This window comes from Mytilus trossulus, chromosome 1 (genome assembly GCF_036588685.1).
Source record: "Mytilus trossulus isolate FHL-02 chromosome 1, PNRI_Mtr1.1.1.hap1, whole genome shotgun sequence".
Classification (NCBI taxonomy): domain Eukaryota; kingdom Metazoa; phylum Mollusca; class Bivalvia; order Mytilida; family Mytilidae; genus Mytilus; species Mytilus trossulus.
The window spans coordinates 31,684,105-31,756,193 of record NC_086373.1 but is presented as its reverse complement, the minus strand read 5'-3'; the positions used below and the strand labels follow the sequence as shown (position 1 = coordinate 31,756,193).

Below are 72,089 nucleotides of genomic sequence, written 5' to 3'. Positions count from 1 at the left end.
TTTTACTCTTATTTTTGAAAATTGATCTGGTTAAAAGTGATAATAAGTTATTTAATGATAACGAGAAGATTATTAACCAGATACAATTTAGATTAAGTGTCTCATCAAATATATATAATGCCAAATATTTTGGAGTCCAGACTGGAAAGCAAATTACTGTAAATCTACTGAGATAAATCCTCAGATATGTGTTCAGGAGTAGAAATTATGATCCAGTGGCATTTTAAACACATCTATTATACATTTTTGTATTTTGAAAAGTAAATTCACTTTTCATGGTGATCGTTTTCATTGGTTTTATTATTCAATATTGCCGCTAATCCAAAGATAAATGAACGATACAAACGAAGGCGGATTCTACCAGAAGGATGAACAAAACTTATTCGACCAATAAAAACGGAAAACTAAAGAAAACACAAGAAATCCGCGTCAAGCGGCCGTAATCATTTACATAGCTATTGATCTTCCAATTTCATCATATCTTATTAATTTCCAAATGATGTTAAATAAAGGCTACCGAGTTTGTTATGAAAATGTTAAATACAATTAGCAACGGATAAATGTTATTCTGTATAAAAGACTGTGACATGTAAATGTGTATACAAAATTAGAAATGAATGGTTAAGTCTTAAAACCTAAAGAAATTATAATCCTTAAAACATTAATTATTGCTATCTAACTTCTAGCCCCTACCCAACCAGTCATTGACTGTAGTAGATTGCATACAGAATTGCCAAGTGGAATTTATTCGATCCGCCTAAACCAGTTTCAGATAACAAATGTATATTGTGATATGGCTACTGATGGTGGGGGCTGGACCGTGAGTAGATTGACTTTTTACTTGTAATTAATTGTTTATATTGTTCAGTAAACGCGACAATGTAAAGTCAGAAAAAAGTCCCCCCACCAAAAGAAAATAATAAATGGCCAGCAATAATATGGTACGGTAAAAAGTACATGTAGAAACAGAAGAAATCATAAGCCTTTCAATAGAGAGATGTTAACTAATACCACAAAGTAAAAATCTCTCTGTTACAAAATTACAATGTAATAAATTTTTGAAAACAGCTAAAACGTTATAAAGAAACTTCAATGTTATAAATTAGATACAACAATAGTTAACCTTTGTATACATTCCATAACTTCCATAATAAGATACAAATCAAGGTAAATAATAATAACAAAGGTAATCACATGAGCTAAAATAAAATGAAGTGAGAATGGTAATGAAATTCCGGTATTATTTTATATTTTGATTTTATATGTTGATGATTTATCATTTTTAACTGAATTATTATTATAATTGTATGTACACGTTTTCTTTCTTGATTATACATGCATTTTGTATTAGAGAAATTTATTAATATTATTAAAATTTCTAAGGTTTTCCAAAGGAGGCGGGACGGAGTCACTGATTTTTACCGTGGATGGATTGACTACGAGAGGGGATTTGGTAATCCTGAAAATGAATTCTGGTTGGGCAAGTCCTTTATATTATTTTTTTTGTTCCTGTTTATTTACATTTTTGAATAAAGCTATATTTTTGCTTAAGAAAAGAAATTGATTTTTCAACATACATCATGAATATTTTAGCAATATTTTCAATACAGATCCATGAAAATGTACTTACATGTAATTTAAGCATGTTTAATAAAAAAAAAATCTCAATCAATGTCTGATGTTGTTTGACTGTCATGCATATCTATGTCAGTGATAACACCAGTTAGAAATTCAAAATATCATGCAAATTATAGCCGTATTTTTATTGGAATGATTAATAAGAAGGTTTCTCCTGGTAATGCTGAAACTCATTACCCATTTGGAACACATGTTCTCCCCCAAGGTTGTGGTTGTGATCATGCAGATCAATCTTAAATTGTCTTTGTATTATTTTATAAATGTTGTCCGTTTGTCGCTTTTCTAATGACCAAATTGTTTTCTATTTTATTGGACTTATGAAAGTTGATTTATCTCCTCGTATATATTTTCTTTTCTGTGGGTCATTAAAACTGCTGCAGAAATAATTTTCAAGGTCTTAAATCTAAAGTTTTATCATTTTCACGCTGTTGTTTATTTTTTGGACTTTTTCTATTTTTTGGTCATGACGTTATCAATTTATTTTTGATTTATGATTTGGATATCCATTTTGTATTATCCGCCTCTCTCTCTTTTCAGGTAAATTAATCTGATTTTTTTATTTATCTATTACGCCATTTTCTTATCGAGTCTGAATTCTCATTCGTTGTAACGAAGGCATAACGGGAGTAGCGCATGTTAACGTCAGTTTATCATGTGTATACTCTATCCCTTTAAAAATATTAAAACGACTAAAAGCTTAAACTACAATCACTAAAATTTCACAGAAAACTCAAGAATGAGCATAATGACTAAAAATAAAAAAAGAGCGAGTCTTGACATGTCAACAGTTTCTTATCCGCTTTCGACACCAATCGTGTTACAAATGTAGATTCGATAATATCGTTCGTATGAAGGTAACTTGATAGAAGTGTTTAAGTAACTATATCAGACCTATTCAGTAGTATATCGGACATCAACAGTATATGTGAGTTATGTTAAATGTACAATTATTGACATATTTTAGGAAATGGAAATATTCACGCTTTGACATCACAAAGACGATACCAATTACGAATTGACCTTAAAGATTTTGATGGAAATACTCGATATGCTGTATACAGTACATTTAGTATAGGCGATGCTGATTCTAAATATAAACTGACTATTGGTGGTTATACTGGAACTGCTGGTGAGAATTAGTTTTGCTTATATATAAGTAGTGATTAATATGGTTTCAAGGGCAATATTTTGGATAGTGGTGGGAAATAACATGAAATCAACACACTATCATAACATGTGTCCGATGTGCATTTCTAGATTTATCTTCATCAGGAACGTTTAAATCAAAATTTCTTGTGCTCCATACATTATTTTGTGCGTATTGGAAATCATGGAAGACAAATTAGAAATATAAATATATAATCGAATCTTTTAGAAAGATAGGAACACTCATTGTTATATTTCAATCTGACACGTAACAAAAGAAATATATTTTCGACATACTATTACTTGTTGCTTTTTCATTATTTTTTTTTATCTAATTATCAAGATAAAATACTTTTTTACACCTTACATAAGGCATTCATCTACATTTAATTAATACTTTTATTGAGGTTCATCATAGGTTTTTTTTAACAAAAAGTGGCAGTATACACTATACAACCGCTATGTGTATATTCAAAGCCATGCAAATGGAAAAGTTTGAAGGATGGATCGGGCTTATATATTATCTCCTATGCATTTTGTGTTTCAGAAAACAGAATCATTTTGTGTTGCTATTAAAAGCATTTCTATGCAGTCTTTTTTTTTAAATACTTAAAATAATCTACGTTTTTTGAAAGTTTAAGAAATGTACAAGAATGTTTCTGTGTTTTGATTTATTTATATAAATTTCTTCTCATTGGTATAGTTTTGAAAAAGATAGGAAAAATAAATTAAATGAAGAAACTTCTAAGTTTGAAAATGTAAATAAAAATATAAACTTAGTAAACACATATATTCATTAAAGTAAAATGTATTGAGCTTTCCCCCATAATTACATTATATTAAACAGCACCAAGGAATTAAATTTTAATGCATAACCATATTTGTATCAGTCATATTGACTAGTTTAACGCACACATGCAATTACTTGTGCAAGCAGATTTCGTCAAAGTTGAATTTTTAGAACGCTAAAAGTCAACAAAGATGACATTTAAAAATATTTCATCGGTCTTCTCATGCTGCATCAGTCGTCTTTTAGTCAAAAAAGTAGTTGGTAAAATTTCATCTAATTCTGACTGTTTCACGATTGATGCTTACCAATCAGACTGATTCTTTTTGAAAACGACTTCTTAGACCACTCTATTTTTATGAAAAAGTCTACAATGGAATTTTTTTTTAAACAGATAAGTGTACAGCAACAACGCCGTTCTTTAACTAAAATCATGGAAATGTGATAAACGCTAATGATTTCCTTAAAATTGTTTCAAAAATTCATATCACAATTATATTTGCAGGTGATTTTGCAAAATTCTGTTTGCGTAAATCTTTAAAAAAAAAACAAAAAAAACAACTGTTAGGTGTCTTTCTACAGAATATAAATGTTCCAACACAGACATTTTCAGTAAAAGTCTAAAATTGCGATCCCATTTATCTCTACAAAATGTGAAAGTAACACATCAAAGTTATCTTTATATAACATATAAAATTGAGAATGAAAATGGGGAATGTGTCAAAGAGACAACAACCCGACCATAGAAACAAACAACAACAAAAGGTCACCAACAGGTCTTCATTGCAGCGATAAATTCCTGCACCCGGAGGCGTTCTTCAGCTGTCCCCTAAACAAGTATATACTAGTTCAGTGATAATGAACGCCATACTAATTTCCAAATTGTACACAAGAAACTAAAACTGAAAAAATACAAGACAAACAAAGGCCAGAGGCTCCTGACTAGGGACAGGCGCAAAAATGCAGCGGGATTAAACATGTTTATGAGATCTCAACCCTCCTCCTATACCTATAGCCAATGTAGAAAGGTAAATGCATAACAATACACACATTTAAAATCCAATTCAAGAGAAGTCCGAGTCTGATGTCAGAAGATGTAACCAAAGAAAATAAACAAAATGACAATAATACATAAATAACAACAGACTACAAGCAATTAATTGACATGCCAGGTCCAGACTTCAACTAAACTGATTAAAAGATTATGATTCTAATATGACGTTCTTCTATAGCTTTGGGTACAAAGCCATGTTCTAATTTGAATAGAACATGGGCTGCACGTGATTGACGTCACAATTGAAATTGCAACGTCAGATGAATTTTGAACAACGCCAGAGATTAAAATGGACATTTTTGTTGGTGTTACTCGCTAGGAAATTAAATTTTAAAAAAATCTAAAAGTAAGTTTGAATGTGTATGTTCTTTTTTTATTGATAAACTGTTGATTTTTCTAGAATTTTTTTGTTCGTCAAATCAAAATGGCGACCTTTCGAGCGTCTACAATAGGTCCGCTTCGAAATACAAAAGTTTAAAATCTTCCTATTAGAATCGAAATAATTCTATCATGCAATGCTCTATGCTCATTTTAACATGGGTAGTAATTATATTTGTAAACATTTAATACATCGCTAACGCTCGGTATTAAGATATTAATAAATATAATGCCTACCCATGTTAAAAGGAGCATAGAGTATGGCATGAAAGAATTATTTCTTAATTTTATTATATGAATATCAGGCACAATCCTTCCCGTTAGGGGTTTAGTATCATTAAAAGTAAAATCACAAAAATACTGAACTCAGAGGAAAATCAATTTGGAAAGTCCATAATCACATGGCAAAATCAAAAAACAAAACGCATCAAAAACGAATGGACAAGAACTGTCATACCATCATAACATATATGAGAAGAACATTACCCGTGTCATGCTATCAACTGGTTTTTGAATAAATATGTTTAGTTCCGATGCAAAGACCCTATAAGTGAATCAATATTAACGCCAAAATAAGCAATCTTTAATGACCTGACCAAATGTTTATTGACTAGGTTAAAAATAGCCTGTATGCAAAATTTCGTCAAAATTCAGCATGCGATCAACTGTAAAGTATGCCCTTAAGCACTACTTGCTCGTAAGAGCATAGCGGACATCGCTTAAACAATCAGCAGTCTCTCTAAAATGGTTGAAAAAGTCATCAAAACACCAGGCTTATAATTAGTGAATGATTTAAGGTCAAATCAGTACGGATCTCAAATTAAATATACATTTTAATGTGGAAGAACTTATTTTGTTTTGATGCAATTTATAAATGATTTCTAGTCAACATTTCTAGAAATTTCATGCATAGTAATGAATAGGTCTGGTAGATCTTTTTCTAATTTAGGTTACCTAGTGCTTCCCAGATGTTATATGTTGTTTTAAGGATCTTGTAGATTCGATTATGGTGTAGTATGGAAAGTAGTTAGACTCAGCTGAAGTCTATTAGAAAAAAAATTGTATCGGTTGAATTAAAAGATGATGATGTTATCATAGACCATTGTCAAATATACTTGTATTTCGCAATCATCCATTGTGACAGTTGAACAATTTTTCTCATTTTTAATACTTTTCTAACTCCTATTGAGAGTCTTAGAACTTTTAATTTTTAGATATTTATATTTATATATGAAATAAAAGTTAAGCTACATATCTGATAAGCGATATTTATTATATGTTACAATACTAAAGTTGAACTTGTATTAACATTGCACATTATTTACATGACACCAGAGACTACTTGATGATGATTTGAATCATCAGATTCCTTAATGTATTACTAAAATTTTATCAAACATTATTTCCAAATAGAAATTGAATTTCAATATTAAATTTGACTTGCCGAAATCCTACGAGAATTCGTATCTTTAAATAATAAATGTTTATTTTATTGATATAAATCATAACAAACATAGAACTTTACACCTGTGTATCTAGTTACATTAGTAAAGGCATATTACGTAATGCATTTTCAAAGGACTAGGTATGATTTAAAGCGAAATTGGCCATACCATCAAATATATACTGTCCTATCACGGTTTTTCAGAAGTAAATATTGAATGTATGTACTTAGTGAAATTTATCCTCATCAGGAACGTCAGAATATCAATTTTTATGAGTTATAAAATCATAAAACAGCAGTTTAGGTAGATAAAATGAGAAAAATATGAAAATTAATCTTATTTATTCGTACATGTTGGGAATACGATATAACACAGCAGTTGCAAGACAATTGTTTTGAAGTAGGTGTATGTTGGATTTAACGATTCCGCATTAATAATATAGCCATAATCGAAATCCATGATTATTCCACCATTGTCTGCGTAAATAAATGCCTTACCAAGTCAGGAATATGACATTTGTTCTCAATTTTGATTTTGCAATTTGCTAAGGGAATTTCCGTTTATAATTTTCCTCCGAATTCGGTGTTTTTTTGTTATTTTACTTTTTTCCAAGTAGATAATGAAATACGGGGGGAAATGTGGTATGACTACCAAAGATACAACTCTCCACCAGAAAAAAATTGACACAACAGAGGTTAAGAGCCATATTATTCATTATACAACCTTAAACAATGAACAAAACCGATACCGCATAGCCAGCCTTGTTTCTGATCTATTTTTGCTTTAGATCAGATAAGTAAATGTTATTCATGACCTCAAGGACAACATTTGTCATAAAGGCGTGGCTAATATTCTCATATATCTTGAAAATTTTACTCCTGGTGCTTTCAACAGGTGACAAGGAATAACTTTACTTATTTTTAGGGAAATTCGTTTCTAATGACAAAGATGTTCAATATTCATCTTGTTCTTTCAAATTTAGGTAATGATACACATTAATTATGGTATCCCTTTTATCAACAAAATTTAAAGCAAGTATATTGTTGGTTTAAAATGATTCAGGAAATACATTAAAAGAGATTATATTTCATGTGTATCCCGCTTTGCTCATGATATAATTTAATTTAACTGTTAATGTTTTACATATATTTATGTGATGTTAATAAAATATCAATAAAATATTTTGAATATTTGTTTTCATTAATAATGTTTTAAAACAAACGATGAAAATTAATCGCCTGTACAATCTACTCATACATTATTCGCACCTTGCACGGGAATCGTTTAAACATTTCAAACATTTATTTCATAGTTTTCTCTTATGTTAAAGAGACGGTCACAGAATATTTATCAGCTTAGGAAAACAGAAAATAGCGCTTAAATCCGGTTCATTTTTTTGTCTATTGATTTATTCATTTAAACCATAGGCTATATTGGTGTTTTGCAACAATATTCAGTGCCAATGGAAACACAGAGCTCCAGGAGAAAGCCTGGTCGTGGGACAGGTGGTAACTAACATAACAAAAGCTCAGGTCTTGACAGACATACCAATAGGATCGGAGTAATTATATGTCCAGCTTCGGTCTGCAACCGATAGAATGTCAACTGGTTGAAACAGTTAAAATTCTACTCAAAGGTATCTGTATGTACAAATGTTGATTTAACAAAGCTGTTATGACATATCATTTGGGTGAACTCAAACAAAGAGCTATTAGCATGATTTAAATTTCTTTTGTCTGTTCCATAACTGGAGTTGTACTCACCATATACCAACTTGTTAAATACTTTATTAACAAGTAAACATAGACAATAAACAATGTACCATTTTGGTACCAGCAAAACGTTTAATCCGACTGCAAATGTTTGCACCTTTCCGAAGTCAGGAACCTGATGTACAGTGGCTGTTATCTGTTTATGTAGTTCATAAGTGTTTCTTGTTTCTGTTTTTATATAGATAAGACCGTTGCTTTTCCCGTTTGAATTGTAATTTATGTGGCCCTTTATAGCTTGCTGTTCGGTAGGACGTACCTTGGTATATAATGATTAACTTTTATAAAGTGTGACCTGGATAGAGAGTTACGTCATTGGCACTCCTACCACATCTTCCTATATCAATGTAAAAGCTTTGTGGAATTTGAAAATTGACCCATTCACCTGAAGCCGCCTTTCAAGTAAACAATTTGAAATGGTAATTTTGTCTTTGATGACATTTGAATATATTACTGGTTGCAGGAATATTGATATACATTTGAATAGAATTTGCACTGCAATTACCTGGTTTTGTTCGTGTTTTATCTTAACAGGACGGCAACATTTATTTATTATTTCAAATGAGTCTAGTGAAAAAAAATTCAGGAAGTAAAGTTTTTTTCATTGTACACCATGGATGATATCAAACGCTTATGGTTCGCAGTGATTTTTATTTCGGAGAGAAATTCAACTTAAATTTAAGAAAAATCTCCAAAGAACTATACAGATTAAAAAACAAATTAAAAGATTTTTTTTCTGTCATTTATTGACGGTCTTTCCTGATATTTTTTTTTCTTTTTTTGGTTGATTTTTTTAAATTTAAAGGTCACCTATCATTTTGCAAAAGACAATATGGCTTTATCATGTCCGAAGTCGATTTAATAATCAACAAACCTTAAATCATAACATTTTAGGGACAATAACTCCCCAAAAATGTCATTGGATTGTTACAGACTAATAGTATCATACTGTATCTTCACAATAAACTAAATCGTTTGCACTAATTCTTTTAAATATATCTTCCAAGATCATTTAAGAAGGGAAAAAATCAAAACTTAGAACATGGCCTTAATCTTTGATTAGTTATCAAAAGTACCAGGATTATAATATAGTACGCCAGACGCGCGTTTCGTCTACATAAGACTCATCAGTGACGCTTATATCAAAATAGTTATAAAGCCAAACAAGTACAAAGTTGAAGACGCTCGAATCCAAAAAAGTTTAAAAAAGACAAATAAAGTACAACGTTGAAGAGCATTGAGATCCAAAATTCCTAAAAGTGTTGCCAAATACAGCTAAGGTAATCTATGCCTGAGGAAGAAAAGCCTAAGTATTTAAAAATTATATAAAATCAAAATTTTGTAAACAGTTTATTTATAAATATAACAATATCAATGATAAGTCATGTCATCACCAAAAAGTGCTGACTACTGGGCTTGTGATACCCTCGGATAAAATAAATCTCCACCAGCAGTGTCATCGACCCAGTGTTTGTAAATAAATTCATCATAGAAATCAGGACTAAATTTTATATATACGCCAGACACGCGTTCCGTCTACAAAAGACTCATCAGTGACGCTCGAATCCAAAAAAAAAATAAAAATCCAAATAAAGTACAAAATTGAAGAGCATTGAGATCCAAAATTCCTAAAATACAGCTTAGGTAATAGGCACTTGTCTAACACAATATACCTTAACATAACACTACCTTGGTACTTAACTCGCATTTTCAAAAAATGTCCGCCGGTCGTGAAATTCCGTTGTATGACGATTTCTCGGTTGTCAACGCCACTTAAACTGTTTATGCCTTAAAACTAAATTGATTTTTATACACACATGTGTATACCATGTCTTCTTTTGTTGTTGGAATCAGCCATAACAGGCATACCCAAGAATGTCATTATTTCGTCTTCGTACGACATTTTAATACAAACTCTAAAGGCCAAATAAGAAATCCGGTATAACACAATATGTATCGTTACAACGTACATCGAATGAGCTCCAACTCACACTTAAAACTTACACGTAAGTTCTACCCATATTATAACCGCTATACAGAAACAAAGAAATTAGGGCACAGCCTAAGTTCAATAGCTATCAGAGGTACCAGGTTTATAATTTGATAAACCAGACACGCGTTTTGTCAACATAAGACTCGTCAGTGACGCTCAGATCAAAATAGCAAACAAGCCAAATAAGTATACAATTGAAGAGCAGTAAGTCAAAATTCCCAAAAGCTGTGCCAATTGCGGCTAATGTAATCTATGCCTGGGATAAGAAAAACTTAAGTATTTCGAATAAATTATACGTTTGCCAGCAGTTAATACTAAAAATGACCATATTTATATTGTTACTTATTCGTACTATATTTGTATAAACTTCAAGATTTACCGGTATTATTAAAACCATTTTTTTTCAAAAGTGATTATTTTCGAAGGGTTAAATATTTTGCAGTGGTGTCTTGTCATGGCTTCGTTTGGACTTGTTTGTTTGCTTTTTGGCCTCTACTGCTTGTCCAAAATATTCAATTAATTGTACATTTGCATTCGGATATCGCAGATCAAATTTATTCGTTCATAGTGAGTTAATTTACGTTTTTAAGCCGGCCAATTGATATTTTATCGTGTGTATTTCTATGTTCTGATGTTATGCTATTATTTCAGAAAAAGGGAGAAGGTTTGGTACCATTAAAACGTTCAATCCCGCTGCAAATGCTTGCACCTGTCCTAAGTCAGGAATCTTATGTACAGTAGTTGTCGTTTGTTTATGTAAATTATACGTGTTTTACGTTTCTCGTTTTTTTTTATAAAGATTAGACCTTTGGTTTTCTCGGTTGGATTGTTTTACACTAGTAATTGTGTGGCCCTCTATAGCTTGTTGTTCGGTGTGAACCAAGGCTAGATGTTGAAGGCCGTACATTGATCTATAATGGTTTACTTTTATAAATTGTTGTTTGGATGGAGAGTTGTCTCATTGGCACTCACACCACATCTCCCTATATCTATATAATAAATATTCATGTCAACACCGAAGTGATAACGTGTTGTTCGGCTAGTGATACCCTCGGGGACGAAACGTCAACCAGCAGTGGCATCGCCCTAGTGGTGTAAATACTTATTAAAGATACCAGCTGGCTTTTTATTTGATACGCCAGATGAGCTTGTCGTCCACATAAGACTCACCAGTGACGTTCAGATCAACGTGTTTGGCCTACTGCATAATTCAAGATGGTTTTTGCATTAGTCAGAATTAAAATATCAAAGCGAGAAGTGTAAATATACTGGTACAGATCATGGACATGATCACCTGAGATTTCTTTACATGGATTTAAAACGTCCTCAGTGTGTTGTAAAACTCTATTTACTACTATCATCCAATAACGTTTAATTTCTATTTCGACTATCACTTCCTACGATCCTTAATGAATTTTCATCTGTAAACAATATTAAAATGCTATCGCATAAATGAGAATCCTTCCTATATAAAGATTGGATGCTTACAGAAATATTATAACATCATATTCTAAACCAGTCAGACAAGCAAGTAAGTATTTAATAAAAATCATTACATTGTTTTGTAATAGTAATATTTGTATATCTTTCATGACATATTTTGTTTTATTGAATAATACCTGAATTTGTTGTTATTCTTACGAAAACATATTTGAAAATCTCACTATAAAAGGAAACGTGTTTTTATATCGGTATACAAGTCAAATATAGGGGGGGGGGGGGGGTAATGACAACACCTTATGTTGATGACGTGAGAGATATGATTAATTTTAAATTTTATGTCTTTTTTTTTCAAATTAAAAAATCCAGTCACGGTAGTTCATTGCAACAAATGAAAAATAAAAATGAAACCTAGATAAGCGACAACAAACATCTGTAGCTCCGATAATAAATACTTTCTGATCATGTACTTCGCCTTTTAGAACCAAAGAACTTTGGGTAATTTCATTTTTTTGTACACCGAAGTGAAAATAACGTTACGTCATTGCTTGAATTTCCATTTTTTTAAACAATCACAACGTTTTACATGTTTTAGGGAACGTTTTTGAAAATACTACCCAGAATTCATTAGATTCTGAAACGGCAAATTACGGTCTACATTTATTTCTAACTACAGAGGTGAGATTAAAATGAAATTAAACAAGCGAAAAAGATCCTGAAATGTCATACGAAAAGAGGGATACCATAATAAACTGCATTTAAAAATAAACATTAGTCGAACAAAGTTGTTATATAATGCATTTTCTCCCATTTAAGTCAACTAAAGCAAAGTTTTATTTTAAAGGTAAATGTTCAGTGTGTATTCATTACAATATCCATGTAAATGAAAAGTTAGGTTTAAGAGAATAATCATAGACAACAATGAGGCAAACTGGGATTGGGATGAAAGGGGGGTTGTTGAAAGAATGAACATTTCAATTGAAAATATCTTTATTTTACTTGGCGAACAAAAACAATAAAGTGGCGAAAAATAAACTGTTTTGGCGAAAGAGGTGGCGAAAAAATCATTGACCAGGGGAAAGCATGGTACACGTCAAGATATACGTATACAGTGAATCTACCTCAATGATTTTCGCTTGTCATGTTTTTGGATATTTGTCAGATTTTCCAAATCCTCTGGTTTTATCCATTTGAATTTCTTTTTGTAAATCTTTAAACCATCTTTAAAAGTCTTATAAAATTTTTATTATTTTGGAATTGTTTTTGAGAACTTAAACTTGTCAATGATTAAGCTATAAAAAAATAAAAATTGAAAATTTGCCAGCCAAAATTTCTATGGCTAATATCTCGAAAACAAGCACATTGACCTATATATGTTTTGTGCTCTTTTGATTCTTTTATTCATCCCCTATCAGTATATACTAGTGTTATGAAAACCTATTTTTTTAAACTGATCAGCGAACTCCCTCAACTTTGTCCCAATAGTATACACAACACGACAGGGGTATGTAATTTTTGAAAAGCCTCATACAAATACATCTGAAATTGAATACTTGTATCCTATCTTTACCAGATTGTACCGGTATTCCACTGAATACAGTAACAGTTTGAATTTGAAAATGGACTTACAAATTGAAATATTGAATTAAAATATTGATAATAATTGCATAGATTGACATATAACCTCAATGGAAACTTGTTATGATTTTCAGGTATCAGCGTCCTCGGTGTGTTATTAAACTTTGATCTAAAACAATTACCAACAAGAGGTTTAAATTAAACAGGAAAATGGATTCCCCATAGATATTCATGAATTGATTCATTCTTACAGATCTTAAAAGGTTTAAACCAACAAGTGTCCCTGACAATTAAATGCTAATGGTTATTTCAATAACATATAAAAACACCGGATGAATAGCACGAAGCACGAAAGTATATAATACTAGTAAAGTAAGTACTTTTCAATATTATAATATGTCTATCTGAGTTTATCATTTAAATCTGATAAAATATTCATTTCGGAACTCTTGATAGAAAATGTTTTTTCCCAGTACAATGACAGCTTATGTCTATAGTTTACGTTTTTTACTGTTAAAATGCTTTGTAGAAGTGATAGGTATTAGTATAGTAGAATGTAGGAAACACATCGTATTTATATCTTTTCTCGATTCAGAGACAATGAATGGTTAGGAAAAGTTATCAAATCATGTATTTGAAAGGATAGGTTTTACCATGTCTTTATGTCTTTATATTGACCTTTGAGGGTTATAATATTCGTGGCTCAAATATTTTTTTTCATATTCTTAGATGTTTTTTGCAAGTAATTCAATGATGATCTATGTATTACTCTTACTAAATGGTTTGCCTAGTGGAGGAGAACTGTTAGTACCACGTGAATATCCAGTGCAATCTGATTATAAGGAAGTAGAATATTTAACGCGGAACATTTCAATATATGAGAAAACGGCTGCCATAGAACATCAATTGCTGTACTGTCCAAGACAACCATTGTGTAATGGACTTGCAAGGCCTCCATTACCATCAAATAGTTCTAATATCTACATCAGTTGTTGTGATCAATGTTCTTGCAGTCATGACGCGCCAGCAGACGAACATTGTCCAAATATTGATCGTTCCAACACGTCTATATCAAAGATTTGTATCTACCCTCAATACAAACAATTTGGTCAAACAAATCTTACAGTTAGATATTCCTTTTACATGGTTGCAGACTGTGTAACAAACTTTACAGACAGTGATATCATTAACAAATGTACGTCTGACCAAAGCGATATTGATTTGTTTGATATTGACCTTTTCGTACCAGTTGCACCAATCAATGAAACTATTGTGTACAAAAACATATATTGTGCAATTTGTAATCATGAATATGAAAGCAACATTCAAAGCTGGGATGCGTACGTCTTTTGCAACAATGGAACACCATTTATCAAAACGCCATCAAGTCACAGAGAACTACTACAAGAAGTGCAATCATTTGAAAAGTGCAATATTAGGTTTTCTCATGGAACCAGAGAGTATGAAAAGTGCAACTGGGGTAAATATACAAGATGTAACCAGACGGGTTCTTGGACTAACTATAACAAGACTATAGACCATGCATGTAATAATTACACTTCTCTGTATATGGGTCAATACAGAAATGTGTTCTGCTACATATGTAATACTGACAGACCACCGAAAATGGGATGTACACAGGCTGATTTTATGGAAGATAGCGGCCACGCTGTATTTGGAGCATTCACTGGTTTGATACGTTTAACAAAACATGCTGCCGTTTCTGAAGTAGACCAGTGTAAGGATAATGAAATCTACGATACTAATGAGGTTAGTTCACAATATTTAAAAAATTATTTGGTTGTAAAGACACATCTAAGAAATTACACTGAGGCACAACTTGATAATTTGTCTTTTCTGACGAAAAATAAGTGTTACCCATAAGGATACTAGTTTTATGAGCTGGACATTCAATTTAAATGTGACATTTTAATCCTTTAACACACTGTTTTCTCTAAAAGCAATTGATAAATTAAAAAAAGTCTAGCACTTTAATTATAGGAGTTGAAGTTCGTTTTGAAGATGTAAGATTTTTAATCAATACATGTGAAAACATTTTGATATGAGTTCAAATGTTTTTTTGGAGAAACCCGGCTTTGCGATTAATGGTTCATGTCGAACCTCAAATGCACAAAAATTGAAAAAATATATTGTGTTGGTCAATAAAGCAAATAATCGTAATCTGCTACAGGACAAGAAATTAAACACCTATAGAGTACCATTTAGTATAAAAATCTACAAAAGACACGACAGGACAAAATGTGAAAGAATTCAAAATACAAAAACCCAACGGCATGATGTTGTGTGTTTGATATGTTTCTTATTATTTATTTTCATGCCCTACCTACGATAGTAGAGGGGCATTATGTTTCTGGTCTGTGCGTCCGTTCGTTCGTCCATGCGTCTGTTCATCCCGCTTTAGGTTAAATATTTTGGTCAAGGTAGTTTTTTTATGAAGTTGATGTCCAATCAACTTGACACTTAGTACACATGATCCCCATGATATGTTCATTCTAATTTAATGCCAAATTAAAGTTTTGACCCCAATTTCACGGTCCACTGAATACGTAAAATGATAGAACAAGTTGGACATCGGTGTACTATGGACACATGCTTGTTAGTAAATATTTTTGATTTTCTTATCCGTCTTTTATAAGGTATGTAAGTAAAGGCAACAGTAGTTAACCGCTGTTCAAAACTCATAAATCCATGGACAAAAAACAAAATCGGGGTAGCAAACTAAAACCGAAAGAAACGCATTAAATATAAGAGAGAACAACGACATAACACAAAATGTAACACACATAGACAAAACCCCACGAGAATAAGAAATATAACATATATATAACATCAAAACTAAATACATGAATTTGGGATGGACAAGTACCGTGACACGTCTTATCGCAATGTGAATTTACACTCAAAAATTATATTTACTATTTACTATAATATAACAATGGCCATATTCCTGACTTGGTACAGGGCATTTTTAAAGGAAAAAATGGTGGGTTGAACCTGGTTTTGTGGCATGCCAAACCTCGCACTGTAATGGCAATGTTATATATAACATTGAAATGACAACATAATATTACAGGACTACAATACAAATAAATAGGAGAATATATTAGACAAAGAAACACATGATTAAAAGATAACAAAAAGCATCAGATTTAAAATTCAATACGCCAAAAACGCGCCTCGTCCACACAAGACTCATCAGTGACGTCCAGATATAGAAGTACAACAGTGAAAAAAAGTACAAAGTTGTACAGCACTAAAGATCAAAAGTTGAAAAAGGTTGTGTCAAATACGGCTATGTTTTTATGCTTAGGATAAGAACATCCTTATTATTTAGAACAATCAATGCTATTGCAAACAGTAAATTTTATCAAATGAATATAAAAGAGATATACATAATGAAAGCGAAGTATTTACTAATTACAGAAAACTAAACCCGAATACATAATGCTAAGACCAACACAGAATAGACACACCCGACTCAGTCCAGGCCTCAACGCAATAAATCATAAAAATGACGTCACATATAATGGCGAAAAGGCACAAAAATTACGTCACACTTGAATTTATGAAATTTCTGAAACAGCACAAAAATGACGTCACATATGTAAGGCCCTTTCATGTAAAACTTTTTGGTATTTTTCTTCTAAAGAAATGATATGAAACAAAAGAAAATTATCAAAATTAAGAACATTTGAAGCATTCTTACCAAGTTTGAAGTCAATGCTAGAGCTGAAGCCGTACAGCAATGTACAATTTACTTTACTCGAGTTGTTTTACCGACCAAGGTCGGGCCATATCATTTCGTCTTTGTCTGTTATTCCGTCAATTTTCAAAGAACAATTATTATGCTGTCTTTTTTCTTCACGCCTTTGTATATAATTTAATTATACAAGTTTACTATGGTTAGTTCAAATTTAAATTAAACCTGATGGTTTTGGGTTGTGTTAATCAAATAAACTCATCATAGATACCAGGAATAAAATTTAATATTTACGCCAGACGCGCCTTCCGTCTACAAAAGACTCATCAGTGACACTAAAGATTTACAATAAAACAAACCTTTCGAAAGTTTGTTACAATAATGAAAACATAACCGCCTAATAATTTTTAGTATTTTTGCAGGATGTGTGTCGTGAAGTCGTATGTCCATCGTTTTACGAATATAATCAGAATAATAATTCCTGTGAAGCAATATTCAGTGTCATGTCCAATCAAATGTATGAGATCTTCTACAAAGCAATAATAATTGACAATACTTGTACCACTCAGTCATGTTATTTACAGTATGCCGCAGCAATAGAGTTTGCAATAAAAGAAAGAATACAGTCAGATCTCACCGGACTGGTTCAGTGTGACAAAAGCATTGCAGAATGGTTCAGTGATGGTTTGACACAAAGAAACAGTTCTAAGTTTTTCGTCATTATCAAAATAACGTTTGCAAAACTACAGTCTCATGATCACGTGGAATATATCAACACTTTTTCCTCTTTGAATGAAGTAACGATAAGGTATAAAAACACACCTGTTACAGTTCATTTAAATATAACATCAAGTATGGAACTGGAATTTGATAGGACCATCGAAAGACTTCATAGGATGATGATACCAGATATGTATGAATGGGATTGTATCATGAGGTTTACAACCATAAGCATAGTTTCTGATTTTCTTTGTCCTAGAATTAAGCTTAGTGTGGATGACGTTGTCCTTTCGGGAAGTTACTTTAAAGTACCGAAATTCAATGTAACATACGACATCAGGGACGTTATCAAAAAAGGAAACTATTATTTGTTCTGCGTATATTCATTCATGAACCTGACTCCCAATATAACTGCGAGTAAGGTAATTCTACTGGAAGACATTGTAGAAGAAATATTATCCCTCATATGCTCATTAGTATCAATAGTTTCTCTAGCTATAACGCTTGTTATATATTTAGTTTTCAAGAAACTTCGTACTATTCCAGGAATTAACAATATGATGCTATCTTTACATCTGTTAATTGCCCATTCGTTATACCTTTTTGGCTTTAATGTCACATGGAACGATAAGTTATGCTCAGCACTTGGATTACTGACGCATTATTTCTGGCTAGCGTCAGTTTTCTGGATGCACATTTGTACTGTTCATATGTTTAGAGTTTTCTTCAGTATGAAAATGAAACCGAATGTAAAACAATCAAAACGAGTTGTAATAGTCTACAGTTTCTATGCTGCTTTTATTTCAGGTCTGTTAATAGCCTTTAATATAACGTATTATTTAGCTAGTGATCAAAACAAGCAAACAACTGCATATCTAGGATATGGAGGTGACAAATGCTATATAACATTGACAAACATGATAATGTTTACTTTTGCTATTCCTATTGGAATCCTCCTATCATCAAATATTGTTTTGTTTTGTTTGGTCATTTACAAGATTGAACATCTTCCGGAGGTGAATTCCAACAATGAGAAAGATAGAAACATGTTTGTCATATATGCGAAGTTGACATGTCTAACTGGAATAACATGGATTTTTGGATTTGTTTATCAATGGATCCCTGTACCTGCATTTTCATATATATTTATTCTTTTAAATGCATCCCAAGGATTGTTCATATTCTTATCTTTTTGTTGTAATGATAGAGTTCGATTACTGATATCTTACAAATGGCGAGGTTTAGATTCACATGATTCTTCCAAACAGTCGGGTTCATCTAAAAAATCTTAATAGAAGACGGTGATTTTTTACATGATTTGTTAATTAACAGCTTATTAACAAATATAAACGATTTTGGAATTTGTTTATTGATTTTGAAAAAAATATTGACCTAAAGGGATCAGCAGAGTCGTAAAAACAGTTTCCAGTTAGACCAACGAGATTCGGCTGCACCCGAGATCAAAAACAGCATCAACATTGTAAGTGACATCCGTTTTTTTTCTAACAGTGACCTAATATGTTTTGTGTACTGACAATAGTTGTCTACATATAAATTTTTAATAAAATACCTGTAATTTCTCAGCTGAAACGCATTTTTATTTTAATCGCTTTTGAAAGGACAGTTATTTGGTGTGTGTATGTGTGATTTGAATTTACCTGATGTGTTTAAATTCAAATAAAATACATTGATATGCAATGTGTTTGTTCCATCTTGTAATGGTAGATGGAAAATAACGTAGCATAATTCAACAATACACTGCAATACACATTTTAGAAGTTTGAGCAAAGACACCTAGATTATATCAGTTTAAGGTAGATGAGGTGTCGAAATTATAATCTATAGAATATTTTAATAATGTGCCAAAACGAAGTGGTATCATGTTTTAAAAAATAAATAATAAAAAAATGGGTCACCGGGCTTAATTTCATGTTATAGGTTGTTCAAAATTGACGGATTTTGAATAAATTATGCATGGAACCCCAATTTTCTGCTATAAAACGAAAATTGCACCATATATCAATTTATTATGTTGGCAAAATGTGTTTTCATGTAATTGTATGTTTTATGCAGTCCATTGGCTTAGATAAGTGTGAAACTATTCACTAAAAGCTTGCATTCCTCAATGACAATTACAATAGATACTAGTAACTAAATTCTTCCAAAAAAGTAAAGAACAATTCCTAATAATTTGGGGAAAAACTCCTCCGTCTCGTTTTTATAGCATGCAAAGACTAATACAATGTCTTATATGCTTACTCTGTAAAAGCAAGAGAGAGCTGAAATAATTTTCATTACACCACGCTTTATTATCAATATCTTTGGATCTACTCTTCAACATTTTTGGCCTTCAGCGTGACTGGCCTTCAGCATGACTTATGTAAATTTATAACTCAATTTTTGTTTATAAACTATAAGATCATTGCATGAGGCGAATTCATTTTGATGTTTTAAATATATATTATCTACTTTGAAAGCATTATTTGTGGTCTTTGGATGTTGTCTGCTCCATTGGCGGGTTGTTGTCTTATAGACACATACCCCATTTCAATTTTCAATTTTATTTGTAGACACATCTATCCTGGCTATCCTCTTATGTCTTTTAGTGTCAACTAGAATAAAAGTATTTTACTATTGCCTTCAAGTGGACACTCACAATTATTATTCATCAAATAAAGGTATGTCCATAGATAGTCGTAAGAGGATCATAAGACGTGTCCTAAGATATATCTAATGACAGGTCTTAGGAATGCTTCGTAAAACACACTAACATGAAGGAATAATAAAAAAAGTTATGAAAATGTTATTGAGGTCAATATCATCTGTTGCGATAATAGAAAAATATCCTTATTTTTTCGATTTTGTACAAGTTAAAACCATTTTTAAGCAATATTTTGTACAGGTTATAACATGTATGAGGTACTTTTGTACATGTTATAACTTGTATTTTTGCATCATACAAGTTATAATATGTACCATATTTATGTACATGTTATAACCCGTACAAAATCGCAACTTGTACACGACATATAGATAGATAAAAGATTAATCTTTTACATGAATGCAATATTCTTATTATGCAATCATGATGTTAACAATTATTATGTAATTAGTGGCAAAATCTGAGTAAGTTCACTTGAATGAATTTAGCTCTATCATCTTTTTAACTATACAGAAATCAACACATCATGGGCTTCGAAAGGGTGTCTCAGATTGTCTCTATGGTATTCCATTCTCTCATAAATCTCTAATTAGTGTAAACATCCTAACCACACAAAAGAAGATAATATTTAATTAGATGTACAATTTGTTCTATACATTCTATCTGAAATCTAAGACGCACTTTTTTAGGTAATGGCCATATGAACAAAATATAATAAAATCAGTCCTCTAGGGATACCTATGCAGAAGCTAATTTCATTTGAAAGTTGAAATTTGGGGAACAATATTTTAGACACAGTTAACATTATAATTGCATTAATTTGAAAGAGTAATCTGTTAGCTTTCCAAATCTACCACTTTTTTTTAAATTTTCAAGCATTATTAAGAAAGTTACTACATTTTAAAACATGGGAGTTGGAGTTATAAATTCTTTGTATTGTGCTACCTTAAGAGTCATTCTCTGTTCCAAAGAAAATGAGAAATGCATACTCCTGGATTTTTTTATTTTATTATCATGTGTTTGTCATGGTGCACCGACAGCATTTTTTTTTAGTAAAGTAAATATTCTTTGTGAACAAATTACATCATTTTCCTTTCGTTTTATTCATCATGTTAAAACAAATACTCTTTAATCATAGTTAATAGTTTTAAATATATAAAATTGAGAATGGAAATGGGGAATGTTTCAAAGAGACAACAAACCAACCATAGAAAAAACAACAACAGAAGGTCACAAACAGGTCTTCAATGAAACGATAAATTCCCGCACCCGGATGCGTCCTTCAGCTTTCCCCTTAACAAGTATATACTAGTTCATTGAAAATGAACGCCATACTTGTACACAAGAAACTAAAATTAAAAAATTACAAGACTAACAAAGACCAGAGGCTCCTGACTTGGGACAGGCGCAAAAATGCGGCGGGGTTAAACATGTTTATGAGATCTCAACCCTCCCCCTATACCTCTAGCTAATGTAGAAAAGTAAACGCATAACAATACGTACATTTAAAATTCAATTTAAGAGAAGTCCGAGTCTGATGTCAGAAGATGTAATCAAAGAAAATAAACAAAATGACAATTATACATAAATAACAACAGACTATTAGCAGTTAACTGACATGCCAGCTCCAGACTTCAATTAAACTGATTGAAAGATTATGATTTCATCATATGAATATCATGCACAATCCTTCCCGTTAGGGGTTTAGTATCATACCATCATAACATATATGAGGAGAACATAACCCGTGTCATGCCAACAACTGGGTTTTGATATAGTATTTTTTATATTTGTATATACTTTGTGAAATGAGTCTAACTAGCCAAATTGATATTGCTGGGTATTAATTGTTCTTTGTATGTTTCAATGTAATGGTATAATATGTATGTCAATTAATATGCGACACAATAATAAAATAGATTTTCATTTTTATTTATCGTTGTTTTTTGGCAAAGATACGTAAAAACATAAATGTATCAAAATGCAATGTCGTATCATTGCTAAACACAAGAAGTCGCATTTTCCGCAAAAATATAAACCTTACATTGTATGGTATTCATTCAACGATGTTCTATACTGATGTTACCCTGCGTATATAACAAACCAAAAATAAACCGATGATATTGAACAATACAAATTGGTCTGAACAAATATGATTTGAGACCCATATAATACCAATGCAAATATAAGGTAAAAGTCCAAGTCAGCCTTTGCCCGCCATATTTTAAAAATCAAATATTACGAAAAGGAGCTTCATGACCTATCAATATTTTTAACTTATTTCGAGTCTTAACTAATACTCTTCCAGCTTAAAGTATCAGTTTTGAATTCTTGATTTATCTAATTTACCCTAGATCATATGAGTACATCCTTACGCATTAAGACATGAGCAATAGTCAACCAATAATACTACAGAGATGTTTCTGAAGCTCTTTCCCCGTTTTCTTATTGCAATATTAAATCATTATTTAGAGTGATGCCTTGCGAATGACGAGATCCACAAACGCGGTAGCATACGCTAAACCTTATAAATCAGCTGGCATTGTTCGCAGTTTTATGTGAACTTAATATGTACTGCCTACAAAATATCTCTTAAGTTTTCTTTAATATTTAAGAAGAAAAAAAATAAAAAGTTATCAAGAATATAATAAAACAAAGGATTCTCTCTTATCATAGATTTTATTCAAAATTTTAGTATTTTCCTCCAGTCCGTAAACGTAAAAAATATATTGGTTTAACAATAGAAGTGCGAAAGATACCAGAGGGACATTTTAAATCATAAAGGGAAAATAAACTGACAACGCCATGGCTAAAATAGAAAAAGACAAGCAGACAAATAATAGTACACAAGACAAAACATAAAAAACTTAAGAATAAGCAAAACGAACACCATCAAAAACTGAGGGTGATCTTCGGAAGAGTAAGTAGATCATAATGCACATGTGGCACCGATTGCATTGCTCATGTTTTAACAAACTCGGAGACAAATATCTTTTAGTAGGTCCCATTTCGTGAAAAGGAAATATTGTAGTTAAAACGTAAGCAACAGATCCGATATCATCCGATATCATCCGTTAAACCGATATTCTATAACGCTCAACCAAATCATAATGGTGTCCGTAAAATTTACAAAAAACAAAGAGATGATTTTAACTTCACCATTTGGAACTTTTGGTTTAATAGCTTCCGTGTGAGCCCGGGAATGTCGTATCAATTGGGAGATATATACTCCGCATGCAGAATTGGGAAGCTGAAATAAAACTGGCATAATATATAAAGTCTCCTCGTTGTCTAAGTCACGCTGCATTATTTATTATTCATCCAAAACTTAAACTTAATATGAATAAAATTTCAGTGACTTGTTAAATTGATAATTGCCTTAATCACATGTTAATATTACTGAATTAAAGTTAAAGTATAAATAAAGGCAACAGTAGTATACCGCTGTTCAAAACTCGTAAATCCATGGACAAAAAACAAAATCGGGGTAACAAACCAAAACTGAGGGAAACGCATCAAATATAAAAAGAGAACAACGACACAACATTAAAATGTAACACACACAGAAACGGACTAAGCATTAGACAAATCCGATGCGAATAACAAATAATATATCAAAACCAAATAAATGAATTTAGGATAGAAAAGTACCATGACACGTGTTATAGTAATGTGAATATAAAGCATTGAAAGTATTAAGGTGGAATAAATGTTAGTATTTCAATTTCAATAGATGTGGATTTTATATCGATAGATAGTTTGCTTGTGGCTGATGACATACCGGCGTTCACGCCGCCTGGTTATGGATTCTGTCCAGACTGCCCATGAATCATTGGTGGTGGAGCTGGAATGAGAATAAATATAGAGACATATACATTGGGAACTTATTCTTTATTACCTGTGTGTTAGTTTTATTGATTGTGTGTGCAGTTATTATCCGATGAAAACTAAGATTATCAGAATAATATTATGTTATTTTCCTATTCATACACGCTTGCCTTTAACTAAAAGTTCTTTCACAATATATATCTTAAGTGCTTTTTTTTAAGGAGGTATATGGAGGTATATGATGCCGCCTTGTTTTGCTGTTGTAATTTTTTGTTATTAAGAGATATTAACACAAAATATTGCAAACTAATTTTGAACAATGTCAGCTTTTTAAGAGTCCAATTTTTCGGTATCGCGTATGAAAAACATCACACAGGAATATCAACTTGGTGTTATCATTTTTTGACAGTATGGTCTATCGCAGTGTAAATCAAGGAAAACAATTCTTTCGGACCAATCATATTTCATATACTTAAACAAACTGCTTATAGAATCAGATTTGCAAAGCATTTTAAATCATATTGAAAAGAGATAGAAAGGGATTCAAAATTGAATGTCGATGCCTATAAATGACCGACTCCGCTAGAAAAAAAAACTCCACATAAAGTAATCCGAATATTTAAAAGCCAAAGATGTACGAGACCAGAAATTTTTGAAGAGTACTGTAATCCAATTGAATTTCGCGAGCGATTTATTTTCGTGACTTTCGCGATTAGAAAAAAGACAGGAATTTAAATCGTCGCGAAGATGTATAAATTGGATCTTACCTTATCTAAACACCTCAAGTAAAAAAGAAAATCGCTGAATTAAATAGCCGCGAAGTTGACTAGATAGGGCTAAATGCGAAATAAAGTATCCGCGAAAATAAGTTGGTTTACAGTATTTGAGTGTTGAAATTGTGATCATGATTACAATAGAATGTAGAGTATAGTAGTTTCTTACAGGAAAATAAGTTTTCATCTATACTTATATTATAAATAAAAAGTTCACCATGAATTAAATGGACACAACAAACTTACTTTATGGTTCGTCTATTATTATTACGAATGACTTTATCATTTGAGAGATAATTAGCCTTAGGAACTGAAATTGTCAGCACTATATATCGTTTCGAAACTATTGTATCTTTGTTTTGATTTTTTGCTAAGATTGCATACTTACAAAAAAGTGTATTGCAATCATTCATTCATGTAGAATTAGCAAGGGTTTCTAAATATTTGTTTGAGAACAATAATATGCACACATGGTTGTCAATATTATGGAATTCTATGTAATTGTCATACAGGTGAGAAGTTTATCTATCTATACAAACTATGTTAAATTAACAATGTTCTACATAAGGAAATGACTGTTACATGTCTGGAATATGACAGCTGTGTGTCGTTCGTTTTATGTGTTTGAGCTATTGGTTTTGGCTTCTTTTAAATCGCCTTTCTTCAATTTTTCTTGGAGTTCGGTATGTTTGCAATTTTACTTTTTATGCATTAACCTAGTCTTATTTTCAAAAAATAAATCACGTGATTATTATTATTACCTTGGTGTTGTTGATGCTGTTGTGTGGTAATAGAAGTTCCGCCGGTATACGGAGTGGTATGAATAGAAGTTGACTTGGTAGTATACTTTTTACACACGATAAGAATAACAACAATAATGAGTATAAAAATGATAGTTCCTGCTACAGCACCGACAATTGTAGCACTGAAAAAGCAAGGGTTAATAAAATACAAAAAGATGTATAGTGATAATCAAATTGCACGTGTGTGAATTAGAGACATTTTTAAATGACATTGTTCCAACTGATACTGCCCACGAAGAATGACTTTTATGATCACCGTGTCAGATTCGTAAAATACAATGGATATTTTCATATACACTGATGGTCAAAAGGACATATTTAATGACATAAATATAAGCAATGAAAGGTCACCATGAAAAAAAATCTTCTAATCCTCAAAACCCTGCCATTAAATGGTTGAAACAATTGAAACGAAAACTGCCTAGTTTATTACAAAACGATTTCAGAGAACCAAATCTGACAAACATGAACCGATGGCATTCACTCAACAGGCTTCGAACTGTGGACAGGCATATACAGACTGTAGCCAGATAAAACAGATATGTTAGCCATAAACTCTAGTGTCATAATTTGGGTGATTATCATCACACATTTTGAAAAATTGTTAAAATCAATTACAAATGGCTTCACACAATAGATAGGTATTACGCACAATGACAAATAAATAACATAAACGCAATAGACACAAATCATGCAATATCAGACACAAGTTGGTTCCTTTTTCCTTTTTCCTTTTTCGATATTCAAATTTTGAAAAATATTACAAGTCCAAACTAAATTTTTTTTTGCTTCAAAACTTTTTTTCCTCAAAATTTTTTTTTCCTCAAAATTTTTTTTCCTCAAAATTTTTTTTTCCTCAAATTTTTTTTTTCTCAAATTTTTTTTTTCCTCAAATTTTTTTTTCCTCAAAATTTTTTTTTTCTCAAATTTTTTTTCCTCAAAATTTTTTTTCCTCAAATTTTTTTTTCCTCATTTTTTTTCGTTTCCTTATTCAATTTCTTTTTCCTTATTCGATTTTTATTTCCTTTTTCGGTTTCTATTCCCTGAATCGGATTCTATTTCCTTATTGGGTTTCTATTTCCTTATTCGGTTTCGATTTCCTTTTTCGGTTTCTATTTCCTTATTTAGTTTCTATTTCCTTATTGGGTTTCGATTTCCTTATTCTGTTTCTAGTTCCTTATTCAATTTTCATTTCCTTATTCGGTTTCTTTTTCCTTTTTCAATATTCATTTCCTTTTTCGGTTTCTATTTCCTTATTCGGTTTCTATTTCCTTATTGGATTTTCATTTCCTTATTCGATTTCCATTTCCTTATTCGATTTCCATTTCCTTATTCGGTTTCTTTTTCCTTTTTCAATATTCATTTCCTTTTTTCGGTTTCTATTTCCTTATTCTGTTTCTATTTCCTTATTTGATTTTCATTTCCTTATTCGATTGCTGTTTCCTTATTCGGTTTCTATTTCCTTATTCGGTTTCTATTTCCTTATTCGGTTTCTATTTCCTTATTCGATTTTCATTTCCTTATTCGATTTCCATTTCCTTATTCGATTTCCATTTCCTTATTCGGTTCCTTTTTCCTATTTCGATATTCAATTTTGAAAATATTACAAGTCCAAACTAAATTTTTTTTTTCCTCAAAATTTATTTTCCTCAAAATTTTTTTTTCCTCAAAATTTTTTTTTCCTCAAAATTTTTTTCCTCAAATTTTTTTTTTTCTCAAAATTTTTTTTTCCTCAAATTTTTTTTTTCCTCAAATTTTTTCTCCTCAAAATTTTTTTTTTCTCAAATTTTTTTTCCTCAAAATTTTTTTTCCTCAATTTTTTTTTTCCTCATTTTTTTTCGTTTCCTTATTCAATTTCTTTTTCCTTATTCGATTTTTATTTCCTTTTTCATATTCATTTCCTTTTTCGGTTTCTTTTACCTGAATCGGATTCTATTTCCTTATTGGGTTTCTATTTCCTTATTCGGTTTCGATTTCCTTATTCGGTTTCTAGTTCCTTATTCGATTTTCATTTCCTTATTCGGTTTCTTTTTCCTTTTTCAATATTCATTTCCTTTTTCGGTTTCTATTTCCTTATTCAGTTTCTATTTCCTTATTCGGTTTCTATTTCCTTATTCGGTTTCTTTTTCCTTATTCGGTTTCTTTTTCCTTTTTCAATATTCATTTCCTTTTTCGGTTTCTATTTCCTTATTCAGTTTCTATTTCCCTATTCGGTTTCTATTTCCTTATTCGGTTTCTTTTTCCTTATTCGGTTTCTTTTTCCTTTTTCAATATTCATTTCCTTTTTCGGTTTCTATTTCCTTATTTAGTTTCTATTTCCTTATTGGGTTTCTATTTCCTTATTGGGTTTCGATTTCCTTATTCTGTTTCTTTTTCCTTTTTCAATATTCATTTCCTTTTTCGGTTTCTATTTCCTTATTCGGTTTCTATTTCCTTATTGGATTTTCATTTCCTTATTCGATTTCCATTTCCTTATTCGATTTCCATTTCCTTATTCGGTTTCTTTTTCCTTTTTCAATATTCATTTCCTTTTTCGGTTTCTATTTCCTTATTCGGTTTCTATTTCCTTATTCGATTTTCATTTCCTTATTCGATTGCTGTTTCCTTATTCGGTTTCTATTTCCTTATTCGTTTTCTATTTCATTATTCGGTTTCTATTTCCTTATTCGGTTTTCATTTCCTTATTCGGTTTCTTTTTCCTTTTTCAATATTCATTTCCTTTTTCGGTTTCTATTTCCTTATTCAGTTTCTATTTCCCTATTCGGTTTCTATTTCCTTATTCGGTTTCTTTTTCCTTATTCGGTTTCTTTTTCCTTTTTCAATATTCATTTCCTTTTTCGGTTTCTATTTCCTTATTCAGTTTCTATTTCCCTATTCGGTTTCTATTTCCTTATTCGGTTTCTTTTTCCTTATTCGGTTTCTTTTTCCTTTTTCAATATTCATTTCCTTTTTCGGTTTCTATTTCCTTATTTAGTTTCTATTTCCTTATTGGGTTTCTATTTCCTTATTGGGTTTCGATTTCCTTATTCTGTTTCTAGTTCCTTATTCGATTTTCATTTCCTTATTCGGTTTCTTTTTCCTTTTTCAATATTCATTTCCTTTTTCGGTTTCTATTTCCTTATTCGGTTTCTATTTCCTTATTGGATTTTCATTTCCTTATTCGATTTCCATTTCCTTATTCGATTTCCATTTCCTTATTCGGTTTCTTTTTCCTTTTTCAATATTCATTTCCTTTTTCGGTTTCTATTTCCTTATTCGGTTTCTATTTCCTTATTCGATTTTCATTTCCTTATTCGATTGCTGTTTCCTTATTCGGTTTCTATTTCCTTAATTCGTTTTCTATTTCATTATTCGGTTTCTATTTCCTTATTCGGTTTCGATTTCCTTATTCGGTTTCTAGTTCCTTATTCGATTTTCATTTCCTTATTCGGTTTCTTTTTCCTTTTTCAATATTCATTTCCTTTTTCGTTTCTATTTCCTTATTCGGTTTCTGTTTCCTTATTTGATTACTTTTTCCTTATTCAATTTGCATTTCCTTATTCAGTTTCTAGTTCCTTATTCAATTTTCATTTCCTTATTCGGTTTCTTTTTCCTTTTTCAATATTCATTTCCTTTTTCGGTTTTTTTTTCCTTATTCAGTTTCTATTTCCTTATTCGGTTTCTATTTCCTTATTCGGTTTCTATTTCCTTATTCGATTTTCATTTCCTTATTCGATTGCTGTTTCCTTATTCGGTTTCTATTTCCTTATTCGTTTTCTATTTCATTATTCGGTTTCTATTTCCTTATTCGGTTTCTATTTCCTTATTGGATTTTCATTTCCTTATTCGATTTCCATTTCCTTATTCGATTTCCATTTCCTTATTCGGTTTCTTTTTCCTTTTTCAATATTCATTTCCTTTTTCGGTTTCTATTTCCTTATTCGGTTTCTATTTCCTTATTCGATTTTCATTTCCTTATTCGATTGCTGTTTCCTTATTCGGTTTCTATTTCCTTAATTCGTTTTCTATTTCATTATTCGGTTTCTATTTCCTTATTCGGTTTCGATTTCCTTATTCGGTTTCTAGTTCCTTATTCGATTTTCATTTCCTTATTCGGTTTCTTTTTCCTTTTTCAATATTCATTTCCTTTTTCGTTTCTATTTCCTTATTCGGTTTCTGTTTCCTTATTTGATTACTTTTTCCTTATTCAATTTGCATTTCCTTATTCAGTTTCTAGTTCCTTATTCGATTTTCATTTCCTTATTCGGTTTCTTTTTCCTTTTTCAATATTCATTTCCTTTTTCGGTTTCTATTTCCTTATTCAGTTTCTATTTCCTTATTCGGTTTCTATTTCCTTATTCGGTTCCTTTTTCCTTTTTCGATATTCAATTTTGAAAAATATTACAAGTCCAAACAAAATTTTTTTTTGCTTCAAATTTTTTTTTCCTTCAAAATTTTTTTTCCTCAAAATTTTTTTTCTTCAAAATTTTTTTTCCTCAAAATTTTTTTTTTCTCAAATTTTTTATCCTCAAAATTTTTTTTCTCAAAAAGTTTTTCAATTTTTTTTTTCGTTTCCTTATTCGTTCTTTTTCATTTCCTTATACAGTTTCTATTCCCTTATTCGATTTCCATTTCCTTATTCTATTTTCATTTCCTTATTCGGTTTCTTTTTCCTTATTCGGTTTCTATTTCCTTATTCAGTTTCTTTTTCCTTATTCGGTTTCTGTTTCCTTATTTGATTTCTTTTTCCTTATTCAATTTTCATTTCCTTATTCGGTTATTATTTTCTTATATTTACAACTATCAAACATCAACACGCACCAAACTGGATGTAATTGAAAGATATCTAGAGGTCAATATACAGGCTCGAACAAAAGACAAAAAAGGAAAAGTATAGCGAGCTTTTTGGGATGAAGTAAAGACCGAACGTCAGTTTTAGTCGGATATACTTTAATGTTAGTCTTACATGTATAGATGTGTACATATATCATTGATTCAGTGGCGATTGCAAATAGACACGGATAAGTCTTAAATAAAATTTTATAGTTTTGAATGTTTCTTCATCAGTTGACTAAAAATAAGTGGAGGTATGTTCTTATTGCCGACAAGAGAGGCACTCAACCTATATTAATTTGTGCATAAAGCGATTGAAAGTTGCTAAATACTGAATGTTTTTGCCACAAATGCGAAAGTTTTAATCTGTGTATATATACTTAAAATACGATGATAAAATTCATGTCTTTTTCAGGATTTCTGTCAGATCCAACCATGTAGTAAGTCATGTTGGTGAGATATGGTTTTAGTCGATGATGTTCCTGACGAACCTGTAGTACAAAGTATATCACTGGATTGAGCTCTCTGTCTAAGTGTATCATTAAAGTGCTTTGCTTTGAGCTGAGTTCATTGCTGTGCAATTCATTCTTTGTGAAATAAAGATTTGACATACAACTCTTATGTACAAGGATTTGTCAAAGTAGTATTCATTCTATGTACAATGTACTAGTATGTAATAGGGAGATAAAAAAAAAAGCATTTTATTTCGATTTGAACCAAACATTATGTGTCTATTGATCAAATTGAAGAAAAAAAACCGGACAATGCTACTCCCCCTTCAAGCAATATTATGCTAGGTTGTTTTAATACATCTGTATTGCCTACTAAAGACTAGGACCTGAGTGTAAATGGTCATTCAATTATGTGAAGAAGAACAAATTTAGGCCTATCTGGCCTAATTGATTTCTAAAACTATTATATTTCATTGTACCTGTTCAACATTTTTTCATTTATTTGTTTATTTCTTAATTTGTGTGAATTAACATATGTTTGGATTGGGAAACAAGTTTTGCAACTTATATTAATCCCTTTCCACTTTGCGGATGAGAGTGTTGCCTTGTAGCGGCATTAGCCTACTCTTTTTCGAAATCTACAAGGGTGTCTTTAACGTGCAAGAGATATGGCTCTCTCTTATCACGGGTCAGCCATTTATCGTCCCCTTGCGACGGACTATCATCGTTTCCTTAAGACCATATTCGCAAATGGTGTCAAGGGAGAGCAGAAAATTGAGTCCCTGAAATTGTCATCCCGAACGGGAATCGAACCAGGAACCTTTAAGTGAGTAGTTCGATGATCTAACCACTACACCACGGCTCTCACTAACATTGTTACAGTAAATGTTAATTACTACACTTTCATACCACAACAAATACTGTAATGGTATCACTTATATTTGTGTCCATATATTATAACCAAAAAAATAAAAAGAGAATAATTTTGCACTACCATTTTTGTATTGAATATTATAACTTTTTAGATATCTAGACACATTAACTAGATGCTCATAATATCCACTTTACATGCTTGAATTCTACCAGATTACTCTAAGAACAGTTATGAGTCTTTGAAGCATGCTAACAAAGGATCTTTTCACGATATCATTTTCACATTAGTAAAAACTCCTTTTTGCTTTGACAAGCTTTGGAGGAAATATTATCAAAGAATTGAAGAAAAAACCACAACACATAAGTTCTCTTTCTAGCTCATCTAGCCCCAAGCATCATGTCAGGCATTTTCATTACTAAAAAAAACAATTCGACATTTTGACAAAAAGTTTTACTAATGATACTGACGATCCACCATAAAGTAATATACATAGATCCATACAAATAGTAAGCAAATACATATGAAAAAGATGTGGTATGATTGCCAATGAGACCAAAATGACACAGAAATTAAAACAACTACAGTACGACCTTCAACAATGAGCAAAGCCCATACCGCATAGTCAGATATTAAAGGCCCCGAAATGACAATGTAGAACAATTCAAACGAGAAAACTGACGGCCTTATTTATGTACAAAAAATAAACGAAAAACAAATCCACACTCATCTGTGTCCACACTTGTTATCTAATAAAATATCATACAAACACTATATATATATATATATTATTAATTCGTATATTTTAACATATTTGATTCGTTTAGAGATAGTCACATGTTAAACTATATTTTCGAAGGTAGAGAAAAAACGGCGGATAGCAAAAAGCATATTGACCGGCAAAAAAGCATATCGCACGGTTATTTTTAGAATATCTAAAAACCGATATACTTTGTGACGTCATGTACTGAATTTCAGGGGCGGATTCTGGATTTTAGAAAAGGGGCGACATTTTTAAAGATGGCTGAGCGAAGCGAGTCGAAAAAAATTGTGACCTTTTTGGGGGCTAAAAAACACTCATTACTGAAGACCGTGTCTGTCTATCACTTACTGTTTTCGAGAAATAGTTATTTGAAAATATAAAACAATAAATCCCATAGGGTTCTACAGTTAATCAAGTCCTTCTTTAAGTCTTTAAATGGACTCCAATAGTATACACTAACAAAAAATGCTGACTCGGCCGGGATTTTAGTATAACATTTTATGAAATCCATAGCAAATCAAAAATGCGTAGCGAGTTGTCTTCTGTAAGCCTCTGTCACACATGAAAGCCTTGTTCACACCTCAACGGATAGCTCGAACGGATGCCTAACGATTTCCATTTTTTCAATTCGTTCATGCCCGTTAGACGTCCGTTCATATCCGTATCATGCCCGTTAAGCGGACGTTATATCCGGTGGAAAATTTGAGCATGTTCAAAACTTTGAACGGACATTCAACGGACAATTTCGTCAGCGGACAACTTTAATTTTTTATCCGTTAGGCGTCCGTTCGTGCTATCCGGTAAGGTGTGACCGAGCATTAACGGATAGCTCGAACGGATACCTAACGATTACCTTTTTTTCAATTCGTTCATGTCCGTTATACATCCGTTCTCAATCGTTAGACGTCCATTCATATCCGTTTCGTGTCCGTAAAGCGTACGTTATATCCGGTGGAAAATTTTGAGCATGTTCAAAACTTTCAACGGACGTCCAACGGATGAAGTGTCCGTTGAACGTCCGGTAGGCGTCTGTTTTGGACGGTACTCGTCCATTTCGTTTCAATTTTGTATCCGTAAATTGTCCGCTACAGTTCCGTTGGAGGTAAAAAAAGACAAATTCATTAACGGATTTCGACCGGATGTGTCACGTATAAAACGAATGTTGAACAAATGTGAAACGGACCTCTACCGGACGTATAACCGACAAAACGGATGATGAACGGATCTGCGAAAAAAATTTGGCAGAAAAAAAAATAATCAGAAAAATATCAAAAGGTCTTTCCATTGAAAATTGTGTGATCCATTTGTCAACCGTCATTCATAAACTCGCTGTCATTTTAGAATTATGTCGTAGCCTTTTGTTAATTTGGAACCCCGCATTTCCATTAAAAAAATTTGGCGAAACATATCAACCGAGCATTTGGATAAAAATTGCTTGTTTGTCTTTCTTCAATCGTGTCGGTCGTATTGTAAATTTCATTGAAGAGCCCGGCGTATATCTGGTTTACAACAAGAAATCTGTGAGGTTGTTCTAACTTAACATACAACAAACAAGAATTGTCCATGTCGAGGTCCTACATGCAATAAAGCAGTAAATAGCTTTGGATCCATACTATTATTTTATATATACAGCATAAAAAAATGTTCAACCCTTACACTTTACAGCAACTATAAAATATATATGCCCAAAATAAGGAACCGTTTAAATATGCATTCTACACAAATTTTATGTTTTTTAGCCCCCAAAAAGGTCACAATTTTTTTCGACTCGCTTCGCTCAGCCATCTTTAAAAATGTCGCCCCTTTTCTAAAATCCAGAATCCGCCCCTGAAATTCAGTACATGACGTCACAAAGTATATCGGTTTTTAGATATTCTAAAAATAACCGTGCGATATGCTTTTTTGCCGGTCAATATGCTTTTTGCTATCCGCCGTTTTTTCTCTACCTTCGAAAATATAGTTTAACATGTGACTATCTCTAAACGAATCAAATATGTTAAAATATACGAATTAATAATATATATATATATATATAGTGTTTGTATGATATTTTATTAGATAACAAGTGTGGACACAGATGAGTGTGGATTTGTTTTTCGTTTATTTTTTGTACATAAATAAGGCCGTCAGTTTTCTCGTTTGAATTGTTCTATATTGTCATTTCGGGGCCTTTAATATCTGACTATGCGGTATGGGCTTTGCTCATTGTTGAAGGTCGTACTGTAGTTGTTTTAATTTCTGTGTCATTTTGGTCTCATTGGCAATCATACCACATCTTTTTCATATGTATTTGCTTACTATTTGTATGGATCTATGTATATTACTTTATGGTGGATCGTCAGTATCATTAGTAAAACTTTTTGTCAAAATGTCGAATTGTTTTTTTTAGTAATGAAAATGCCTGACATGATGCTTGGGGCTAGATGAGCTAGAAAGAGAACTTATGTGTTGTGGTTTTTTCTTCAATTCTTTGATAATATTTCCTCCAAAGCTTGTCAAAGCAAAAAGGAGTTTTTACTAATGTGAAAATGATATCGTGAAAAGATCCTTTGTTAGCATGCTTCAAAGACTCATAACTGTTCTTAGAGTAATCTGGTAGAATTCAAGCATGTAAAGTGGATATTATGAGCATCTAGTTAATGTGTCTAGATATCTAAAAAGTTATAATATTCAATACAAAAATGGTAGTGCAAAATTATTCTCTTTTTATTTTTTTGGTTATAATATATGGACACAAATATAAGTGATACCATTACAGTATTTGTTGTGGTATGAAAGTGTAGTAATTAACATTTACTGTAACAATGTTAGTGAGAGCCGTGGTGTAGTGGTTAGATCATCGAACTACTCACTTAAAGGTTCCTGGTTCGATTCCCGTTCGGGATGACAATTTCAGGGACTCAATTTTCTGCTCTCCCTTGACACCATTTGCGAGTACGGTCTTAAGGAAACGATGATAGTCCGTCGCAAGGGGACGATAAATGGCTGACCCGTGATAAAAGAGAGCCATATCTCTTGCACGTTAAAGACACCCTTGTAGATTTCGAAAAAGAGTAGGCTAATGCCGCTACAAGGCAGCACTCTCACCCGCAAAGTGGAAAGGGATTAATATAAGTTGCAAAACTTGTTTCCCAATCCAAACATATGTTAATTCACACACATTAAGAAATAAACAAATAAATGAAAAAATGTTGAACAGGTACAATGAAATATAATAGTTTTAGAAATCAATTAGGCCAGATAGGCCTAAATTTGTTCTTCTTCACATAATTGAATGACCATTTACACTCAGGTCCTAGTCTTTAGTAGGCAATACAGATGTATTAAAACAACCTAGCATAATATTGCTTGAAGGGGGAGTAGCATTGTCCGGTTTTTTTTTCTTCAATTTGATCAATAGACACATAATGTTTGGTTCAAATCGAAATAAAATGCTTTTTTTTTTATCTCCCTATTACATACTAGTACATTGTACATAGAATGAATACTACTTTGACAAATCCTTGTACATGAGAGTTGTATGTCAAATCTTTATTTCACAAAGAATGAATTGCACAGCAATGAACTCAGCTCAAAGCAAAGCACTTTAATGATACACTTAGACAGAGAGCTCAATCCAGTGATATACTTTGTACTACAGGTTCGTCAGGAACATCATCGACTAAAACCATATCTCACCAACATGACTTACTACATGGTTGGATCTGACAGAAATCCTGAAAAAGACATGAATTTTATCATCGTATTTTAAGTATATATACACAGATTAAAACTTTCGCATTTGTGGCAAAAACATTCAGTATTTAGCAACTTTCAATCGCTTTATGCACAAATTAATATAGGTTGAGTGCCTTTCTTGTCGGCAATAAGAACATACCTCCACTTATTTTTAGTCAACTGATGAAGAAATATTCAAAACTATAAAATTTTATTTAAGACTTATCAGTGTCTATTTGCCATCGCCACTGAATCAATGATATATGTACACATCTATACATGTAAGACTAACATTAAAGTATATCCGACTAAAACTGACGTTCGGTCTTTACTTCATCCCAAAAAGCTCGCTATACTTTTCCTTTTTTGTCTTTTGTTCGAGCCTGTATATTGACCTCTAGATATCTTTCAATAACATCCAGTTTGGTGCGTGTTGATGTTTGATAGTTGTAAATATAAGGAAATAATAACCGAATAAGGAAATGAAAATTGAATAAGGAAAAAGAAATCAAATAAGGAAACAGAAACCGAATAAGGAAAAAGAAACTGAATAAGGAAATAGAAACCGAATAAGGAAAAAGAAACCGAATAAGGAAATGAAAATCGAATAAGTAAATGGAAATCGAATAAGGGAATAGAAACTGTATAAGGAAATGAAAAAGAACGAATAAGGAAACGAAAAAAAAATTTGAAAAACTTTTTGAGAAAAAAAATTTTGAGGATAAAAAATTTGAGGAAAAAAAAATTTTGAGGAAAAAAAATTTTGAGGAAAAAAAAATTTTGAGGAAAAAAAATTTTGAAGGAAAAAAAATTTACCTTTGAAGCAAAAAAAATTTTGTTTGGACTTGTAATATTTTTCAAAATTGAATATCGAAAAAGGAAAAAGGAACCGAATAAGGAAATGGAAATCGAATAAGGAAATGGAAATTGAATAAGGAAATGAAAATCCAATAAGGAAATAGAAACTGAATAAGGAAATAGAAACCGAATAAGGAAATAGAAACCGAATAAGGAAATAGAAACCGAATAAGGAAACAGCAATCGAATAAGGAAATGAAAATCGAATAAGGAAATAGAAACCGAATAAGGAAATAGAAACCGAATAAGGAAATAGAAACCGAATAAGGAAACAGCAATCGAATAAGGAAATGAAAATCGAATAAGGAAATAGAAACCGAATAAGGAAATAGAAACCGAAAAAGGAAATGAATATTGAAAAAGGAAAAAGAAACCGAATAAGGAAATGGAAATGGAATAAGGAAATGGAAATCGAATAAGGAAATGAAAATCCAATAAGGAAATAGAAACCGAATAAGGAAATAGAAACCGAATAAGGAAATAGAAACCGAAAAAGGAATTGAATATTGAAAAAGGAAAAAGAAACCGAATAAGGAAATAAAAATCGAATAAGGAACTAGAAACCGAATAAGGAAATCGAAACCGAATAAGGAAATAGAAACCCAATAAGGAAATAGAAACTAAATAAGGAAATAGAAACCGAAAAAGGAAATGAATATTGAAAAAGGAAAAAGAAACCGAATAAGGAAAAAGAAACCGAATAAGGAAATAGAAACCGAATAAGGAAATAGAAACTGAATAAGGAAATAGAAACCGAAAAAGGAAATGAATATTGAAAAAGGAAAAAGAAACCGTATAAGGAAATGGAAATTGAATAAGGAAATGAAAATCCAATAAGGAAATAGAAACCGAATAAGGAAAGGAAAATTGAATAAGGAAAAAGAAATCAAATAAGGAAACAGAAACCGAATAAGGAAATAGAAACGAAAAAGGAAATGAATATTGAAAAAGGAAAAAAGAAACCGAATAAGGAAATGAAAATCGAATAAGGAACTAGAAACCGAATAAGGAAATCGAAACCGAATAAGGAAATAGAAACCCAATAAGGAAATAGAAACTAAATAAGGAAATAGAAACCGAAAAAGGAAATGAATATTGAAAAAGGAAAAAGAAACCGAATAAGGAAAAAGAAACCGAATAAGGAAATAGAAACCGAATAAGGAAATAGAAACTGAATAAAGAAATAGAAACCGAAAAAGGAAATGAATATTGAAAAAGGAAAAAGAAACCGAATAAGGAAAAAGAAACCGAATAAGGAAATAGAAACCGAATAAGGAAATAGAAACTGAATAAGGAAATAGAAACCGAAAAAGGAAATGAATATTGAAAAAGGAAAAAGAAACCGAATAAGGAAATGAAAATCGAATAAGGAACTAGAAACTGAATAAGGAAATGAAAATTGAATAAGGAAAAAGAAATCAAATAAGGAAACAGAAACCGAATAAGGAAATAGAAATGAAAAAGGAAATGAATATTGAAAAAGGAAAGAGAAACCGAATAAGGAAATGAAAATTGAATAAGGAACTAGAAACCGAATAAGGAAATCGAAACCGAATAAGGAAATAGAAACCCAATAAGGAAATAGAATCCGATTCAGGGAATAGAAACCGAAAAAGGAAATGAATATGAAAAAGGAAATAAAAATCGAATAAGGAAAAAGAAATTGAATAAGGAAACGAAAAAAAATGAGGAAGAAAAAAACAAATTGAGAAAAAAAATTTGAGGAAAAAAAATTTTGAGGAAAAAAAATTTGAGAAAAAAAAAATTTTGACGAAAAAAAATTTGAGGAAAAAAAAAATTTGAGGTAAAAAAAAATTTGAGAAAAAACAAAATTTGAGGAAAAAAAATTTGAGGAAAAAAAAATTTTGAGGAAAAAAAATTTTGAGGAAAAAAAATTTTGAGGAAAAAAAATTTTGAAGCAAAAAAAAATTTAGTTTGGACTTGTAATATTTTTCAATATTGAATATCGAAATAGGAAAAAGGAATCGAATAAGGAAATGGAAATCGAATAAGGAAATGGAAATCGAATAAGGAAATGAAAATCCAATAAGGAAATAGAAACCGAATAAGGAAATAGAAACCGAATAAGGAAACAGCAATCGAATAAGGATAAGGAAATAGGAACCGAAAAAGGAAATGAATGTTGAAAAAGGAAAAAGAAACCGAATAAGGAAATGGAAATCAAATAAGGAAATGGAAACCGAAAAAGGAAATGAATATTGAAAAAGGAAAAAGAAACCTAATAAGGAAATGAAAATCGAATAAGGAACTAGAAACCGAATAAGGAAATCGAAACCGAATAAGGAAATAGAAACCCAATAAGGAAATAGAAACTAAATAAGGAAATAGAAACCGAAAAAGGAAATGAATATTGAAAAAGGAAAAAGAAACCGAATAAGGAAAAAGAAACCGAATAAGGAAATAGAAACCGAATAAGGAAATAGAAACTGAATAAGGAAATAGAAACCGAAAAAGGAAATGAATATTGAAAAAGGAAAAAGAAACCAAATAAGGAAAAAGAAACCGAATAAGGAAATAGAAACCGAATAAGGAAATAGAAACTGAATAAGGAAATAGAAACCGAAAAAGGAAATGAATATTGAAAAAGGAAAAAGAAACCGTATAAAGGAAATGGAAATTGAATAAGGAAATGAAAATCCAATAAGGAAATAGTAACCGAATAAGGAAATGAAAATTGAATAAGGAAAAAGAAATCAAATAAGGAAACAGAAACTGAATAAGGAAATAGAAATGAAAAAGGAAATGAATATTGAAAAAGGAAAAAGAAACCGAATAAGGAAATGAAAATCGAATAAGGAACTAGAAACCGAATAAGGAAATCGAAACCGAATAAGGAAATAGAAACCCAATAAGGAAATAGAATCCGATTCAGGGAATAGAAACCGAAAAAGGAAATGAATATGAAAAAGGAAATAAAAATCGAATAAGGAAAAAGAAATTGAATAAGGAAACGAAAAAAAATGAGGAAAAAAAAAAATTTGAGAAAAAAAATTTGAGGAAAAAAAAATTTGAGGAAAAAAAATTTGAGAAAAAAAAAATTTTGAGGAAAAAAAATTTGAGGAAAAAACAATTTTGAGAAGAAAAAAAAATTGAGGAAAAAAATTTGAGGAAAAAAAAATTTGAGGAAAAAAAAAATTTGAGAAAAAAAATAATTTTGAGGGAAAAAAAATTGAGGAAAATTTAGTTTGGACTTGTAATATTTTTCAAAATTTGAATGTCGAAAAAGGAAAAAGGAAAAAGGAACCAACTTGTGTCTGGTGCAATATAAAGTACTCAGGGTCACTGAAAGCTACTTAATCCTGTTTAATATATTATTATGACATTGATTAGTGTTTTGTTTGTTTCATAATACAATCATAGGCATTGAAGAAAAAAACTGTAAATATAAAAACAACTATGAGTAAGCAATAATATTTCGACAAAAGAGTAAAGGGCTATGTATATCCCCTCTCTACGTCTAATTGGAAACTTTGAAGTTGAAGCTCATTCAAATGTTAAATTATTTGTATTTTCTGGTTGTCAACGTAGTACTTCAGTTTGTAGTTTTGTGGGCTTTTTTCAAGCACACTCGGACAATAAAAACACTTTCAACAAACAAAGGGAATAAAATTCTACAATTGTATATTATTTGAAAAAAAAATCAAACCATCTTTTTTTTACTGTTTTATACTGTTATATATTATAGTGCGTAATTTATTAAAATGATTTACGTTGGTGCTCATATTCTCAAAATATGAAACGCAATATTGAAAGAAAATAGTGTTAAATACCTTTTCAAACAGTTTTAAAAAAAACCAAATAAGCAGAACATTTCATTAAAACTTGGCACACTGGTTTTAAAGATCTTGAGTTTACTTTTACATCAATATGATTCATAATCAGGTACAATTTATCAAACTATGTCACTTCATGGTCAATTTATGTCGTGCCCATCATTAGGCTAGTATTTAATATGGACCCGTCGGCATAGACCCATTCAACCGAATTATCTTCAAAATCTTGCCCATGAGCCTGATGCAGTTCTTGTAGAGTTTGTTGCGCTGCTTGATTAAGACTGCGCAGATGTTTACTCAAATCATTCCACTTATCTTCTTTTGATTTTCACACCTGGTGATTTAGATGGACAGTGCATACTGTTTTTAAGTGTTTTGGTTGGCTAAAAGGTCAACAGAATAAAGGACTATGTGAAGGCGAGCTGTGTCTTGTTGGTATAGATGCAGGTTCTTTACGAGCAGCAAATGCGGTGTAAAAACTGTTGTATCGAGGGGAGTAAAGATTGAAGATTTATATTTGCTAGGCATTTTTTTTAACTTTTACATAACAAAACAAATCAACAAATTTCTTCATAAAGGATATCAATGATATGAATATTAACTTGGCAATTGGCAAAAAAAAACACGGTACCTTTCTCCACATAAGTTGACACAACTGTCTCATAGAAAATATGTGTAAAAAAAATAGTAGTCCTCTATCAGAAACACAAATTAACGTTGTTTTTTCAACAATAAAAAATATCGTAAACAATTATACCAAATGAAATTCAGGTCTCCAATGTACTTTGATCACACAATGCGTGTGCTCTCTTCTACCTACCTTCTTGTCTGCCTACCTTAATTAATGCAGACAAAAGGGTAGGTAAGTGCTACTGAAAAATAAAACGTTTGAGAAATTTATCAAAAAAATTAAATAACCAAAGTAAAATATTATATGTAACATACTCATCTGTACAGTAACATTGACATACATCTAAATCCAAGTCCGATGAATACTTGTAGTAACAGTTTTCACCATTAACTTTCAAAACTGAAATATATTAAAACGTTGTTTATATCACATTAAACATGTATTATTGATTCTTCAACAGTACATTGTTAAATACACATTCAACTATTATGTATGTCTGTTTTGCTCACACATCGTTGTCAATATATTTGAATTTGATGCGACTGTCATACAAGTGAGAGGTTTAGCCAGCTTTAGAACCAGGTTTAATTCCCCATTTTCTATATAAGGAATATGCCTGTGCTAAGTCAGGAATATGACTGTTTTTATCCCTTAGTTTGATGTGTTTTAGCTTTTGATTTTGCCATTTGATTAAGGACTTTCCTAGTGGTTCAGTAATTTTGTGATTTCACTTTTTCATTCGGACATGCATTCATATGAGCATACAATTCATCATAAACTTTCAAAACTGAATTTCTCTTTAATGTCAGTTAATTCGGTGGATGTGTTTGAGCTTTTGACTTTACCATTTGATTAGGGACTTTCCTTTTTTGAATTTTCCTCGGAGTTCAATATTTTTATTAATTTACTTTAAATAAATATTCAGCCAAACGCCATGTATGTAGTATTATTTTAATGGTACTTTGACAGTATACAAGTGCACAACAGTTCATTGATAAATATATAATTTTTGAGTAAAACCGATAGGGATGTACTCTGATGTACAGTAGTTCTCGTTTGTTTATATAATATATACGTGTTTCTCGTTTCTCGTTTTTTTTATATAGATTAGACCGTTGGTTTTCCCGTTTGAATGGTTCTACACTTGTAATTTTGGGCCCTTTATAGCTTGTTGTTCGGTGCAAGCCAAGGCTCCGTGTTGAAGCCGTACATTGACCTATAATGGTTTCCTTTTTTTTTTTAATTGTTATTCGGATGGAGAATTGTCTCATTGGCACTCACACCACATCTTCCTATATCTATATACAATTTGAAATTAGTTATGCAAAGCCCTTAACATGAAGCAACTGCATTAAGACCCTTTCTGAATGCAAAATTTACTAAATGAACATTACAATTAGTCGATATCAATGTGTTCAATGAATGAAGGAACATGCTATAATAAATTTAGTTTAAACATATTTATTTATAGTGGATTGAGAAACAAGTTTTGCAACTTATATTAATCCCTTTCCACTTTGCGGGTGCGAGTGCTGCCTTGTAGCGGCATTAGCCTACTCTTTTTCGGAATCTACAAGGGTGTCTTTAACGTGCCAGAGATATGGCTCTCTCTCAACACGGGTCAGCCATTTATCGTCCCCTTCCGACGGACTATCATCGTTTCCTCAAAACCATACTCGCAAATGGTGTCAAGGGAGAGCCGAAAATTTAGTTCCTGAAATTTTCATCCCGAACGGGAATCGAACCAGGAACCTTTGTGTTAGTAGTCCGGTGCACTAACCACTACACCACGGCATAATAGATTTGAGAATGGAAATGGGGAAGATGTAAAAGACAACAACCGAATCAAAGAGCAGAAAACAACCAAAGGCCATCAATAAGTATTCAACACAGAGAGATCATAACCCATGTCATGCCAACAACTGGTTTTAGAATAAATGTGGGGTTGGTTTTGTTCGACGCAAATAAAAGCGACAGCAAGATGCCGATGTTCGATATTCATAAATCGGTTAAGAAAAACAAATCCGGGTAACAAACTAAACCTGAGGGAAATACATCAAATATAAGAGGAAAACAACGACACAGCAGAAACACTAAAATTGCCACACGAAGAAAAATTAACTATAAGATAGCAATAGCCATTTCCCCGACTTGGTACAGGACATTTTAAGACAAAATGGTGAGTTGAACCTGTTTTGTGGCTAGCCAAACCTCCCCCTTTTATTGTAATGTTAAAGATAACACTTACAGGACAAGATTACAATACAAATTAATGGAAGAACATACAGGACAGAAACACAAATATACAATACAAGAGAACATTGCGACAGGCTAATAGTTATCAAAGGAAACCAGGCTTATAGTTGAATACGAAAGACGCAAGGACTCTGTAAGTGAATCAATATCACAGCCAAAATATGCCATTTTTAATGACATGACAACAGTATCGTAACTTTACCCAGCTTGTATAAAGGTTTTTTGTTTGTTTGTAAGGTGAGTGCCGTATTTTAGTGCTTTTTTAAAGAATATTACCATAAAAGATAAGATTCGATGTGAAAAATCTGAACGTATAAGATGTCTGTATGTTGATTTATATTTAAGAATTATGTCCTTGTACCAATATTTAAATGTTTACAAGTATCAGAGTAAACTGTCCAGATTGCATACCAGTGAGAGGTTAAGCTAGCTGTACAGGCTGGTTTAATCCAGCATTTTCTTCATTACAAAAACGCATGTACCAAATGATCAGGTATATGCGTTGGTATCCATTCGTTTGATGTGTTTGAGATTTTGATTTCGACATTTGCTTATAGCCCCTCTGTTTCGAATTTTCTCGGAATTCGGTATTTTTGTGATTTTACTTTATATACACGAAAAGCTGAAATATTTCAAGGTATCGATATAAGAATAAGACAAGAGGATCGACTTAAGTAAAACTTTCAATTGGTTCTGAATGCTCTTCAACTTCGTACTTTATTTTGCATTTTAAACTTTTTTAGGTTCGAGCGTCACTGATGAGTCTTTAGCAGACGAAACGCGCGTCTGGCGTATATACTAAATTTAGTCCTGGTATATATGATGAGTTTATTTATATTCAAACTAAGCGAATCTAAACAATTAATTACAGGCCAGTGCATGGCTTTCAACAATGTAACAAAACAAATTACGAAAAACAAATTTGACAGACTTGACATTGCATGCATTGTAAGTTGTTTTGTTTAAACTATTGTTATTTTGATATATACGATTCAATATATTATCAATCAAATATCAGAACCTGAGTTAAATCGATGTACATTAGTTTGACAGTTATTGTCCCTTTACCAAAAAGTTAATCTAAATATAAAAGAACTCTATATTAATTGTAAAAGATCATATGATTGCTGTCACAATTTACAATGGCTGAATATTATGGTTGGTCCTTTTGGATGATCAAATAGCTTTTCACGTGATGAAGGTGCTATAGCTATGAGTTTATATAAAAAAAATATCTAAACTATGATTTTATTTTTGTTCAATCAATAATGAAAGTGAAAAAAGTTAAATGAAAATTCACTTTAAGCAGCCAGTATGATTAAATTTTATCAAAAAAAGCTAACAAACGTTGGTGGTGATAATTATATTTACTTGAAAGTGAATAATTCGACCTCATTCGATCCGTTTTCATGTGAACTTCAGTTCAATATATTTATGTTTTTATCGATATCGCACTATGAGCATCGGAGGTGTTTCGATGTTAACTCGATAATTAATAAGATACCATCAAGACTTAAATACACACGAAACGAAGCTACATATTATCGAGCCCTTGCCCTGTCCCTATTTACTTTTTGAAATTTTAATAAATGTTTGACATGGTTATAAATCAGATAAAAAATGTGAGTCAAATCGGTGAATATTTGACAGCTAGTGTTCCTTTCAGACCGCATAGCGGGTTATTTTCGCGGGGTTTTCTTCATTTTAATGCCTTAAAAAAAAATGCCCATGAACCCATTTTACTTTTTATCAATCCTTTGCATGTATAATTATAAGCCGTTTGTAAAAGTTTTATAAAAAAATAAATTTAAAGTATTTTTTGAGAACTCTAAGTGATCAATAATAAAGCTATGAAAAATCAAGAGAGAACATTTTCCCGCCAAAATTCCAATGGCTAATAAATCGAAAACAAGCACATTGGCCCCTACATTTTGTTTTGGTTTTTTATTTTATTCCTCAACTAATCCCCTATCAATATATACAATATAACATTTATATTGAACTAAAAGTAAAAGGTGACTAATTGGTCCATTGAGCCGGGTGAATTATATATGTAATTATATTTTGTACAAATTTATATATTTATGCTGACTTACATATGTCACTATAATAAACAATTTACTTACTTACTTACTTACTTACTTATACTAGTTTAATGGAAAGTTATATATTTTGAAACTGTGCAGCAAACTTCCTTAAAAGAACACATGCAAATATATCGATAAAAGTCTTGAATCCGCCAAAATAATAACCGCTAAAACATTTTGTAGACTTTATTCAATGAAAATATGTATAACCCGCTTTACGGTATATCTTTGATTTATAATATCTAGTTAGTTTTAGCATTCATGGTTCACGTTTATCAAGAAAGCAACTTTGGATGTATGGCGTTCATTCATTTATAAATGCCTGTTCGAAATTTCTGTTGCAGATAATCAGGAGAAATTTCTAATTGCCTTAACCAAAAATTCTGTCCTATTTCCCCCAAATGTAACATAACCTTATACGACTTGTCATGAAATATTAATTGTCGGGAGAGATAAAAACAAAAAAATAGTACATTTTAATACGATACTATTTCAAAATATATGTTAAAGTTAACTATTTCAATATATAAGATTAGAGTTTAATTGAAATTTAAACTTCTTAAATAATGCCCACGTCCGAGATGACAATAAAAAGTAACCGCTCAAATATTTGAAGATTTTTTTCCTTCAAAACTTACCCCTTTTAATCATATTCAGAAGAACACAGTACATAATACGATGTACGAAATCCATGATATATTTTTTCAAGTGACTATAAGCATACAACTTAATTGTACAAACATACTGGGTATGAAAAATAGAATTTGCAGCTTAAATACGCTCATGCAATACACAATACACTGGGAGGTAATACAAAAATTTTTACAATGGTTATTAATACTTTTTGTTTGCTATATTAATTTCAAATTGAAAATAATGACAATAGATCTATAATTTACAGTGATTGATGGACCACCTTGAATCGTTAAATTGTGTATACAGTACAACCTGCAGTTCAGAGGGCGGTGTTGGTACTGGTAGCAATCTGTAACAAAAAAACATTGAGGACTATTAAAATATTTTTAACAAGAATGTGTCCCCAGTACACGAATGCCCCACTCGCACTATCATTTTTGCATGTTCAGTGGACCGTTACATTGGGGTAAAAACTCTTGGCATTAACATTAGAAAGATCATATCATAGGGAACATGTGTACCAAGTTTGAGGTCGATTGGACTTCAACTTCATCAAAAACTACCTTGACCAAAAACTTTAACCTGAAGCGGGAAAGACGGACAGACGGACGGACGAACGGACGAACAGACGAAAGGACGAACAGACGAACGGACGCACAGACCAGAAAACATAATGCCCCCTACTATCGTAGGTGGGGCATAAAAATCAAGAATGCATTTGCCCCTCTAAAAACAATAGTCTGTAAAAAGGGGATACAACAAGTAGAACAAACAGTCAGTTATTAGTTAAACCTTTATTGGGTGGCACTGCTTGAATGAAAAAATGGCCAGTTCCGCCAAGTCCTTAAAAAAAAAGCTATGAAAGGACTGCACCAGTAAATTTATTAACAACTTTCTCCGTTCATTTAAACATTTAAAACATTTAAAACATTAATTTAAGATTTAAAAACATCTTGCAAACTATGTATCAAACAAAATAAAATGTATACAGTTTTCTTTAAATCTTGAAATATAAGGTCGTTTTTGATGATGGCCGTGCAGTAATTCCAGAATTATACTATTCCACAAGGCCATGTTTTTCTCTGACTGTTTATGCTGCTTAAACACTGAATCCATTCGATGTTGGATGTGTACAGATTGATATTTAATTTTTAGATGCATGTTTTTTAACAGTTGTGTTGTTATTGACTATGAACTAGTTGTGTGCAACATATAGGTACTTAGTGTCATTATGTTGTGTAGGTGTATAAGAACTCGTCCACGTCCAATCTGTGTTTTTGTTGGATACATTTTATGTTTCTATTTCTATCCATTCTGATGAGTTCAGCCTTTTTAACTGATTCTACTTATGGTGTGCTGTCACACCACTGTCACTGGTAAAAGGATGTTTGAGGCCTTCAAAAAAGTGTAACCCGTTAACCCCCCCCCCCCACCCCCCCAATTCAGGACCCTGTTATTCAGTGCTTGTCGTTTATTGCTTTGAAATATGTTTGCTTTCCCTTCATTATTTTGTACATGAATTAATCCGTTAGTTTAACATTTTTCATTTCGGGACCTTTTATAGCTGACTATGCGGCATGGGCTTTACTCGTTATTGGAGGCCACACGGTGACCTATAGTTGTGAATTTTTGTGTCATTTGGACTCTTGTGAGTGGAAGGTGGCTCATTGGCAATCATACCACGTCTTCTTTTTATATACTTTACAAATTACAGGTAGTGACATTATGGCGCAATACATTTCCTTACTTATGACAAGACCGTTCACTGCTTAGACTTGACATTCCTCGACTCCGACACCGGTTGATTTTACAAGAATCATATCAATATAAACAGTGAATTTATACCTTTACCGGACTGGACTTTTCTTTATTTCAAAGTAGATATATTCGTCTTCCAAGATCACACTAATAATCATATTATGAGTATGTTGACATTTCACACTTAAAATAAAATTGAGAATGAAAATGGGGAATGTTTCAAAGAGACAACAAGCCTACTATAGAACAGACAACAGCAGAAGGTTACCAAGAGGTCTTCAGTGCAGTGAGAAACTCCCGCACCCGGAGGCGTCCTTTAGGTGGCCCCTAAACAAATATATATACTAGTTCAGTGATAATGGACGTTATATTTCCCACGTCAATATCAACTTCACCAGTTATCAGTTGTAACTTGACATGTTTTCTTAGTCAGATAAATCAGGATGGTAGTCATGGTAGTGAGAAATGTCATGTCAGCAATTATGAAATTTAAACAACAGAATGTCGTAACCAGTATTTCGTACTATCCACAGCAATTTCAATTCATAACAAAACTTATCTTAATTTTTTCGTTTATAAATTTTGAAATTATAAAGGTTATAAGGTTTCAGTTCCCTTAGGTTGACCTTAGAACGATTTGGCTCTAATTGTTTTATGTCCTTTTTAATTATAATTATAATAATTTTCAAACTATTTCGGTTTTGTACATCGCTTGGGTTTTGAATATTCGGCTTTATAACGTTTCTTATAAGAAACATCCAGAAAGTGTATGCATTATAAATTGTTATTCTCGTGGTGTTTTTCTACCCAACTTTTACTATTGTAGTTTGCAAAGATATGAGAATGATTTTGTTTTTGAGTGTAATGTTTGATGCACAACTTGTATATAATTCATAGTCAAATAAATATAGGAAGATCCGGTCTTACTGATAAGCGACACAAAATTTTAGCGACAAGAAGCGTCAAGGAGCGGCTGGAAGACTATTTAGCGACAAGAAGACTTTTTTTTTTATATCAAAATTACTTAATCCAAATAAATATTAAAAGAATATGCTAGAGAAGTCAATTATAGCGACAAGGTCAATCAAGATAGTATTCTATCAATAAAGAAGATGTGGTGTGAGTGCCAATGAGAAAACACTCCATCCAAGTCACAATTTATAAAAATAAACCATTAAAACATATTGTTCAAAACATGTTTACAATCAGGAAAACATGTTGACCCTTGTGCAACTGTAATGTTTGGATTTGAACAAACAGAGTTGTCTCCCCAACATGATCGCAAACAGAGTCCTACATGATTATCCTGTTTTTCTTTTTTAGCGGAAAATTGTCTTGCTGGATCCCATAATCGTCTACCTCCACCCAAGCATTAATAATAAAGCGTTTTGAGAACAAGTTTAAAAGTCATTTTTCCGGTCCCGAGGGTAAAATCTTTATTTTGAGAGGCTACACGATTTATTGAGGTTTTTTTCTAAATTTTCTTATTGTATTACATAGCTGGCCCGTACCCAATATTTTCTTATTTTTACCTACCAAATGTTAAAAATAGAGAAACAAAAGTACATACACCTAAGTATGAGAAAAAAATGTATGCTAGAATCTTCATTAAGCGAGCAACAGTATATGCACTTTGATTCCCTCGGCTACACAGGATACAAATCAAGAACCAATTTCAACAGCTTAAATAACAAAATTACCACATTTGGAATAAAGAAATCTAGCGAAATGTGTACTCTCTGTTGTGCATATACATGGTTATGTATTTGGAAGCTTAATTTTTACATAAATAAAAGAGGGGCGAAAGATAACAGGGGACAGTCAAACTCATAAATCGAAAATAACTGGGAGTGATGTCAGGGTGATTATCAAAAAAAAAAATTCTAAATAAGTAAAAAGAAACAAATCAAATAAAGTGCTTGTATTGATAGATCTATACAATAAATCTAATCAGATTATAAAAATAATACACATGTCTAGAAATATCTCCAAGCTAATTGATTACTGTGTCAGCTTAGAAAGGCGTAAAGTTTATCAAATACACTCTTTAACGACATAAATGTTATATAACTCTTCCTTTATACAGCCAGTTGTATTGTCTAGTAGAACGACGAACAAAAAGAGCAATATATGCAAGCTGAGAAAATGTGCAGGTGTTAGATATAAGTCTATCATATACAGCATGGTAAATGTGTTGGTTCATCACCTGTGAACAACACATAAATAGGTGAATGTAGCAGACTGAATTATCTTTAAATATTAGTAAGCTATAATAATTACTAGTATTATTAATTGAAAAAGGGAGGCATTTTAAAATTCCTCGCGAAGAGAGACTTTGCAAAAAATGTAAAGTACTAGATGATGAGAAACATTTCCTAATAAATTGTTCTCATAATTCAAATATTAGATTAACATATTTTGATTGCATTAATAGAGAAAGTAATTTATTTGCTAATCTCACTGACAATGACAAAGTTATATATATACTTAACCCATCAACACCAACACAAGTGAATAAACTAGGATCCTTTATAAAAAAAAGTCAATGGAACTGAGGACAGGGGACCCTTTAATATTTACCTGAATTTGTGTATATATATTGAGTTACTTAGTTATTGTCTTTATTTGTTTTTGTTGTTGTTATATGTCACAAACTGTAAAGTTTATATGGCAATAAAACTTTGAATTGAAAAATTGAATTGTTAAAATAATTTGAAACATACATGTAGTACATGTAAATTTGTAAATTAAAAAAAGTGTTGAATGGTTTCCTATATTCAACTTCGAAATAATGTAAATTGGAGATTGTGTACTAACTTATTGTATAGTTTCACACATTAAAGTTATAAGATCTTATCAATACGACTTTATATCACCAGAAAAATACCTTGCTTCACTGGCCCCCTCGCACAACTGACTGGGTGCCTTTGGGGCATTGATCAGATTTGAATATTTTGTTTTCATTGTCAAAAGTCGGTTAGAAAGAAGGTGACCATTTTGATTTACCGTAAGTTATTTTGTTTTTTTTTACTATTTTAAATTTAGCTTAATATATAACTGTTCAACGACTACATTGCAATGCTGATAAGCTTCCTAAAACACAGCATGCATTTCTTATATTTAAATATCTTCGAAGTAGAACTATAGATGTACAATTTTTTTTTCATTTTTTGTATCTGAAAGTTAAACCTCAAGCACAAAACTTTGACAGAACTGGTCTTACTAGTGAGTATTAAACGTGAAATCAACTACGTCTGTATAGCTGAAACTGGAATATGAAGATGTCGAGACTTCTTAGTACAATTTATAAATTCTTCAATAATAATAATAATAATAATAATAATAATAATAATAATAATAATAATAATAATAATAATAATAATAATAATAATAATAATAATAATAATAATAATAATAATAATAATAAGTATTGTATGTTTATGTCAATTGTTCATATTTGCATGTTATATCATCTCTGAAAACTTTTTTTTAAATATTTTTTAAATGAATCCAAAGGAATAAATTTGTGTTTTTTTAGTAGTTTGTTCGGCTCTGTTATACGAGATACTTTCGAGGGAAAAGAGCTACCCTAAGATAAATACCATGTCGCCAGAAAGCTTACATATCTTATTTACATTCGTATATATAATAGTTCAATGATAAACAAAACGTAATAGACTAACAGTATAAAAATACAAAGATAGCAAACGGATTAGAACTAATTAGAATTATAGCATCAAGTCAGCAAATAATATGATTTCGCATATTAGAACGGATTACTAATTAATTTCATTTTTAAAGTGTGTCAAGAGTCGCTATCGGCAATTATCACTAGGTGTCAAATTATGTATATTCTTTGTTGCGCAACAAATTTACATATAGACGGATACAATTCTTTAATAACAATAACTGTATAATAAAAGGATTATAGTGAAGTGTAAAAACATGTAACTTTTGAATATTTAAATCGATAGCGACTCGGCAGGATAAAAATTATCACGGGGGAAAATCAACGATAAAACTTTTGAACGAACAATTTCTGGTCATAAACTGTATTGCCCAAAGCGAGCAAGAAATAATAACTTATTAACTATTCATTGCAAAGGAAAACAAGCAAATGGTGATATCTATATATTATCAATATTATTTACAAGCACACTGTACTATGCACATTTGAAAATTACATTTGGTTGGAACATGTTCATAGTAAATCAAGTTGAACCTGACCATACATAACTATTTGCCACTGGACAAAAAATCGATCTTAACACAATTATGAATTTATTTAAAAGAAACATATAGAACGAACATTATGTACTTATCCATACAACTGTAGTCTAAATTCAACAAATAAAGATAGTTGGTAAGATAAATTCATTACATAGTGTGCTAGTGACCTATTACCATATATACGTGGTCAATTTCGCTTACCCGGTATGTATCGTAATAGGTCACTAACACACTATGTAACTAATAATATGACACTTGCTCATCCAAAATAGAAAAAAAAACAACGTTTCTGTACCTATCTAGCTTGTGTTTTTGTAATTACAACAACAAATATAAAAAAAGAAGATGTAGTACGATTGCCAACGAGACAACTATCCACAAGATACCAAAATGACACAGAAATTAACAACTGCAGGTCACTGTACGGCCTTCAACAATGATCAAAGCCCATACCGCATAGTCAGCTATAAAAGGCCTCGATATGACCATGTAAAACAATTCAAACGACAAAAACTAACGGCCTTATTAGTATAAATATTTTTTTAACGAAAACAAATATGTAACACATAAACAAACGACAACCACTGAATTACAGGCTCCTGACTTGGGACAGGCACATAAACTACTAATATATATATATATATATATATATTGACATTTCCTTCCAAAAGAAAATGGTATGTAAAAACTGGAACTCTTACATTCGACAAGTTATATTAGCTGTTATTTGCTAGTGATTTTTAATGGTCATTTCTATATTTATTAAACCAGTTGACCAGCAAGTAAGTATATGAATTGATAAAGTTGATACTTTTATTTTGGATTTTTTGTATTTCAAATAGATAAATAAATCTTCTTCCTCTGTAGAAAGAATTCTTTTGTCTATAGTAATTGGCACCAGACTAAATAGAATGTGAAAAACAGAAAGGCAAAATACAAATATAGGTTTTTTTTTTATGTTATAGGTGTTTATTGCGAACAAATCCAGAATGATCCTTTTGCTGATCTTACTAAATGGTTTGACTTGTAAAGGAGAAATTTCACGTGAATATCCGACAACATTTGATTATAAAGAAGTAGAAAATTTAACGTTGAATATATCAAATCATGTGGAAAAAGCTGTCATAGAACATCAACTGCTGTACTGTCCAATCAAACCATTGTGTAACGGGCTTACAAGGCCTTCATTACCAGCAAATAATTCCAATAATTACATCAGTTGTTGTGACCAATGTTCCTGCAGTCATGTCGCGCCAGCAGAAGAACATTGTCCAAACATTGATATTCCGAACAAGTCAATTTTACAGACTTGTATTTACCCTCAGTATAAAGAATACGGACAAACTAATCTTACAGCCAAACACTCATACTACATGTTTGCAAACTGTGCAACAGACTTTACAGACATTGATATCATTAACAAATGTACGTCTGACCAAAGCGAGGTTGATTTATTTGATATTTACCTTTATGCACCAGTCTCACCAATCAATAAAACAATTGTGTACAAAAAATATGTATTGCGCCATTTGCAATCACGAGAAAGAAAGCAATGTAGAAAGTTGGGAAGCGTACGTTTTTTGCAATTTTGGAACGCCTTTTATGAAGACACCCTCAAATTATAGAGAACTATTAAAAGAAGTGCAATCCTCTCAAATGTGCAATATAAGGTTTTCTCATCGAAGCAGACATTTTGAAAAATGTAACTGGGGTGAATACACTAGATGTAACCAGACGGGCTATTGGACTAATTATAACAAGACTATAGACCATGCTTGTAGTAATTACACCTCTCTGTATATGGGGCAATACAGAAATGTGTTCTGCTTCATGTGTAATACTAACAAACAACCAAAAATGGGATGTACATACCAAGATTTTTGGAAGTCAACTGGAGGATATAGATTTGGGTCATTTACTGGATTAATAAGCTTAAGAACACATGTTGTCGTTGCTCCAGTGGACCAGTGTGGTGATAAAGAAATATACGATTCTCTTAAGGTTTGTAATCAATATGCGAATATGTCTTTTTCCCCCTGAATCCATATTCTTTATAGAGTTCCAATTACACTCATAGAAAAAAACAAGATACAAACTTAGTTTTTTTAAGACAGACTCGCGTTTTGTCTACAAAAGACTCATCAGTGACGCTCAAATCCATAACAATTAAAGAACGAGATTGAAAATCAGTTATGAACACAAATTTCTAAATAATTTGCCAATTACAGCTAAGGTAATCTATTCCTGATGTGGAAAAGCCTTAGTTCTTCACAAATCCAACTTTTATAAACAGGTAATTTATAATTGTGAATATATAAAATGATAATTTATGTTAACACAGAAATGCTGAGCAACTGTCGCAAATCTTACATTTTATCTTTCTATATAAGTATCTATATATAACAAAGAAGATGTGGTATGAATGCCAATGGGACAACTCTTCACAAGAGATGAAAAGACACAGAAACTAACAACTATTTGTCACCGTACGGCCTTCAACAATGAGCAAAGCCCATACCTCATAGTCAGCTATAAAAGGCCCCGAAATGCCAATGTATAGTTTCTATCATGTACTAGATAGTTTGATACCAAAAACAATCATTTCTGGTCCGATTGTTGAACTTAAATGTGTGACAAAGGGAAAATTCAAAACACGAAGTTCTTTAACAAAGACCAAACACATTAAATGAATGGAAATTCACTGTGATATTCATAACTTGGAACAGGTATTTCATCATGTAGAAAATGGTAGGTTAAAGCTTGTTTGATAGCTAGCCTATATTTATTCATCAAATAAAAATGAACGAAATTAAGAGAAATAAAAGAAATTATTAAAAGTTATGAATTAACAAATCTCCGGGAACGAGGTTCATATCCAAACCTTTCAATACCACATAAGACTTCACAAATATGTTCAAATGACCTATATGATTTTGGAGCATTTACGGATCAGAAAGAGGCTGGTGAAAGTAACTGTAAATCAACTAACGGTATCAGATAGAGCAAAACATTTGAAGGTTTGTTACAAACAATGCCAAACTAACCTTAACACGTTAATTTTTTTTTATTTTTTTCAGGGTGTGTGTCGGGAAGTCATATGTCCATCTTATTACCAGTATGATAAGAATAATAATTCCTGTGAAGCGATATTCAGTGACATGTCTAATCAAATGTATGAGATTTACTACAAAGCAGTAATATCTGACAATACTTGTACCACTCAGTCATGTTATATACAGTATGCCGCAGCAGTAGAATTTGCAATAAAAGTAAGAATGATGTCGGATCTCCAAGGACTTGCTGAGTGTGGAAGAAGTCATACAGAGTGGTACAGTGATGGTTTGACACAAGGAAACAGTTCAAATTTCATCGTGATTATCAAAATAACATTTGCAAAGCTAAGTTCTCATGACCACGATCGATATATAAAAACTTTTGCATCATTAAATGAAGTAACGATAATATATAAGGAAACATTTGTAACAGTTAATCTAAATATAACTTCAAGTATGGAACTGGAATTTGACAGAACCATCGACAAACTTCCTAGGACGTTACCAGATAAAGATGATGTGGAATGTAACTTGAGCTTTGAAACCATAAGCTTAGTTTCTGATTTATTCTGTCCCAGAATTAAGGTTAGTGTGGATGAAGTTGTCCTTACGGGCAGTTACTTGGAAATGCCGAATTATAATGCAACATTCGTCTTCGAAAGTGTTATCAAAATAGATAACGATTACCTGTTCTGCTTATATCCATTCTTGGCGTTGATTCGCAATAACACTGTGACTAGGGATATTCTTACGGAAGACACCGTGGAAGAAATATTATCGCTCGTGTGTTCATTAGCATCAATAGTATCTTTAGTCATAACGCTTGTTATATATTTAGTTTTAAAGAAACTTCGTACTATTCCAGGAATTAACAATATGATGCTATCTCTACATCTGCTAATTGCACATTCGTTATACCTTTTTGGCTTTAATGCCACCAGAAACGATAAACTATGCTCAGCCCTTGGATTACTGACGCATTATTTCTGGTTAGCATCAGTTTTCTGGATGCACATATGTACTGTTCATATGTTTCGAGTTTTCTTCAGTATGAAAATGAAACCGACGGTTAAACAATCAAAACGAGTGGTAATAGTCTATAGCCTCTATGCTGCTATAATTCCGGTTCTTTTAGTAGCCTCTAATATAACTTATTATTTAACAAGTGATGAAAACAAGAAAACAACTGGATACCTAGGATACGGGGGAGAAAAATGTTATATAACATTGAGAGATATGATATTGTTTACTTTTGCAATACCTATTGGTATTTTGCTAGTCACAAATATTGTTTTGTTTTGTTTAGTCGTTTACAAACTTGAAAATCTCCCAGAAGTGAATTCCAACAATTGGAAAGATAGAAACATGTTTGTTATCTATACAAAGCTGACATGTCTCACCGGGATAACATGGATTTTTGGATTTATTTATGAATGGATCCCTGTATCTGGATTATCATATACATTTATTCTGTTAAATGCATCTCAAGGATTGTTTATATTCTTATCTTTTTGTTGTAATGATAGAGTACGATCGATGATCTGTGTCAAATGTCGAGCTTCGGATACACGTGAATCTTCAAAACAGACTGGGTCAACTGCAGTATACACAAAAGCACAAATGCACAATTAGGATCGTAGTATACATGATTTCAACAAAACAATTAATTATGATATTGATTCTACATGTTCTATGAGGATGGATTGGAAAATCAATAAAACAAAAAAATAATGTGAAATTGAACTCAAAATAGCAGTCACCTATCCGTGATTCTGCTTTGTTGATGGCCACTGTCCTGTTGTAAGTCTTATCATTACCCGCAAATGTGTATACCTGATGACCAGAAAGAACATATAAACAAATGTTCTGAATTAAGTTTATTTGTGCATGATATGATAAAAATCTAGTAGTTATGAAACCTACGATGTTATAGAAAAAAAATGAATTTTCTTGAGAAACTAACATGATCCCCTAGAATTTTGTATCGGATTCGTTATCGCAAAAATTTACTCGGTATTAATTCTGATTTCGTCTTTTATATGGGATAGTTATATCTTTTTAATTTTAAAGAATGAATAAAAAGATTCCTTAGGATAGCGTTTCATGTATCAATTATCTTAGAAGTGAATTTGTTAAAACCTTTCGGTTTGTTTTTTTTGTTGTTTTTTTTAAGGCTCTTTAACTTCGACATTTTTAATTATTTAAACTTTTTTCATTCTGTATTTCCGTTACCTTTACAATAGAAATAATGCTTGTTGTTTCATTAGGTTGCCATACATTGTAAACTATAACCAAATTTAATGGATATAGGAAGATGTGGTATGAGTGTCAATGAGACACCTCTCCAACCAAGTCACAATTTAAAAAAGTAAACCATTTTTTTATTGTTTCTTTTATTTGCTTCAATAAAAAAAACATTCCCATTTTTGTCCAATGGATATTCAAATAGGGGCGAAAAATACTAGAGGGAGTACCCAACTCATAAGCAGAAAATAAGCAGACAACGTTATTGCCAAACAAGTAACATGATTCAATATGAGCTGAAAATAGATATACGGAGATGTAGTATGAGTGGCAATAAGATAACTCTCTATCAAAGTCACAAATTGTAAAAGAAAAAAACAATATAGGTCAAACTTGTCAAAGTACGCTGTTCAACACGGAAACTTTCCAAATGAAACTAAATCTATCTCAATTTGTTCTTGAACACTTTTGTTAATTTTATAAGATTAATCGTTAGTCTAAAAGCTATCTTTCCGTAATTTATTTTACAATTCTATCATTCAGTTTAGTTTGCAATAAAAAAATGGTGTATTTTCCTGCATAATCAATACAAAATGTGCCATTATGACACAACCTGAAGCTTGAGAAAATGCAAGGTGACCTATCATTTTTATCATATTTTTGAACATATATCAATATATACTACGTTTTGGCAAAGTATGAACAAATTCTGTCATTTTCATTTTAGACCCCCTTACCATCTTAATAACGTGTAATATTGTTCTTTTATTTGTCTTTGTTCTATTATTAATATTACTTTTACTGTTGGTCTGCTTTCGGTCATACCCATTTGATGTGTCTCAGTGCTTAAACTTGTATTTGTCAAAGTGTTTGTATTATCTTTCTTTATTGCTGTTGTGTTTCGTACATGTGACTGTTCGTGTTTCTTTGGAACATATGACGTAGGTTTGTACTTTTAACATCCCACCATATATGTTATTGGTCCATTAAAATGTCATTATGTTAATGTTCTAATAAAGTATTGAAAATAATTTGAATGACAAACTTATTTTATATCTCTTCTTGTGTGATGTAACATTCAGTAACATCAAACACGCGACTCTCTACTCGATTTGATGCGAACCTCGCCATGCAGTCATTTGGGTTGATTTAAAATACATATTTAAGACGAATGCATGTGGTTGTTATAATTTGTATTTCCTGTTTTGTGTTTCTTTGTTATTTGTTTGTTTTGTTGTTATTGTGACATGGTGATAATGGCTGTATCCCTATTTTGACAACTTTACCTATTTTGTCTGTTTTATTCACGCATCGTTAAAAATATAATGAAATTTGATGCGACTGGCATACAAGTGAGAGGATTGGCGCTATAAAACAAGGTTCAATCCACTATTTTCTACATTTGAGAATGCCTGTATCAAGTCAGGAATATGAGAGTTGTTGTCCATTTGTTTGATGTGTTTTATTATTTGATGTTGCCATTTGATTAGGAACTTTCTGTTTTGAATTTTCCTCGGTGTTCAGTATTATTGTTATTTTACTTTTTCCGAACATCTAAACAATATTCCTAAACCTCACACTAAGTACAAGCATCTTGAAGAGGGGAGTCGAGTCTTCCTGCCACGTTGGGGATTCAAACTCAGAACCAGAGTGTTGAATAGCTAATAATATTGTATTTCGACTACTTAGACCTTTCGTCCACCGAGGCCCCTCATGACCTTGTAAAATGATAATTAATGAATATATTGATTGTTGGTTTGTTTTCATCCTGGATAGGCATGAAATAATTGTCATTGAATGTGAAGCGAGCAACAGTCTATCAATCAAACAATAAATTCGTAAGATATGCACGGCTCTTTAGTCTTATACTAGTATAACAAATTCGCTATAATCAACTATGTTTTTACGCATTACCATCACCTCTGTTTACACACGGCACTATATATTTCTAATCATACGAATGTACGAAACAGTGGAGCAAATCAAATGACCGTAAAAGAAATCGTTGGCCCACGTATTGAATTAAAAACAAGATACTTTAAAAATTCTTTAATTGTTTAAAAGCCATCTGTACCAACACAATTCAGATATTTGACAGATATGTTTCTGTAGAAGAGATAAAATAAAATCCTTTCTTTCGCTAATCGTTCGTATGTTGCCATAAATATTCAAGATATAATCCATCAACACAATGCTATATTGAGGAAACTTTAAGGAGACTATTGTAACGCACACGATAGCGAATTAAAGCGTTAAAAACTCATGGTTTTGGCATATCAATGGGGTTTCAATGGCATGAATTGGGTTTTTGAACGTTGCAATAGAAAACATTGTGTAATTTTGAACGGTCTGAAAAGAAAGTCTAGTCTATTATCTTAAAGTCTAACTGATGACGGAAACAATATCCAGACGCCTTTTTATCGTTTTCTCCAGAAAAAAACCAAACGGAATAGTCGTAAAAAAGGATGACAAATGCAACTACGCATGGTAACTATAGAACACAAAGGCATGATTATTAATTTATTGTGTAAGGAGGACAAGCAACACACAAAATGAGGTCTTCTAGAATAGTATAGATTTGAGGCAAGTATGAATAAAGACAACAGTAGTATACCGCTGTTCAAATAAGACCTACAAATAAGAACGTTTTATAAACTTATTTTTTGTACGGATAGTTATCAAAGCCATCAATTATTCTTACATTTTACAATTGATGCAAACAAAATGGAACTCCCAGCATAGTGTCTAGACTATCAAAAAGGTAATTCAAATTCAGAATAAAAAAAAAAGTTAAACACCAAATAAAGTTCGAACTTGATAGCACCATAAGCTTAGAAAGGTTTTGACAAAAATACTACTTTGAAAATCTATTCTTGAAACACTATCCTATGTTATCTTTTTTTTGTAAGTACTATACATAGATAAATAGGATAACCTATACATGAAAAACACCAAATCGGATTTTTATCAAGTTAATCTTTTTGATACAAAAGTCATGCTGATTATGTAAGTTTCCCAAGAAAACTCATTTTGTCTTATAGAATTGTATGTTGAAAAAGCACTAGAATTATATTATGACATACACAAACAGACTCATTTCAGAACACACTTTTCTTTCTAGTCATAAAATATACAGAAGTGCGAGTAATCGTAAGACTAACAAGATGACAGTGACCATCAACAGAACAGAATCATGGATATGTGACTGCTAAAAAACGATTTTGAGTTCAATGTCACATTGATTTTCGGTTTCTTGTTTTTCCGACTTCGTCCTCATCGAATCAATATCATAATTTACTTGTTTTGTTGAAAACATGTATACTACGATACTAATTGTGTATTTTTGCTTTTTGTGTATACTGCAGTTGACCCCGTCTGTTTTGAAGATTCACGTGTATCCGAAGCTCGACATTGGACACAGATCATCGATCGTACTCTATCATTGCAACAAAAAGATAAGAATATAAACAATCCTTAAGATGCATTTAACAGAATAAATGTATATGATAATCCAGATACAGGGATCCATTCATAAATAAATCCAAAAATCCATGTTATCCCGGTGAGACATGTCAGTTTTGTATAGATAACAAACATGTTTCAATCTTTCCCATTATTGGAATTCACTTCTGGAAGATTTTCAATTTTGTAAATGACTAAACAAAACAAAACAATATTTGCGACTAGCAAAATACCAATAGGTATTGCAAAAGTAAACAGTATCATATATGTCAGTGTTATATAACATCTTTCTCCCCCGTATCCTAAATATCCAGTTGTTTGCTTGTTTTCGTCACTTGTTATAAAATAATTTATATAAGAGGCTACTAAAAGAACCGGAATAATAGCAGCATAGAGGCTATAGACAATTACCACTCGTATTGATGGTTGAGCAGTCGTTGTCATTTTCATGCTGAAGAAAACTCGAAACATATGAACAGTACATATGTTCATCCAAAAAACCTGATGCTAACCAGAAATAATGCGTCAGTAATCCAAGGGCTGAGCATAGTTTATCGTTTCTGGTGGCATTAAAGCCAAAAAGGTATAACGAATGTGCAATTAGCAGATGTAAAGATACCATCATATTGTTATTTCCTGGAATAGTACGAAGTTTCTTGAAAACTAAATATATCACTAGTGTAATAAGTAAAGAAACTATTGATTCTAATGAGAACACGAGCGATAATATTTCTTCCACGGTGTCTTCCGTAAGAAATATCCCTAGTCACAGTTTTATTGCGAATCAACGCCAAGAACGGATATCAGCAGACCAGGTAATCGTTTCCGTTTTTGATAACGCTTTCGATGTCGTATGTTGCATTATAATTCGGCATTTCCAAGTATCTGCCCATAAAGACAACTGCATTCATACTAACCTTAATTCTGGGACACAATAAATTAGAAACTAAGCTTATGGTTTCAAACCTCATGATGCAATCCACATCATCTTTATCAGGTAACGTCTTAGGAAGTTTGTCGATGGTTTTGTAAAATTTCAGTTCCATACTTGAAGTTATACTTAAATTCACTGTTACAAATGTTCCCATATATATTATCGATACTTCATTTAATGATGCAAAAGTTTTTATATATCGTTCGTGGTCATGAGAACGTAGTTTTGCAATCGTTATTTTGATAATCACGATGAAATTTAAATTGTTTCTCTGTGTCAAACCATCACTGTACCATTCTGTAGGACTACTTCCACACTCAATAAGTCCTTGGAGATCGGACATCATTCTCAATTTTATTGCAAATTCTAATTCTGAAGCATATTGTTGATAACATGATCGAGTGATACATGTTTTGTCAGATAAATTTGCTCTGTAGTAAATCTCATACAATTGATTAGGCATGTTACTGAATATCGCTTCACATGAATTATTATTCTTATTATAGTGGTAATAAGATGGACATATGACTTCCCGACACACACCCTGAAAAAAATCAAAAACATATAGTATGGTTATGTTGTCATTGTTTAAAACAACCGTTCGAATGTTTTGCTTTATCTGATATCTTTAGTTGATTAACAATTACTTTCACCGGCCTCATTTCCGATCCGTAATTGCTCCACAAATATATAGGTCATTTGAACATATTTGTGAAGTATTCAGATGGCGCTGGGGTATTTCCTGGCCCATACGCGATAATGATAGCCTTATGGGGATTTTCAAAATTCTAAATACACAGTTTACTGAAATACTTTTATTATATTTCTGTGTATTTTTTGCTATTTTTAAAAACCTAAGGCTACTAGATCTACACCTGATTCATCCCTCAGTTTGGGAAAATATGTTCAGTTGGTACTTTCTGTTTTGTCCAATCACACTGTTCAGATACATTGAATTAATTAGGGTACACAAAAAGCAACCTTAATTTTGGAATACAAATACTACCGCGTTACCTTAAGTGGTGTTGAACGGATTGGATATGAACTCGGCGCCGGAGGTTTGTTGATTCATAGCTTTTCTTATTAATTAATTCTTTCTTTCTTTTTTATTGATTTCGCACATTTTCATTTAATTACTATATATATGCCAGCTATTAAACAAGCTTTAACCAACCATTTTCTACATAATGAAATACCTGTACCAAGTTAGCTACATCACAATTGTTTTCCATTCATTTACTGTGTTAGAGCTTTCGAATTAGGCATTTGTTAAGGACTTCGCGTTTTGAATTTTCCTTTTGGCATAAATTTATAGCTTACTATACAATATTAACATCGCTTATTGTTGAAGGTAGTACTGTGCCCATCAGTTGTTTACACCGTTGTCCTTTTGTATCTTATAAATATTTGTCTTATTTGCAAAGAAATCAGATCTACTAATTTCTTAAGTCAATACTTTCATGTTTTGCTGTTTTCGCGAAAACTTATACTCACGAAATTAAATAGATTCACTTAATTAAAAATTTCCAGTCTTAAAGAAATAATCAATCTTTCATTGATTGATTTTTGCGAACGTTCTCTATATGATTCTTTATGATTCGTTTTGAGTATCTATCATTTAATTGGTCTTAAACATGTTAAAAGATACATATGAATTGGAGTTCAACAATCGGAACAGCATAATTGGATTTGAATCAAACTATCTAGTACTTGATCAGAACTATACATTGTCATTTCGGGGCCTTTTATAGCTGACTATGTTGTAGAAGGCCGTACGGTGACCAAAAATTGTTAATTTCTGTGTCTTTTGATCTTTTGTGGAGAGTTGGTCTCATTGGCATTCATACCACATCTTCTTTGTTATATATAGATACTCGTATAGAAAGATACAATGTCAATTTTGTGACAGTTGGTCTGCTTTTCTGTGTTGACATGAATTATCATTAATATCATATATATCATATTTATAAAAGACCTGTTTATAAAAGTTTGAATTTTTTAAATACTAAGGCTTTTCCAACTCAGGAATATATTACCTTAGCTGAACATGTAATAGGCAAAACTTAAAGGAAATTTGGTTCCTAAATGATCTTCCACCTATTGCTTTATTTGACCTTTAAACTTCTGATTCGAGCGTCACTGATTAGTTTTTTGTAGACGAAATACGCGTCTGGCGTAAAAACAAAATTCTGATTTAGGTATTTATAATAAGCGTAATTGGATCTATATAAAGAATTTGGATTCAGAAAAAAAGACATATTCGTATATTGATTACAAACCTCAAAAGAATCGTATATTTCATTATCACCACACTGGTCCACTGGAGCAACGACAACATGTTTTCTTAAGCTTATTAATCCAGTAAATGATCCAAATTTATATCCTACAGTTCACACCCAAAAATCAAAATATGTACATCCCATTTTTGGTGGTTTATCAGTTTTACACATGTAGCAGAACACATTTCTGTATTTACCAATATACAGAGAGGTGTAATTATTACAAGTATTGTCTATAGTCTTGTTATAGTTAGTCCAATAACCCGTCTGGTTACATTTAGTGTATTCACCCCAGTTACATTTTTTAAATGTCTGCTTCGATGGAAAAACCTTATATTACACTTTTCAGATGATTGCACTTCTTGTAATAGTTCTCTATAATTTGATGCTGTCTTCATAAAAGGAGTTTCATTTTTACAAAAAACCTTAGCTTCCCAACTTTCTACATTGCTTTCTTTCTCGTGATTACAAATGGCGCAATAAATATTTTTGTACACAATTGTTTTATTGATTGGTGAGAATGGTGCATAAAGGTAAATATCAAACAAATCAACCTCGCTTTGGTCAGACGATCATTTGTTAATGGTATCATTGTCTGTAAAGTCTGTTGCACAGTTTGCAAACATGTTGTATGAGTGTTTAGCTGTAAGATTAGTTTGTCCGTATTCTTTATACTGAGGGTAAATACAAGTTTGCAAAGTTGACGTGCACTGAATATCAATATTTGGGCAATGTTTCTCTGGTGGCGCAGATCACAACAGCTGATGTAATTATTTAAACTATTTGATGGTAATGAAGGCCTTGCAAGCCCGCCACACAACGGTTTGATTGGGCAGTACAGCAATTCATATTTTATGACAGTTTTTTCCACATGATTTGATATACTCAATGTTAGTTTTTCTAGTTCTTTATAATCAGATATTGACGGATATTCACGTGAAATTTCTCCTCTACAGGCCAAACCATGAAGTAAGAGCAGTAAAAGGATCATTCTGGATATGTTCGCAATAAATACATATAACATAAAGAAAAAACAAACATTTTTGTATTTTGCCTTTTTGTTGTTTATACATCTTTCATTTACAAATTAGCTTTGAAATAAAGGTTAACACATTAGGACATGGTTAAAGCTCTTCACTGTGATGTCTTCAATACAGATCATTGTGCTGCTATTTGTGAAAGTGCCTTCAAAAGATAGATATCAGATACCTACATCAGTGGCGGATTCAGGGGACGGGGTTTTGAGTTTTAAACGTGTCTTTTATTATATGAATATATTTAATTATATATTTGTGAAGTTGTGATCTAAAAGGGGTACTTGTTAAGTGCGAAATGAAAGAAAATTGGAACGAAACGAACGAAACAATACAAAATGAAAGGAACAGTCATTGATACTCAATATATAATGTATAAAATTAACAAAATTGAAGGTGTAAATAGTTGTAAGCGGTTAAATATTCATTATCGATGCAAATTTCTTTCAAAAGTGGAGAATCCATTTTAAACGAGAAACACATCTCTGGTTATGATCATTCTTAGTTACTAGACCTTTTTACCAATTGTCTACACCTACAGTTGAGTACGACTACGACAGGTAAAATGTGAGGGGTCGTCTCAAAATTGAAAATTGAAAATAATACTATACATCACTAAGAGAATTGATTTTTTGAAATTTATTTGATTGACAATAATATAACTTTCCAACAGAGTAAAATGGCATGGATCCTTAAATTCAGAAGAAAAAAACAAATATCCACTCATTACTGTACGGTGGAAAAGCAATAGAAGAAAAAAAACAGATAAAAAACCAAAAAAAATAACAGCGATCTCTGATCTACTTAAAAGGAATCAAATATGAGGGCGAAGCATAATTTCCACTGTGGGAAGGCCATACACAATATCAACATTTTCAGGACTTGGTTCAGGCGCACAAAACATGCAACGGGGATTTACTTATCTAATGAGATAAAACAAAAAACAAAACAAAAAAAAAAACTCCATTATGCATGGTCATAGACAAAATTTAAAAAGAATCATCAGTACGAAAAAGAAATGAAGATTATAAAACCGGCAAAGATTTTATAGGAAAAAAGAAACGGAGAAATAGTTTCTGACCCGTTGACAACAAAACAAATATAGCAATGACAGTGTAACATATAAAACCAACGGTACGTGATCAACACGGACCCTATTAAACTCTATTGCTAAGCAATTCTCGCTTATTGCAAGAAACTCCGAGGTCCTTTTCAAGAATTGGGAAATGGCTCTACGATAAAAAGGACAACGTCTATTGTTTTTTTCGGAACATGGGTAATTATATTGGACAATCAGTTCGTTAGGACGATTATATAATTAATTGAGGGTGGGGGGATGGGGGGATACAGTCATTCGACTCCCAACCCCTGCTTAGCCCTATCCAAAAAAATTCACAATGACAAAGCTCTATAGTAACTAGTATGCTGAGTTGTAAATTCTATACGCAGATATGTAATGCTTAAATGTACATCTCCCCTTTAATATTCAAGAAGGAAATACACCAACTTCACTGGTATCTTGATCTTTTCCTTCGACCTTTGAAATCAAATATGTTTGTACACCTCCCAAAATTGAATAAGTACATCGGGTAAGGTTCAGATCGTTTTAAAAAGTCTCGATCTTGTTTACAAACTTTGTGATAACAGACGGACAGACAATCCAGTAATTATGTTTCAGAAATTCTCAGAAATTTGCATAAATACTTTTACAGATACACATTTATTCTTATTGGCATGCAGCATAATCATGAAATTGAAGAGAAAGCTGACCAGGACGCGGAATGATTGCAGTAATTTTTTAATTCAAATCAACGTGAAATGTCGTGTAAATACATGTGATAAGAATATTGTATGATAGAGAAATGTTTTTATTCACTTTTTATATGTTTTATATCTTCTGTAGCTATAAATAACCGCTTAACCGAATTTCTATCTCGTAACGATTATCAGACGTTTGTGTCATTGAGACGACCCCTCCATTTTACCTGTAAACTGTATGTGTCATTAGTCGGTTGAAGAGGTACAGTAAAGACTAAAAAAGCCCGAAATGTATCAAATCATTTTTAATTACAAAATAAATGATTTTCAGAAAAGGCTTTTTTTGTTTTTTAACAAATTGGACATCACATGAAATAGCAGTTTCATGTACGTGTTTTTCTTCTTTTGAAAAGATAACTTTATCAAAACTATTTTGAGGGTCGGTTGAAGACAAAACTTTACGACAAAAGAGATGATTTCAGCTTTCCAAATGTGAACTTTCCATTGCTAAGTAGCAACATTCCAGCAGCACCTGCATACGGGGTATATATCTCCCAATTGATACGATATTCCCGTGCTTGCATTTCCTATCATGATTTTCTTGATAGAGGGTTACTGCTCACAAGGAAGCTATTAAACCAAGAGTTCCAAATGGTGAAGTTGAAATCATCCCTTCGTAAATTTTACGGACGCCATCACGAGTTGGTTGACCGTTATGGAATAACCGTTTTACAAATGATATCGGATATGTTCCTTACGTCGTAACTACAATCCCCTTCCCTTTCATGAATTTGACCTTCCGAATTAGACTATTTACCGGATTGGTAATCATATAAGCAACACGACGGGTGCCGCATGTGGAGCAGGATCTGCTTACCCTTCCGGAGCACCTGAGATCACCCCTAGTTTTTTGGTGGGGTTCGTGGGGTTTATTCTTTAGTTTTCTATGTTGTGTCACGTGAACTATTGTTTTTCTGTTTGTCTTTTTCATTTTTAGCCATGGCGTTGTCAGTTTGTTTTAGATTATTGAGTTTGACTGTCCCTTTGGTATCTTTCGTCCCTCTTTTATAACAATGACAACAAAATATTTAAATATGACCAATACCCTAAAGGCACCGAACTGTTCGTTCGAGGGGACCAGTAAAGCAAAGTCTTTATCTGGTGACATAATTTCGTGTTAATAGGATCTTTGTTCATGTATATGTAAGAGAATGATTATCCCTTTCTTTGTGGTTAAGTACGAGCGATAGCGAGTACTTCTCATGAAGTAGGATTTTCATTCTCTCACACACTTAGAATATTGTAAAGTGCTAAAGGCGCAAATAATCTCTGACTTGATTGTTGTATTCAAGAATTTGTTTCATTTTTGGTGTAAATTAAATGTTTATAACTGATGCATGACTTTATTTTGCAGTATTTCATTTATGACCTAGTTTTAGTGATGTAAGGACTTTCATTTAATCGTAACGGTATTATCGGAACATTACTAGACAGAGAAAAGGTTGGTTTTTGTTTATTTATTTGTTTTTTTATGATGTCGAATAATATTATATGGGTCATTTTCAAAAAATGTCAAATTTTCAGTAAACCTATGCTAAAAAAATAATTCTAATGGAAATTTCAGTTGTAATTGTTTAAATGAAAAACTTGTAGGATTTATGATTCAGAACCTTTAATGATAAACACGATTTACATCTATTTTGATAGGATTAAAATGTGTTTAAGTCCGGTTTTGGTGTAATTTATGTGCGTACAGTGTCAGAAAAACACATTTTTTTTCTGATCGCCTTGATAAACCCTAACAAAAAACCCTAGCTTCTTTATCATTATATGTAACATTTTATCAACAACCTAAATTCAATCACCGTTCATGAAGTTCATGTCCATCCTGTCTACTTAAATCAGCCGTTAAATTGTTCTTCCTATGAATACTGAATTAGCCAGTGTTGATTTCAAAAGTGCAAAGTAACCTTAAAGTCATATGAAACGATTGAGTGGTGAAAAATAATGTTTGTCCAATTCTTGATCCAATGCATGTATACAAGTTTCGAAAAATTAACTGTTCTTCTCAGCTTTTGCACTGACACAGATATGGTCAGCAGGTATTTTAAAAAAGGACAACCCGATATGCTGAAACTAAAAGTTTCGATTTAAATTTAAGAAAATCTGTTGATGAATCGAATTATTAGAGTGACACGTTTGTTTGAAACTCGTGTAATTTAGGGGTGATACCACCATTGTATTGCCGCTATCTATCTTTGTTAAATTGGGATTTAACAAAATATTGTATCCTGTCCAGTACTACAGTGAACATTTCACATACCATTTCATTGCATATAAGATAATAACCATCACCAGAAGTTAACCAATCAAATGTCCACCCCTTTTTTCCCTGTTAACAAGTTTTGGTAACCATGTCACCTCAAGTTTCCCAAATATTTAACAGAAACACCAATAAAAAGAATGGTTCTTTGAAGAAGTCCACATGTGTGTTTTTGGCTCACAAATTGTTATATCTGCAATGAAATGCAGGGTTAAACTCATACAACTGTCAGATTCAAAGGATTTTTTTTTACCCTTTTTCGTGTGTGACGTAATTTGATTTGGTGGTATTACGCCTTGAAATGTAATTAAGAAATAATGGTTTTCAACCCTTGCCATGTAAATTGATATTGTACGTCTGTTTTATACTCTATTAGTAAGTTGTAGTATTTATACATATACTATTAAATTGCATTATTGTATGTCAATTGTATATTGAAATAATCTATTGTATCCCTTACCGAAAAATCAGCCTTCTGGCAAACTGTTGCGGCAGATCTGCCGCAAACACTGCGGTAAGGTTGCTGCAAATAGTTTGAGGCAACTTTAACGCGAATTTTTACCATGCAAATGAAGGTTGCAGCAGACTTGCCGCAAAGTTTGATAGCCTTATATAGTTTGTGGTGAACTTCTGGCAAATACTTGTGGTGAACCTCTGGCAAACTTTGATAGCCTTATATAGTTTGTGGCGATCTTCTGGCAATTTTTATGGTGATCTTCCGGCAAACTTATTCAAAATGATGCACATGTGGATCAAAATTTAAATTGTATTAATTGTTAAGACCAATAACTGATATTTACCTGCTCACCTTCTAATCAAACTACATTTTGAAAGAAATGTGAAAGAGAGAAATAAAAGTTGTGATCACAATAAAAACAATGTAGGTACATGTATATTTAATAATTTACTCAGTGCATAATTCAGACTGAGCTGATTAATTTCTTAACAGATTAAAATGTATGATAAAATCAAGAACAGATCTGTCTTTATAAGGCCAATTATAAAGAAACTGGGATTAACATAATTAAGGCATTACAACATTTCAAAAGCAAAAAATCATATCTATAAAATATAAATCTGACAAATGTGATATAACAATATAGAATTACAAATTGTTTTGAAGACCTTTCCTGTTAAACATCTTAATCCACATTGAAAGTTTTTAAGATTACAACTGTAATGATATTTCTCTATGGGCAATAAGAGTGTAACACAATTTTTATTTTAAAATGGGGGTTCTTTGACATAATTTTTGTACCAATAATCATGATTATAGCAAATTAACATGCAAAAACTGTCTAAATTAACTTACAAAGAGATGATCAATGATGAATGGCCTGTTCCAGGAACTAATTGAATCATATATAACTCAGACATCTATCATACTTTTTTACTTTTTACATGAAAACACCAACATAAAAACTTCCCTCCTATTTCAAATTCAAAGAAGCAGGAAGTCTGATTTTAGTGCAGGGAGCATTCTCAGTATGCTATAAAGTTTGCGGCGAAGTTTCAGCAAACTTAAGGACTGCCTTAAAGTTTGTTTACCATTAGTTCCTTCATATATAAAAATTTAAGAGTTTGTGGCAACCTCACGGCAAACTTTTACATATGTTTGCCGAAAGTCCACTGCTAGCGGCGAACACTGGTGAACAAATGTAAGGTCTTCTGGCGAACTAAAAAGATTGCCGCAAGGTTGCAGCAATGTTTTTCTTTTCATAAGTGATGTTATTGTATAATAAAATAACTTGCCGCTGTACTATATAGATATAGGAAGATGTGGTGTGAGTGCCAATGAGACAACTCTCCATCCAAACAACAATTCAAAAATTAAACCATTATAGGTTAAAGTACGGCCTTCAACACGGAGCCTTGGCTCACACCGAACAACAAACTATAAAGGGCCCCAAAGTAACTAGTGTAAAACCATTCAAACGGGAAAACCAACGGTCTAATCTATATAAATATGACTATTTCGCCTTTTGAATGTTCATAAAACACGTTTACAATTATAAGTTCTAATTTTTCCTGAAATAAAATATTATACCATTCTTATTTCAAAGGATCATTGAGAGTTATGGCTGCAGACGTGTTCTCTGATTGCATACGATTTTCACATCAAAGAATTTGACTAGCATTTTTGGACACATTATTTGTGTACTGTGCCATTTTTGATTTTGTATTAATCAGAGACAACAGTAGTTTACTAATTATCGAAACTCGTAAATATCTTTAAATAAACAAACCAAGATAACCAAGAAAAAAGCTGGTAATGTCCACTAAACCCCCCCCCCCCCCTCCCCCCCCCCCCCCCCGAACTGCACATTTTTTGGATAAACATTTTTATTTCAAGGGTTCAAAATAATAGTATATTTGGAGAATCAAACTGCATAAATACTCAA

At 31.7% G+C, this 72,089-nt stretch overlaps 3 protein-coding genes across 3 annotated transcripts; 2 read left to right on the top strand and 1 right to left on the bottom strand.

Moving 5' to 3' along the window:
• The first annotated feature begins 793 nt into the window (after nt 1-793).
• On the top strand, nt 794-7,964 carry LOC134712449 (ficolin-1-like). Its single transcript, XM_063574031.1, has 4 exons — nt 794-820; nt 1,384-1,480; nt 2,603-2,767; nt 7,876-7,964. The coding sequence occupies exons 1-4, from the start codon at nt 794-796 to the stop codon at nt 7,962-7,964; spliced, it is 378 nt and encodes a 125-aa protein (XP_063430101.1).
• Nucleotides 7,965-24,060: 16,096 nt separating this feature from the next.
• LOC134712374 (uncharacterized) lies at nt 24,061-43,429 on the bottom strand. The gene is made up of 4 exons (XM_063573905.1): nt 43,414-43,429; nt 41,948-42,032; nt 25,694-25,857; nt 24,061-24,175 (listed from the first exon to the last, which is right to left on the bottom strand). The coding sequence occupies exons 1-4, from the start codon at nt 43,427-43,429 to the stop codon at nt 24,132-24,134; spliced, it is 309 nt and encodes a 102-aa protein (XP_063429975.1). The 3' UTR covers nt 24,061-24,131.
• A 7,829-nt stretch (nt 43,430-51,258) lies between these two features.
• Nucleotides 51,259-57,775, top strand: LOC134721567 (uncharacterized). Its single transcript, XM_063584667.1, has 3 exons — nt 51,259-51,377; nt 53,566-54,601; nt 55,678-57,775. Exons 2-3 carry the CDS (start codon nt 53,846-53,848, stop codon nt 57,283-57,285), a joined length of 2,364 nt encoding a protein of 787 aa, XP_063440737.1. The 5' UTR covers nt 51,259-51,377; nt 53,566-53,845; the 3' UTR covers nt 57,286-57,775.
• Nucleotides 57,776-72,089: the final 14,314 nt, after the last annotated feature.

What these genes read in the sequence shown, in the direction of transcription:
- LOC134721567 (XM_063584667.1), top strand. Translation starts at nt 53,846, where the DNA reads ATGTCGCGCCAGCAGAAGAACATTGTCCAAACATTGATATTCCGAACA. An exon ending in AAATATACGATTCTCTTAAG is followed by an intron (nt 54,602 to 55,677) that starts GTTTGTAATCAA and finishes TATTTTTTTCAG; the next exon opens with GGTGTGTGTCGGGAAGTCAT.
- LOC134712374 (XM_063573905.1), bottom strand. An exon ending in CAATGTTACTGTACAGATGA is followed by an intron (nt 25,858 to 41,947) that starts GTATGTTACATA and finishes TTGCTTTTTCAG; the next exon opens with TGCTACAATTGTCGGTGCTG. An exon ending in ACAGCATCAACAACACCAAG is followed by an intron (nt 24,176 to 25,693) that starts GTAATAATAATA and finishes TTCTCATTCCAG; the next exon opens with CTCCACCACCAATGATTCAT.
- LOC134712449 (XM_063574031.1), top strand. Translation starts at nt 794, where the DNA reads ATGGCTACTGATGGTGGGGGCTGGACC. An exon ending in TGAAAATGAATTCTGGTTGG is followed by an intron (nt 1,481 to 2,602) that starts GCAAGTCCTTTA and finishes GACATATTTTAG; the next exon opens with GAAATGGAAATATTCACGCT. An exon ending in TGGTTATACTGGAACTGCTG is followed by an intron (nt 2,768 to 7,875) that starts GTGAGAATTAGT and finishes TTTAAACCATAG; the next exon opens with GCTATATTGGTGTTTTGCAA.